The 70,163-nt window shown below is 43.4% G+C and overlaps 1 protein-coding gene across 1 annotated transcript; it reads left to right on the top strand.

The window, feature by feature from the left end:
* The first annotated feature begins 13,577 nt into the window (after positions 1 to 13,577).
* On the top strand, positions 13,578 to 66,537 carry LOC144683724 (uncharacterized). The gene is made up of 5 exons (XM_078547050.1): positions 13,578 to 13,739; positions 37,468 to 37,563; positions 48,290 to 48,421; positions 54,875 to 58,216; positions 66,302 to 66,537. Exons 2-5 carry the CDS (start codon positions 37,468 to 37,470, stop codon positions 66,479 to 66,481), a joined length of 3,750 nt encoding a protein of 1,249 aa, XP_078403176.1. The 5' UTR covers positions 13,578 to 13,739; the 3' UTR covers positions 66,482 to 66,537.
* Positions 66,538 to 70,163: the final 3,626 nt, after the last annotated feature.

The following is a 70,163-nucleotide window of genomic DNA, read 5'->3' as shown; positions in this document are numbered from 1 at the left end:
GCCGATGTTACGCCGACAGTCTCAATGAAAAGATTAAGAGCAGGTAAGAGGCCAGAGGGAGGGGTCCAGGTGGAGGGAGAATACTGGAGGCAGGTGAAAGGATCTGTAGCACGAGGGGAGGACTCCTGCCCAAAGAAGTGAGCACAGAGACGAAGGCGGCAGAAGAAGAGTTCAGCATCGTGCCGAGCCAGAAATTCATTGAGGTGAGGGCGTAAGGTTATGAAACTGAGTCCTTTGCTGAGTACTGAACGTTCAGCATCGGAGAGGAGAAAGTCAGAGGGTATGGTGAATACAAGGCAAGGGCTGGGATTAGAAGAAGGGATGGGGTCAGAGGGACAGGAAGGGGTGGAGAATCCAGGATGGGTGTTATCACTCACCGCTACCATTAACACTCCCTTTGTCTTTTTGTTCATGACATCTTTGTCAAGCTCTCATTTGCCCTCATCCAGCTTCACCTGCTCCACCCCCCTTAAACAGTATAAATTTCATCACATTTCTACTTCTCTTTAGCTCTGAAGAAGGGTCATACGGACTCGAAACGTTAACTCTGTTTCTCTCTCCACAGATGCTGTCAGACCTGCTGAGTTTTTCCAGCATTTTCTGTTTTTGTTTCAGATTTCCAGCATCCGCAGTATTTTGCTTGTATCTATAGGATTTTCTGTTTCCTGATGGATTCCAGCCAAGTTGCAGCTTTTTGTGTATTTTTCCAGTAGGTCCCTGCTGTTTTAGTTGGGATGTTGTAGATTGTGCGTGGATTGCAATCTGTGGTTGGATAAAATCTCCACATTCATTTCCCATACCTTCGCAAAATGTTTCACTGTGAAGTTAAGAGCTTAAAATAAATATCTGGTGGCAGGCAAATTTAATTATTTTGAAGAGAAGGTGCATTAAGAATTTTTTTCATCTTGGAATGCTCTTACTGAGAAAATACAATAATTGAAATATTTAGTTTTGATGTTTTGTATCTTTAATTATTATATACTGACACTGGATAATTGCTGTAATTTAGTGGAGCCTGGGTATTCCGTTTACAGAATTGATAGCTGTTATTTTATTTTCTGAGCTGTATGACAAAATTAAGCAGTTTCATTGAAGCAAAGTATATTATGCTCTGAAAAAGTTTCGTGCTGACTCGAAACGTTAACTCTATTTCTCTCTCCACAGATGCTGTCAGACCTGTTGTGTTTTTCCAGCTATTTCTGATTTTAGTATGCTATGGTTTGCTTTATTATTAACGGAGTGCGTAAATGTTCTATTGATCCGTTCTTCATGCATGCTATCACACATTTCTGTTTTGATGGGTTGGAACAATGGATTGTGCATAGTGGAGGCAGAAAGCAGAGAGGCTCTGAATTCTTGTGGTGCGAAGGAGCTCTGTGTAAAGGTAAATGTCCTGATTTTTATGTAACTTATATGCACCTTCTCGCACTCCCTCCCTGATTTTCCCTAATCTAATTCAAATTGTTTATCTTTACAACCTCAATCAAATCTTCCCAAAGCCTAGTGTTTCTCGAAAATAATATGTTCCTGCTCTGTAAACCAATTGTAGAATTAAGGGGCATTAAGTTAGATATTAATCCACTGGCCCTCTAATGAAGCTTCTATATCACCCACCAGATCAAGGGACAAAACCTGGTCATAGCATTCTCCAACCTAACCAAGGTAAACAGTGTTTTTGTTTAGTATTGGATTAACCTAGCAATTCAACATTCTAATATCATATTTGCTTTTGCTACAGCTTTGTGTGGCTGGTCATGTACCTTTAGAAATTCATGTACCAGGACACATAGGTTTCGTTCCTGCACAACAGACTTTAGCTTGGTTGACATTAACTTTACCCAAGTACCTAACACTATAGTTATCAATATTAAAGGATTTTTGTTAATTGCAGGCCCATTCCCTCAACTAATCTAAATTTGATTGCTGTCATTTGGAGGGCTATGGGGAAAGAACAGAGGAACTAATTGGATAGGCTCTTTCAAAGAGCTGGCACAGACACAATGGGCAGAATGAGCTCCTTCCATGTTGTATGATTCCATGATTTTGTCTGATCCATGTTTCAGCACTCATTCAAAATCTTTGTATAATCAACAAAGTTGTGAAGAACAATGCTCAGTGGAATTCCCTTAGTAAACCACAGTACCATTACCTTTAATAACAACCTACAGTTGACTAAAATCCAACCAGTGCCTTATTCAACCTTCGATATATCTATTAATCTATAAAACACTAACCTATTGTAAGGCACTATGTCAAAAGCTTATCGCACCTCAAAGAATATTACAGTTTACTTTATATAAGGTCATAGATATTTATTACACAGAAAAAAAGCCATTCAGGCTATTGTGTCTCTTTGCTTTGTGCAGGCTCTTTGCTGGAACAATCTGAAACTAATCTCATCACCCTCCTGTCTCCCGATAGTCCTATGTCTTCCTCTGCTTCTAATATTTATCCATTGATGAAGATGGATACTGAACAGGAAATTTGTGAGTTTAGATTTCTACAGCAAATCTTCAGTTAATTTTTTTCTATTTAGGCGAATTAACATAGCCCAAGCACAAGACACCATCCAGATTGGCAAGAATAAAATAAAAGACCACGTAAAGTCAAGGTATAGATTCATAGAATGATACAGCTGAGGAGGAGGCCATTCAGCCAATTGTGACTGTGCCAGCTTTTTGGTAGCGTTATCCAATTTGTCGCATTCACCTACTCTTTCTCCATAGCCCAGTATTTATTTTTTGCCCCTTCAAGTATTTATCCAATTCTCTTTTGAATGTTGCAATTGAATCTGTTCCCAGCACTCATTTGGGCAGTACATTCCAGATCATAATAGCTTGTAGCCATGTGTCATTATAGCTTTCTGTGTAATGTTATGATATGGCAGGTGGTATTTGCTAAGGCTGACCAAATTCCAAAGGGAAACTTGGTCAGGCTATCACAATTTTGCAATTTGTACTTATTACAAGAAGGTATATGTACTGGAGTCAGAAATAAAGATTCCACTACCACCTTTGGAGATTTGAAATATTAAATTAAAACATTTATTAACAAAAGAAAAGAAAACTTAAACACACAAGATTACAGTTACACCATCAAATTTAGTCTTACAACGTTTCCCAAAAGGTTTCTACTTAGCTAGACTCACAAATAAACACCCTTTTCCAGGCAACAGTCTCAATAGATTCTTAATCTATAAAATATCCAGTAATATTACCGCAAGGCATTCACTGTTGCTATAACGGAGGTATTTCACAAGCTTCTCTCTCCCTCTCACTTGACAATGGAAATCCAAGACTTGTAACAAAGCCTTGCTTTCTGGAACAAGCAAGCATTTCTCTGGGGTGGCTAGAAGCTGCTTTTTCACAGGACTGTGTTCACACAGCATACTCTTTAAGATTACATGGCTACTCCTCATACAGCTTTCAATCTTTCCTTAAATATATTTTCTCCCCTTTTATTTTTAAACATTTCATGTTGTCATTATGGCCAGCACTTTCAGGAAAAATAAACTTAATAACTTTACTTCATTTACGATCTTTGCCAATTGTAAAACTTCCTGTTATGTCTCTTTGAAATTCAACAGCTAAGAATGTACTTCTCATTTATCTCCTAATGCAAATTCCTATTCAAGCTGTATCTACTGGGATCCCATCTTATCTTGCCCATCTACACTTCTAAATGCCTGCTTTTACACCTTATCACTTTGATGATTTAAACCTTGCAGTCTGACTGTTGTCTTCAGTTTAATTAAATTAGTAACACACACACACACACGCACACACATACACACACACACACACACACAGCCCTGTATCACAGTATCCCACAGTAACATTGGGGGGAAAAATGATATTTTCGTTACAGCAAAAATGAAATCCTCACACAGCCTTTAGTTCTTTTGCTAATCACCTCTAAACTCTGCCCTCTGGTTACTAACCCTTCTGCCACATGCAAAAATTTCTCCTTATTTACACTATCAAAACTATTTATGCCTTTGAACAGCTTTATCAAATCTACTGTTGTAACCTTCACTGCCCAAAGGAGAACAACCTAGCTTCTCCAATCTCTCCACATAACCATTGCTGGCAGAGTTCCAATAAATTTCTTCTGAACCCACTCTAAGCCTATGGCATCCTTTCTAAATTGTGATTCCTGGCATTGAAAACTCCAGCTAAGGCATAATCATTGTTTTATAAAGGTTTACCATATCTTCCTTGCTTTCTTACTCTATTCCTCTATTAACAAAGGCAAGGATCTCATGTGCCTTTTTAAGGGCCTTCTCAGCTTGCTCTGCCACCTTCAAAAATGTGTGCATATACACCCCCAGGTTTCTCTGTTCCTGCATCCCATTTAAAATTTCACCATATTGCCTCTCTTCATTCTTCCTACCAAGATGTATCGTTTCACAATTCTCTTGTTATATTTCATCTGCCATGTGTCTGCCCATTACACCAACCTGACTTTTTCCTCCTGAAGTTTGCTACTATCTTCATTGGATAGCACATTGCTGAACTTTATGTTACCTGCAAACTTTTAAATTATGTACTGAATACCCAAGTCCAGACCATTAATATATATCAAAAAGAGTAGTTAATTTAATACTGACCCCTGGGGAACCTCATTCAAGTCTGAATAAGAAGCATTCATAATGTCTCTCTGCTTTTGGTCCATGAACTAATTTTGTATCCATGCTTGCACTGACCCTTTAATCCCTGGGCTTTAATTTTTCTTAAAAAGTCAATTATGTTGTACTTTGTCAAACACTTTATGAAAATCCACACACATAGGCCAGAATTTTACAGCACCATCGCTATGGGAGTGGGACTGTAAAATGCGGTGAGCAATTCTTAGCTCCATTGACTTTGGTGGGAATGTAAAATCTCGCTGACATTAATTCTGCTTGTAATATCAACCAATGTTAGTTGTATAAATTAAAATTGAGTATATACAGGTGGAAGGCATTGATTGGATGATTACTTGTGCACATGTTCAGAGATACTTCTCTGTCCTGCCGTCTAGAGATGGCAGGGCCCCCAATGGAGGGCTCTCTACATAGGAGTCCTACCCTTTGCTAACTGGTTTGACGTGGAGGGTGTTGCATGCAGCAGTCCTGTGCAGACATAGATTAAGATGGTTCATGGACTCCCAGGCTGCCTGTATTTTCTGCGGCCTTGAGGAGCCCATGTCCCACGTCTACATTAATTGTGTGAGGCTGCGGCCCTTTTTGATTATTTGAAGGGGCTGCTACTCAAATTTTGGCTGCACTTTAGCCCCATGCTCCTGATCTTTGGCCGCCCAGAGCGGAAGGGTGCGGGCAGGGAAAAGGACCTCCTTCTTAGCCTGCTCCTGTGCCTGTCCAAAGTGACCATTAATAGGTCCAGGAAGTGGGTGGTTAAGGGGGTCATTAGGCCCGACTGTCTGCCCCTCTTCTATGGCTATGTTCATGCCCAGGTGTCCCTGGAAAGAGAGCACGTGGTGTCCACTGGTACGCTTGAGGAACTTCCATAACTGGTGGGCACCACAGGGCTGGAGAGCATCATCTGTCCAGAAACAGTATAATTTAATTATATGTTTCCTTTGAAGTTTTGTCTTTTGTTATGGTACCCCTTTAAGAGGCTGTCAATTTTTTCAATGAGTTAACTTGTTAATTAGTTTATTTTATTGGTTTACTCAAAAGAGTATAAAGAGATACTATTCTGTCCTCCTGTCTGAAGATGGTGTGATTCCACCCCTTTACCATTGGGATTTGGTGTGGAGGGTGCTGCAGGCAGCAGCCCTTTTTTGATTATTTGAAGGGGCTGCTCTTCAAATTTTGGCTGCTCTTCAGCCCCCACATGCCTGATCTTTGGCTGCTTAGTGTGGAGGGGGGCTGGCAGGGCAGAGCACCTCCTTGTTAGCCTGCTTCTGGGCCTGGCCAAAGTGGCCATTAACAGGCCAAGGTAGTGGATAGTTGAGGGGTTTGTCTGGCCGGACTGACTGCCCCTCTTCTGCAGTTATGTTTGTGCTTGGGTGTCCCTGGAAAGGGAGCGTCCGGTGTCTACTCGAATGCTTCAGGCCTTCCGCAACCATTGGTCAATGCAGGGGTGGAATGCATCATCAGCCCCTAAAATGACATTTTAATTTGATTAATTAGGTTTCCTTTAAAGTCTAAAAAGAGTATAAAAGGTATAAAAAGAGACTGTTTTGTCCTTCTGTCTGAGATGGCAGGGCTCCGCAGTGTAGGGCTCTATACACAAGAGCCCTCCCCTTAATCATTGGGATTTGGCGTGGAGGGTGTTGCATGCAGCAGTCCCTTACAATTTTAAGTGAAGATGGTTCACGGACTCCCAGTCCCTCTATTTTCTGTGGCCATGAGGAGTCCGTGTACCATGTTTATATAAGTTGTCAGAGATTGCAGCCCCTTTTTGAGTATTTGAAGGAACTGCTCAAGTTCTGGTTGCACCAGCCCCACACTCCTAACCTTTGGTCACCTGGTGCAGAGGAGGGTGCGGGCAGATCGGAAGACTTTGTTGTGGGTCTGCTCCTGGGCCTGACCGAGCTGGCCATTAACAGGCCCAGGCAGCGGGCAGTTGAGGGGGTTGTCCAGCCTGACTGTCTGCCCCTCTTCTGTGGCTGTGTTCACACTTGGCTGTCCCTGGAGAGGGAGCACGCAGTGTCCGTGGGTACACTTGAGAACTTTTGTGACTGGTGGTCACTGCAAGGGCTGAAGTGCAACATCAGCCTGGGAGCAACATTTTAATTTAATAAGTTTCCTTTAAATTTTTGGCCTTTGTTATGGTGCCCTTTAAGGGGTTGTCACCTTTGTTAACTTGTTAATGAGTTTATTTTATTGGTTTATTGAATTCAAAGGAGTATAAAGCAATGCTTCCCACTGATGGTGGTGTAGTGGTAATGTTGCTGGACTAATGATCCAGAGGCCAGATTAATGATTTGGGGACACAGGTACAAATCCAGCACCTGGTAGAATTTTAATTAATTAATAAAAATCTTAGGGATGGTGCCAAGAAACTATCATTGCCTCTTTACGGGGCTGTCAATTTAATTAGTTCATTTGTTAATTAGTTTAATTTTTGTTCCATTGGTTTACTCAAAAGAGTAAAGAGAGTCAGGCCCCTTTAAGGGGCTGTCACTTTATTAGCTTGTTAATTTGGGGTTTAAAACAATATAAAGAGATAGTTATTGACACTTGTGTGGATGTAGAGTTAGGACCTATACACTTGTAATATTTCACTCTGTAAATAAATTGAAACCTAAGTAAAGATTGGCTTCTGGCCTCCTTCACCAACAGGTTGTCGGGAGTTTAACAATCTCCCATACCTATCTAAAATCGTGATCACATTAGTCAAACACACTGGCTGGGATTTTCCGGTCCTACCACGACAGGTACCCCTGCAACGGATGCAGCGAGCCATTTAAATTCCTGTTGACTTCGGTGGGACTGGAAGATCTTGCCGGTGGTAGGGGCTGTAAAATCCCATCCAATGTGTTATATCTATGTTGACTTTCATTTATTATCCCACGCTTCTATAAATGCCAATGAATTTTGTCCCTGATTTCTTCCTAAAAGTTTCCTTACCACCAACATTATACTGATGTGCTGTAGTTGCCTAGTTTATCCCTTTTTTTTAAAAACAGGGATGAAACATTTGCAAATTTTCTGTTCTGACACCACCCAAATATCCAAGGAACATTGTAAGATTTTGGTCAGGGCCTCTGCAATTTCCACCCTTACGTCCCTCAGTAGCCTTTGTTTTATTTATTATTCATGGAATGTAGCTGTCATTATCAAAGCCAGCATTTATTGCCTACCCCTAATTCCCTTGTGAAGGTGATGGTGAATTGCCTTTTTGAACTGCTGCAGTTCATGTGGTGAAGGTATTTGTACAGTGCTGTTTGATATGGGGGTTCCAGAATTTTGGCCCAGCAATGAAGAAGGAACAATGATATATTTCCAAATCTGGATGATGCACAACTTGGAGGGAAACTTTCAAGTACTGGTGTTCCTATGCACCTACTGCCATTGTTCTTCTGGATGGTAGAGATCATGGGTTTGACAGCTGCAGTCATAGAAACCTTGGTGAGTTGCTGCAGTGCACATTGTAGATGGTATACATTGCAGCCACAGTGCATTGGTAGTGGAGGGAGTGAATTGTTAATGTGATTGATGGGGTGCAGCTTAGTTGGGCTTCATTGTCCCAGATGGTATCAAGCTTCTTTAGTATTCTTGAGCTGCGTTTATCCAGACAAGTGACGAGTATTGAACTGCACCCCTGACATGTGCCTTGTAGATGATGGAAAGCCATAATTCCCAGCATCTGACCTGTTTTATGGCCATAGTATTTATTTTGCTGGTTCAGTCAAGATTCTGACCAATAGTGATTCCCAGGATGCTGATGGTAATGAATTCATCAGTGGTAATGCCATTGAATGTCATGGGGAGGGGGTTATATTCCCTTTTTGGAGATGAATATTAACTGGCATTTGTGCCATGCAAATGTGACTTGCCGCTTACCCGCCAAAACCTGTTCAGATCTTGCTGCTTGCAGCCATGGACAGCTTCATTATCTTGCAAATAACTTGACAATTATCTTGACAATGACCTGTGAAAGGAACTGAACACTGTGCAATCATTTATGAACTTCCCCAACTCTGATCTTTTGCTGGAGAGAAGGTCATTGATGAAGCAGCTAAAGATGATAGGGCCCATGACACTACCTTAAGGAACTCCTACAGTAATGTCCTAGTGCTGATTTGACTGGCCTTCAACACCTCATAGCCATCTTCCTTTAGCTAAGTATGACTCCAGCTAGTGGAGAGTTCTCCCACTACAGTCCTAGGCACCGTCGTAAGTCTTCCCAGTCCTGGAGAGTTGGCATGGCTCTGACATCCTCTATTTTGTCTGGGCCTGGGCATATCCCTGTGGCAGAATATATCGACCCAAAGAAGTTGCTGTGCCCAATGTTGGTCTGATACTTCTTGCTATTAAATACGAGGCCCACATGATAAGCAGCCAGCATTAGCAAATGTAAGTTTCAGTCGTGCTCTGTTTTGGTCTGCTCCATCACCACACTGTCATCAGCTATACAGATACAACCTGGGTATTTTTCGTTATCCTGTCCGTGTATTGTTGGAACAGATCTTGGCTGACACACAGGCCAAATGGTAGCCATCTGAAACAATATGGCATTCTAACTGTTGTGAGCAGCTGAGACTCTTTGGCAACGTATACAGACCAATGGCCCTGTTTCGCAGCAAGCTTAGAAAAATACTTAAAACCATAGAACTATAGAAAAGGTAAAGTGCAGAAAAAGACCATTCAGCCCATCGTGTCTTAGCACCAGTGAACTTAGGGTTCAGCTCCTCAAGGGCAAGGATCTTATGTGTTTGAAGGCTAAGTTCAGTCATTACAGTCTAAGCAAATCCTGAGATTGTCATCTATTCTTAACATGCAGGTGATGGAGCTGAATCAATCGGTATGCTGGTGCACTCGGCGAATAACTCTATTGTGTTCAATCCCATCGAGCTCCAAGTTAAGCTTCTCTTGAATGTGCATGCTGCCCTTCCTTGGCACATTGATAGTAGGAACCTCATCCTCCCTTACGTGTGATATGGCAACTCAATTGAAGTCAAGCCTATCCAGAAAGAGTAATTTCAGGTTTTTAACTGACTCAATGCACTCCATACTGCAACCTATCAGTGTGGTGCTGACCTCATGTATTGTGATGATCTTAAAGCTCAGAGTCTTGAAGGCAATCAGGCTAGCTTTGGTAGGTCATACCATAGATTCTCATTTCTCTACATACCATGGCCTTCAATGTATGGAGAGGCAGGGTGTTGGCACTTGTTCCCATATCAATTTTAACCTTAATCAAATGCTTATCACGCTTCTGCGGACATACAATCCCAATAGAGGTGAATGCCTCAGATTGCATTATAATATCAGCATGTCGATCTGCATAGCCAATATGGAATGCTTGTTCAACCAATATCTTAACATGGTTCTCATTCAAATCCTCTTCACACTTTAGATAAAAACAAAAAACTGCGGATGCTGGAAATTCAAAACAAAAACAGAATTACCTGGAAAAACTCAGCAGGTCTGGCAGCATTGGCGGAGAAGAACAAGGTTGACGTTTCGAGTCCTCATGACCCTTCAACAGAACTAAGTAAAAATAGGAGAGGGGTGAAATATAAGCTGGTTTAGGGTGGGGGGAGAGAAGTGGGTGGGGGGGGGGGGTGGTGGTTGTAGGGACAAGCAAGCAGTAATAGGAGCAGATAATCAAAAGATGTCACAGACAAAAGAACAAAGAGGTATTATCTAAAAGAATGTGCTAATTAAGAATGGATGGCAGGACATGCAAGGTACAGCTCTAGTGGGGCTGGGGTGAAATAAGACTAAAAAGGCATAAAAGGTATAGATTTAAAAATAATGGAAATAGGTGGGAAAAGAAAAATCTATATAAATTATTGGGAAAAAAAAGGGGAGGGGGAAGAAATGGAAAGGGGGTGGGGATGGAGGAGGGAGTTCAAGATCTAAAGTTGTTGAACTCAATATTCAGTCCGGAAGGCTGTAAAGTGCCTAGTCGGAAGATGAGGTGCTGTTCCTCCAGTTTGCGTTGAGCTTCACTGGAACAATGCAACAAGCCAAGGACAGACATGTGGGTGGAGTGTTAAAATGGCAAGCGACAGGAAGGTCTGGGTCATTCTCGCAGACAGACCGAAGGTGTTCTGCAAAACGGTCGCCCAGTCTGCGTTTGGTCTCTTCACACTTTGCCTCCCCACTAACCTGGTGTATCTTCTTAGATTTCATCTGTGTGTTGGCACACCTTTGTCTGCAGTTGACATTGTGCCTTGAACACTTTGAGCTTGGCCTCCTGCATTGCCTTGCTCAATGTCCATGCACGTTATACACTTTGCATGGGCCCTGGCATGCCAAACAATTGGGAATTGCATGAGACAGGCTACATTTGCCACATTACTTCTGAGCCTTGGTTACCATACCAATTGTTATAGCCACTCCAAACATTTGTACCTGTTGGCGCCCAGGCACAATGGCTTCAAATTTCCTTCCACCATTAAGTAATGTGCTGATGCTATTCCCTTTCTTCTTCTCCTACAGGTCTTTTAAAAGGCCTGTATTGGGGTAGATGTAATAACCAGTTCCAAATTCCATTCTGATAATTCAATATCTGAAAAGTAGTAGTCTTGGGCTTTATCTTGGCACTTTGCAACAAATTGGTCAATTGACTCATCTTGTCTTTGCTGGTATATCATCAGCTTCAACCTATGGATCCGGAAATTGACCTCTACTTTGAGCTGATCTTCCAAGAGTGCCCATAGCTTGCTAAAATCCTTTTGAACCTCAGTCACCAATCCTGACATGCTGATCTGACGTTCCAATTCATAATTGGGTATTTAAATGCCACTTTCCTGATGTTCCGGCCTCCTTTAAAATACTGGCTTCATCACAGGTTTTCCTTTATTGCAGGCACAGTATTTCCATAGGCTTGCCTTTTTTTAGGCTTACTTCTACACAGGCTAGCTTCTTTTTTATGGATCCATTTTTTATAGAGTGCTGCAGGAACAGCCAGCCTTTACACTGGCTGGAAACTGCTGGTGTCACTATGGGACCATTCCTGTTCTTTTGGATTAGGCCCCGCCCATGAAATGAGTCAGTGTGGGAATCCATGGGTAGCAATGGTGGCATGCTGTTTCTTCTGATTTTTGTCCCACTGTCAGAACAGTCGACAACACTGATCCTGTGGCTATTCACTTGCCTCCTGACCACTGATCCAGCTGCTGTGTGCCTACTGAACTCAGAGTTTCTTAACCTCCCCAGCTTCTGTCTGTGGTGGGGTTTCCTGCACTGTTGAACTTTTGAGGTATCTTCAGCCAGTTCAGGTAAGCAACCAGCTGTCACTTTATTGTACTTGGTGATCAGAATTCCTCCAGTGCTGTCACTATGTTGTACATGGTGCTTGTCAAAATTTCTAAGTTGCCACCATGTTTTATTATTTGCTCCTTTTAATATATGAATGATATAGGAGTTACAGGAATGCAAACATTATACAACAGATATGTGGTTTCTTTATTGTAACTTGAACTGTAACATAGCACACCACAAGTCAGGAGCATGTTTACACATATCTTACTCTCTGCTTGCAACACTTGGGTCATGTGACATCACTTCCTTCAGTGACTTTCCACTTACAATCTCTTAAAGTGGTCCCACAGCATTGAGACCTGGAATTCATTGCCTGAGAGAGTGGCTGAGGCAGAAACTCTCAAAACATTTAAAAAGTAACTTGGATATCTACTTGAAGAGCTGTGACTTCAAGACTAAGGATGAAGTGCAGGAATGTGGGATAAGGCTGGGTACCTCGTCATCAACCAGCAGGGGCACGATGGCCCAAATGGCCTCCTTCGTAGTAAATGTTCTGTGATTCAATGATTTTTGGATTTGGAGCCAACATTTCAATTCACTTTCACACACTGGTTCCTTCTATGAAACAGATCTCAAGACTGTTTCGCTGAACTTTGGTTTGAACTTGCCTTGAAATGTTCAACATTGCCCATAACTTCCCACCACCAAACCGGCAGCACACCCTAATTATTTAATCAGAACAAATTTTACCACAAAAATCCTGAATACAAGAAACAAAATTTGAAACTGCAAAATCAGTAGGAATCTTGGGGTTAAAATTTTTTAAAAAGACTTGCATTTGCTTTTCATAACCAGTTGATATCTCAAAGTGCCCTACAGCAAATGAAGTACTTTTAAAGTGTAATCAGCATTGCAATGTAGGTAATACAGCAGCCAGGATGTGCGCAGCACAGCAAACTCCCACTAACAGAAATGTGATAATGATCAGATAATCTGTTTTTGTGATGTTGATTAGTATTGGCCACTACACCAGAGATAACTCCCCTCCTCTTCTTCGAAATAGTGCCATGGGATCTTTGACACCCACCCGAGCCTTGGTTTAAATTCTCAATCAAAAGACGGCACCTTTAATAGTACAGCACTCCTGCAGTAATGCACTTGTATGTCAGCTTTGATTATTTTTGTGTGGCTCAAACCCTGAAGTGGGACTTTTACAGTGAACCTTTTGACTCAGGGGTGAGAGGGCTACCAACTGAGCCAGAGCTGATACAAATTCCCAAATTCTACACGTTTCCAAGGATTCCCATGTTCCAAAATGAGTCGCACTTGTCATATCAGGCCATTTACTAATGAATAGACTGAAAAGCCTATGTTCTTTTATTATTTATCATCTATTATGAGCAATGTTATTGTTCCCATACTTTCCTTGAAACAAGATAAGGCGCTGCACTAATGGGATAGGCAAAGGAAAGTTATTAAGTACATACAGGAAAAGCATTATCACTTTGATAGCAGATGAGTACAGCACTCATCTCTGGAGTATTCTGAAGCTAAACACGTCTAATATTACCACTCAACTGAAACCGACCAGTTCCGTTTCAGTACACGCAGATGTTAATTTGCAGGGGGAGCGGTCCCGCCCCAGCGATGCTCCCATTGGTGATTATTGCTCCTTTGCCATCAATCGCGAACTGACCAACTGTCAGTCTCAGGATAAACCCAGGAACCGGGTGTCAATCAGCACTGATGAAATGCTGAAGAGTCAGCGTGGTAGCAAAGCAGCGCTAAGCAATTTAGATTCCTAAAAGAGTTTGGTCAGTGACTAGAACCTACCTTAAAAAAAGACACAGAGGTAAGCAGCACTTGTCTATTTTATTTTTCTTATCGGTGGTTCGATCCCACAGTTATGCTGTTCATCCAAATAATCTAAAATTATAACAATGATCAATTACCTTTATTATATTTTAATTTTCAAATTAGTTTCGTTCCGTTTTTTAAGCATGTTAGGTATACATTAGCCACCATGCTCAATTTAGGAAATACATTTAGCTGAGATTATGACACAAAAACATTCTACACAACATTGAGGGTTTTTCTCTCAGAATAACAGGTGTTAAAAGTTACTCCTGTTTTAAAGGCGGAGGGTGCGTTAATTAATTTTCCTAGGACGTGAGTCACGCTTTTACATCTTCCGCCACTTTTAATAACAAACACTTGCTTAAAAAGTCTTTTTTCTTTGTTTTCTTGGAAATATTTCAATTATGTTTTTTTCCGTCAGCTCCCCTTCAAAGAGCATCCATTGCTGGGAATAATTAATTCTATAAAAGTATTTTAAAATTAATTTTTAAGCGCCTGGTCGATATAAAGATAATTCCAATTGGATTGCAATCTTCAGTAGAGCACATAGATGGTTGTATTACTGAAAAGACGTTACAGCCATGTGCTAACTGTTAAAAGCTCGAGTTGATAAGCCATTAAGGAGGCAGCAATGAATGAAGGATTAATATATTGTGGTTGGGGGCGGGGGGTGGGGGGGAGAGGAGATTATTTTGGGAATATAAATGAGGAGTTCCGAAGAAATACTCTGTCACTATTTGTGATACAATGGTAAAACATCGTTTCTGAATATACTTAGCGTCACATCAGGCAACCAGTGTCGCCGTTGCTCCAATATTTTTCCACTTGCTCATTCTTATCATTTTATTGTCTATTTGCCAATGTTGATAAAAAGTTAGTTTTAAGTACATGTATGTCTTTAAATGTCCAAATCTCTAACTTCAAAGCTTTCAAAGTTTAAATATGGAATGATGGTTAGTCATGTTGTTATGAAGAGGAATGCGAAGGATATGATTTTAAAAATGAAAGTTTGTAAATTACAGTTATGCATTGATTATTTTATCTAAGGCACACGCCCATTTACAGTGCGATAATGTGCTGATGTCACAGATAATTTCTAGGTTTAAAATGAACACACTGGCTATATAGAAAAGAGTTAACAGCATGGTGAAAGCTGACCGCAGGATCCATGCTATTTGCACAATGCATCGTTCCAACAAGAAACATGAATGTTGAAATATTGCAATGCCGATTAGGTCATGGAGGGTGATGCAGACACAAACCCAAATACAGAGCCTCAAAGGTGTGTTTGGGCTACTGAGAGTGGGGCTCTTCAGGCTCACTACTGCCCTGATTAATGAGCAACTGTAGTCACACTTGTGTGAAACTCTCCATTCCCCAATGACGTGTTAAGGTATGGAAATATTCATGGTCATACATTATCTCAAAGCCTATAGTATCTGAGGAAATGCTAACACTACGGATGATTGGTTAATGGAAAAAATGCTATTTAGTTTGTCATCTGTAACATAACTCATGAGAAATTTTCTGAAACAAGTTTTAAACTTTGAAAAAAACAAATTAGACTGTTCTTAGTGACATTGTCTTTGGTTAGCAGTTGCTCAATATTAGGCTGCAGTGGAATGATATGCACAATTGTTATTAAAACGAAATGTGGTAAGAATTCTTCTGGTGATATTGCAACATATAACACCCAATGTGTTTATGAAGATTTTTCCTGTTTGATATCTCTATTTAAAAAGTAAAGTTTTTTTTTATTCATTCATGGCGTCACTGGCTAATCATCCCTAATTGCTCCTGAGATGTTGGTGGCGAGCTGCCTTTTTGAACTTCTGCTATCCATGTGGTGTAGGTACACCCACAGTGCTGTTAGGGAGGGAGTTCCAGGATTTTTGACCCAGCGATGGTGAAGGAACGGTGATATACTTCCAAGTCAGGAATGTGTGTGGGTTGGAAGGGAACTTGCAAGTGGTGGTGTTTCCATGTGTCTGCTGCCCTTATCCTTCTAGATGGTAGAAAGGTGCTGTTGAAGGAGCCTTGGTGAGTTGCTGCAGTGCATCTTGTAGATGGTACACACTACTGCTAATGTGCATTGCTGTTGGAGGGAGTGAATGTTGGAGGTGGTGGATGGGGTACCAATCAAGTGAGCTGCTTTGTCCTGGATGGTTTCGAGCTTCTTGAGCTTTGTTGAAGCTAGGCAAATGCAGAACATTCTATCACGCTCCTGACCTGTGCCTTGTAGATGATGGACAGGCTTTGGGGAGTTGGGAGGCGAGTAACTCTCCACCGAATTCCCAGCCTCGACCTGCTGCTGTAGAAACAGCACTTTTATAGCTTGTCCAGTTCAGTTTCTGGTCAATGGTAACCCCAGGATGTTGATAATGGGGGATTCAGTGATTGTAATGCTACTGAATGTCAAGGGGAGATGGTTAGATTCTCTTGCTGGCGATGGTCATTGCCTGGCACTTGTGTGGTGTGAATGGTATTTGCCACTTGTCAGCACAAGCCTGAATATTGTGCAGGTCTTACAAGAAAGGACCTGATTCATGGAAATGACCGGGCCAAGTAGATCAAGTATCAATGGGGGAACATTTAGGAGACAGTGATTATTGTATCATAAGGCTTAGGATGATGCTAGTAACGGACAATGTGCAATCCAGAGTAAGAATAATTAACTGGGGGAGAGCCAACTTCAATGGGGCAAGAACAGAGCTGGCCAGGTAAATTGGAACCAAAGTTGTTGGGAAAAACTGTAGCTGAACAATGGGCCACCTTCAAAAAAAGAGAAATGGTTCGGGCACAGTCAAGGTATATTTCCTCAAAACAGAAAGGTAGGGCAAACAAATCCAGAGCTCTCTGGATGAAAAGGTGGAGTAGGGTCGATAAGGGACCAAAAAGGGGATTTACACATGGAGACAGAGGGCATGGCTGAGGAGTTGAATGAATACCTTGCATCCATCTTTACCAAGGAAGCAAGTGCTACCTTGGCCACGGTGACAGAGGAGAAAACTCTGTCACACTAGAAGGGTTCAAAATTGATAAGGAGGAAGTATGTGATAAACTGTGGGTACTTAAAGTTGACAGGGCACTGCGATGCATCCAAGGATTTTGAAGGAAGTGAGAGTAGAAATTACAGGGGCACTAGCCATAATCTTTCAGCCTTCTGGGCTCGGGAGGTGCCAGAGGACTGGAGAATTGCAAACAATATGCCCTTGTTCATAAAAGGTTATAAGGATAAGCCTAGCAATTACAGACCAGTCAGTTTAACTTCAGTGGTGGGGAAGCTTCTAGAAACAATTATTCAGGATAGAATTAGGAATTGCATGGAAAAATGTGGGTTAATTAGGAAGAGCCAGCATGGATTTCTAAAGAGGAAATTGTGTTTAACTAACTTGTTGAAGTTTTTTGAAGAGGTAACAGAGAAGGCTGATGAGGGTAATGCTGTTGATGTGGTGTACATGGACTTTGAAAAAGCAATTTGATACAGTGCCACACAACAGACCTGTGAGAAAAGTTTTATTCCATGAGCTATAAGGGATAGTACCAACGTGGATACAAAATTGGCTGAGTAATAAGAAACAGAGGGTAATGGTCAATGGATATTTTTTGGGCTGGAGGAAGGTTTGTAATGGAGTTCCCCAGGGGTCAGTATTGGGACCCTTGCTTTTCCTGATCTATATTAATGATCTAAATTTTGACGTGCAGGGGACAATTTCAAAGTTTGTGGATGATACGCATCTTGGAAGCATTGTGAACTGTGAGGAGGACAGAATGAACTTCAAAAGGACATAGTGGAGTGGGCAGATAAGTGGTAGATGAAGTTCAATGCAGAGAAGTGTGAAGTGATGCATTTTGGTAGGAAGAACATGGACAGACAGTATAAAATAAGAGGTACAATTCTTAAGGGGTGCAGGAGCAGAGGGACTTGACTGCATATGCGCATTGATCATTGAAGGTGGCAGGACCGGTGGAGAGAGCAGTTAATAAAGCATACAGTATCTTGGGCTTTATTAATAGGGGCATAGAGTACAAGAGCAGGGAGGTTATGCTGAGCTTATATAAGACATTAGTTAGACCTTGGCTGGAGTGTTGTGTTCAGTTCTGGGCACCACAATATAGGAAGGATGTGAACACATTGGAGAGAGGGCAGAAAAGGCATACAACAATTGTTCCAGGGATGAGAAACTTCGATTGTGAAGATAGATTAGAGAGGTTGGGTCTGTTCCCCTTGGAGAGGGGAAGGCTAAGAGGAGATTTGATTGAGGTGTTCAAAATCATGAGGGGGCTGGATAGACTGGATAGGGAGAAACTGTACCTGTTCGTAAAGGGATTGAGAACGAGAGGGCACAGATTTGAAGTGATTTTCAAAAGAAGTAACGTGATATGAGAAAAATCTTTTTCACACAGCGAGTGGTTCGACTCTGGAATGCACTGCCTGGAAGTGTGGTGGAGGCAGGTTCAATCAAGGCATTCAAGAGGGCATTAGATGATTATTTGAATAGAAACAATGCGCAAGGATACAGGGAAAAGGCATGAGAATGGCACTAAGTCATAATGCTCATTCGGAAAGCTGGTGCAGACACGATGGGCTGAATAGCCGCCTCCTGCACCGTAACAGTTCCGTGATGCTGCATATGGACATGGACTGCTTCAGCATCTGAGGAGTCACGAATGGTGCTGAACATTGTGCAATCATCAGCGAACATCCCCACTTCTGACCTTATGATGGAAGGAAGGTCATTGATGAATCATTGATGGTTGGGCCTAGGACACCCTGAGGAAAGTCTGGGTTCAGAGTGTCATTCAAAATGTCACTGAGGTAATACGCAGGACTATATTTAGAATGTCGCTACACAACACCAGAAGGCATTCTACCCTCCTTCATAGATAGAGATTATGTCCTGTGATATTAGTAACTATCATATTAGACACTGCTTTAATGAAGACCATTAATGAGTTAGTATGATTATTAAGATTGTAGGCAAAGGATTAAAACATGAATCTTCTTGCTACTAATATCTCATCATATAGGTGTTGTATAGTATAGTTTCAACTCCTACAGGTAAGATATATTCTGTGAGCAGACTGATATTCCAGGACCACTAATATGATGGCTAACCCAGAAGGATAAAACAGTAAAAACTGGGAAATAGAGTACTGGTCCCAACTGTTTTTTTCCCTTCTGGGAAGGTTTAAGTATGTAATTACCTCCAGGTTCTCTAGAGTAGCAGAAAACACATGAGAACATTCATTGTGACCATCAATGGACAATTGAAGCTGATTTGTTATGTAAGTACTGAGCTACACCAATTAATCTCACTCTGGAAATGTAGTTTTTAACTAAGCATTCATACCCTCATACTCAATCATTCAGACCAAGCCATAAGAATAGTCAGTAGAAAATAAGACACCCATTCAGTTCTTGATCAGGCAGCCTGGTAAATGAGGAACCAAAAGTCATGACGTGTAATTTGCAGCATGGCAAATTGCGTTTCAATTCATGATTCCACTCTGTCTTATCCCTAACTGCCCAGTCTTTGATGGCAAGCCTAATAAATGAAAATTGTTGCAAAGCCTGGTAGTCTTTGCTGCCTGGTTACCCCTGCCCCCAAAAATCTTACACATGCCAAACTACGAATGCAGCTAATAACACTAACTAAAAATGAACTAACATTTGAATAAAATAAATTGTTACTCATGTATAGATATATCAAAATTACACTGAACTAAAAATATTAACAGAACATAGTGATGCACAGCAGTACAAAACAAAATAACTAATTAATATGGACAGCATTTACTCCCATGTTTTTTTTTGCTGTTTGGGCAAGACCCATTCCCAGCACATTAAAGGTTTGAGAATTTACAACGTAAGAGGCCTCTTATTCTGAGACTCTGTCCTCTAGTTCTAGACTCCCCAGCTGGGGGAACCATCCTTCCTGCATCTACCTTGACGAGCCTTGTAAGGATTTTGTATGTTTCAATGAGATCGCCTCTCATTCTTCTAAGAGAATACAGGCCCAGTCTCCTCAATCTCTCCGCATAGGACAATCCCACCACCTCAGGAATCAGTCTGGTGAATTTTTGTTGCATTCCTCTATGGCAAGTATATCCTTCCTTATAGGTAAGGAGTCTAAAACTGTACGCAATACTCCAGGTGCAGTCTCACCAAGGATCTATACAATTACAGCAAGACATCTTTACTCCTGTATTGCAATCTTCTTGCAAAAAAGGTCAGCTCACCATTTGCCTTCCTAATTGCTTGCTGTACCTGCACGTTAGTTTTCAGTGACACATGAACAAGGACACCCAGGTCCCTTTTGGTCATCTCTCATCACTTAAGAAATAACTGTGTTCTTGCCCACTCACTTAGCCTGTCTAAATCCCATTGCAGCCTCTTTGCATCCTCCCCATAATTGACATTCCCACGTGGTTTTGTGTCATCAGCAAACTTGGAATTATTGATTGGTCACCACATCCAAATTGTTGATATAGATTGTGAATAGCTGGGTCCAAGCATTGATCCTTGTGCTACCCCACTTTTGACCCATTTATTCCTACTCTCTGTTTTCTGTCCATTAACCAATTTTTAATCCATGCCAGTATTTTACCCCCAGTCCTATGAGCTCTAATTTTGCATACTAAACTCTTGTGTGGGACCTTTATCAAAAACTTTCTGAAAATCCAAGTACACCACATCACAGGTTCCTCCTTATCTATTCTGCTAGTTACACCCTCAAACATGATTTCTCTTTCATAAATCCTTGTTGACACTGCTCAATCCTACCATTATTTTCTAAGTGTTCAGTTATCACATCCTTTATCATAGATTTGAGCATTTTCCCTACTTCTGATGTCAGGCTAGCAGGTCTGAAGTTCCACGTTATCTCTCTCCATCCTTTCTTAAATAGTGGGGTTTCATTTGCTATTTTCCAATCTGTAGGAACCATTCGCAGATGTATAGAATTTTGGAAGATGACCACCAATGTATATATTATCTCTCCAGCCACATTCTGGGGTGAAGATCAAGTCCAGGAGATATATCAACTTTCAGTCCCATTAATTTCTCTCCTTTTTTACTAATACTAATTTATTTCATTTCGTCACCCTTGCTAGTCTCTTGGTTGTCTAATATTCCTGGGAAGTTTTTTGTATCTTCCTCTGTGAAGACAGATGCAAAGTATTCATTTAGTTTCTCTGTCATTTCCTTATTCCCCATTATAAATCCTCCTGTTTCTGCCTGTAATGTGCCCACATTTGTCTTTGCTAATCTTTTCCTTTTTATATACCTATAGAGGCTTTCAGAGTCCGTTTTTATTTTTCTCGCTAGTTTTCTCTCATATTCTATTTTCTTCAGTTTCTTGGTCCTAATTTGCTGAATTATAGAAAGCTCCCAATCCTCAGGCTTGCAACTTTATAAGTCTCTTCCTTTAAAATACCTTCTCTGCTAGCCATGGTTGGATCACGTTTCCTACCCCCACCTCCTTTTCTTTTTTGCTTATCCTTCTTAAATGTTGAAAACCTGTGTACATTCAGTTCCCCACATTGGTCACTCTGCACTGATGTCTCTGTAATAGATCTTAGATCATACCCATATACTACTATTTGTGCTGTCAATTCATCTACCCTGTTGTGAATAGCTCATGCATTCAGCTAGAGTGCTGTTAATTTTGCCTTTTTAACATTTTTCTGTATTTTGAGCCTATTTGATGCTGGCCTTTGGTTCCACTGCCTTTCAATTTCACTTACTACTTTTCTTCATACCATTACCAGCTTAGTTTCTCCAATCTCTCAGGTTCTCATTCCCCTGCCAAGCTAATTTAAACCCTCCCCAACAGCACTGGCAAATCTTCAGGCGAGGATATTGATCCCATTCCTGCTAAAATGTAACTTGCCTGCCTTGTACAGGTCCCACCTGGCCCATAACCAGTTGCAGTGCCTCAGATATCTAAAGCACCCCCCTTCCTGCATCATCTCTCCAGCCACATGTTTGTTTGCTTTATCTTCCTATTCTTTATTCACTGGCATGTGGTACTGGGCGTAATCATGACCTTACTGCGTTTGATGTCCTGCTTTTTAATCTATTTCCTAGCTCTCTCAAACCTGCTTTCAAGACCTCATGCCTCTTTCTAACTATGTTGTTGGTACCAGCGTGGACCACAACATCTGGCTGCTCACCCTCCCTCAGAGATGTCCTGCAGCCACTTGATGACATCCTTGACCCTGGCACCAAGGAGGCAACATACTATCCTGAAGTCATGCCTAAGGCCACAGTAAAGCTTGTCTGTTCCCTTAACTATTGAATCACCATACCACAATGCACTTCCACTCCTCTTCCTCCCCTCTTGTGCAACTGAACCAACTGTGGTGCCATGGATTTTGCTCTGGCTGCAGTCCTCTGAGGAACAATTGCCCTCACCAGTATCCAGATTGGAAAACCAGTTAGTGAGAGTGATGCACTACCTGCCTGATCTTCCTAGAGTGTCTGGTGGTCACCCATTCCTCTCTGCCTGTTCTTTCTTAACCTGTGGTGTGACCACCTCCCTAAATATGCTATCTATGTAGTTCTCAGGCTCACGGATGCGCCAGAGTGACTTCAGCCATTGCTCAAGTTCCAAAACCCAGTGCTCAAGTTTCTGCATCTAGTGACACTTTCTGCACTGTAGTCGTCTAGGTCACAGGAAGCATCCATGACTTTCCACATGTTACAGGATGGGCATTCCATGCAGCTGAGATGCCCTAGCATGCCTTAACTTAACTTTACAGACTATTTATTATAAACCTGGAGATTGGAAACGTAGACCCTATTGTTCCTAATAAGCTTTACCAATGCTAGTAAACCTTTTTAAAACTGATAAAACCTTACAATTACTACTAAATTACCTGAGTTTTAGAACATAACTGAGAAAAATACTCGCCAACTGTTTCCCTGTGATATCACACTCTGAAGTTTTATCAGAACGCAGCCAGTCCACGGACAGAGCTCCCTGGCTCTTTTAAACTGGTCAGCCACTATCCGCATCCTTTAAAACTCAAAGTCAAGATAGCTACTTGAATGAACGTCACCTCCTTGCTCACTGGACTGACTTCCCTCACTCACCAAATTCCCAAGCTCACACTCTGACTAGTTGCACTCAGTAACCAGCTGTTATCTTCGTGCTTACTTCGTGCACTTAGGAAGTTCACCTCTATTTATACTAGCTGAAATTCTACAAAGATTAGTCAGCACTGCTGGCTAGAGAAACTAGTTCAAGCTAGCTACCTGATTAACTACCTGCAGCTGCCACCCCTGTAGGGAGCTTGTTTATTGCTGGCTAAAAGTGGACATCTCAAATCACTTTACAGCCAATGAAGTACTTTTTGAAGTTTAGTCACTATTGTAATGTAGGAAACGCAGCAGCCAATTTGAGCTCAGCAAACTTTCACAATCAGCAATGTGATAATGCCCAAAGATCATCTTTTTCTCATGAAGTTGATAAATTGTGTCTAGGATACCAGGGATAAGTCCCCTGCTGCTCTTCAAAATAGTACCAGCTGACCTTTAACATCCACCCAAGCAGGAAGCTGGAGCCTTGGTTCAATGCCCCATCAGAAAGACCACACTTGCAACAGTTGAAGCACTCCCTCAGTGCTACACTGGAGTGTCAGCTATGATTTTTATGCTCAAGCCCCAGGGTGGGACTAGAACCTGGAATCTTGCGATTCAGAGGCGGGATTGCTGCCAACTGAGCGGTGGCTGACAGAAATCCAAGTCTTCTCCTGAAGATCATTCTATCTCTGTATGTATCTCACTTTAAAATTCCTCCACAATTTCAGCTTGTGTTATTCAAATGCATTTCTCCAGTTCAACATCCCAATGTGTACTGGTTTCTGAAGGCAGTTGTGTTCTGGCCTCAATCATCTTTACTACCAACCCATTCTATCTGTTCATACGGATTGGGATGAAAGCCACAGATAAGCAGTATTAGTTTAATTTAACGTATTAATTTTAATCATTTAATTTATTTTTAGAGGGAGTCAAGCTTATAATTTTAAATGGTAAACTTCAGAATACACCTTGTTCTGGGTATTACATGGTATTACATGGTGCTAAGTAGTACCCAGAATAAGGTGTATTCTTGCAATTTACTATTAAACATGATTTTTAAATTATCAGGTACATTCCAGAAAGCACCTTTTTCTGGGTATTTTGTTAATCTCCTTCTCCTGCCTTCAGTGGGGCGGAAATAATCCAACTCCACACGGGACGATGATGAGGTTGGTATTCTGAAAGGATGAGATCAAGTGAGCTGAAGAAACAGTCCAGTGGTTTTCTCTAAAACAGAGGGACTGGAGCACTAACTGCATATCTGACTGTAGCCCAGCTCTTAAACTCCATCCTTTGCCACACTTCTATAGTGCATCTCAGTCAAAGATGTTTTAGCCAGGATAGGGTCAGAAGTTACCTGTCTGAAACTTAATTTAAAATTTTAATTTGAGGCTAGTGGGATGATTTTGTTTATGGCGTTACAATACCTCTAAACTAATCCATTGTCTTATTTTCTCTAATCTAATTGAATCTGGAATCGTAAAATGGATAAAATCCCTTTGGATCTTTTCACAATGTCCCAACCAACCCAGGTTATATAAATGTTTCTTCAGCAAGATCCAGTTCAATGTACGTGTGAACCTGAAGCACCGCAAATTGCACCCACTCTCTGGGCTCACATGGAAGCCTGAGCCAGGCCTTGACCTTCCAACTACAGTGCAATACACTGGGCAAAACTGCATTTCTTTTCCTGCCTCTGTTCCCTTCCCTAGTTCCTTGCTCAGAGCGTTATGGCCAATCAGTTCAACAGGATGGGGCAAAACACTGTTTCTAGTGAATTATCTCAAATGTGCTCAATACTGTGAGCAAGACTGTGGGCTGCATGTAGAAAGTTACTGCATATCTGTGGTTAATTCTATCGTACCAGATGTGGAGCTTCCGTGCTACTATCTTACTCCAGTCACAGTACAGGATGTGGAAGATTCCACTCTGTTATCATCAGACGGCACCAGACCTCACACTGCTCTCTGATCAGCTACAACAGTTGTGTGTCATTTTTTTCTAATTACAGTGTGTTATTCTAACATGGCATGGAGGTTGAACAATAACTTACCTGCTTTATTATAATGAGATAAAGTAACAACCATTTTATTTCTATTGCTGCAGAAATATGGTCCTCAAGTGGTGCTCATCACTAGTGCAACATCTTTCAACAGAATAGTCTCCAGCCTCTACTTTGTGGCTTATCAACAATGAGCTTGGCAGGTAGAATAGGCAAGTTAAGTAAAACCAATTTGCTCACAGCAAAATATGTTCACGTGGTGCACTAAGGTTCTAGTGCTTTTTCTTTGCCAAGAGATAAACCCAATAAACTCCCCACATGAAACATACCCAAAGACTACAGCTTTTCAAAAAAACTGGGCTTTAAATTTAGTATAAATGAATTTGGAGTTTAAATCTACTGCCTTGCATGGAATGCCAGTGTCTTTCCCTTGGCAGTCAGTCCCTCTGATCTCAGAGACAGATCTGGTCAACAACCATTTGATTTCCCTAATACAAAGGCAAAATATTGTAGGTGCTGTAAACCTGAAATAAAAACACAAAGTACTGTACATACTCAGGTCAGGAATCTGTGGCGAGAGAAACAGAGTTAACGGATTAAATTTACTTGCAGGCGTTAGGATCCGAGGGGTCCCAAGCCGTACTTGCCGGGAGGGAGATCAGCCGAGCAGTCTTTCCAGAGTCAGCCTCTTAATTGGCCATTTCTGTATTTGCCATCCTTGGGTGGGTTCTTGAGGCTGCCAGCTCAAGAGGGCTGGCGGCTCTTGATTCTCAGCAGCCCACTGGGAGAGGTGGGTGCTGCTGAGGCAGGTCGGTCTAATGTGGGGGAGCCTCAAAATGGAGGTGCACTCAAGATGTGTAAATCTAATTGCAGATTCCAGAGGTGCCAAGCTGGAAAGTCCCTCAGCATGGAGGGGAAACCCCTTTGCTGGTAGACTTGGGCCATGATTGAGCTCTTTCCCACTGGCAGTCCCATCTTTAGGGCTTTAAATCTCTGACTGTGGCCCCCAGCCTGCTACAGGGAGGTCACCTCCATGGAGCTGGTGGCTTCCACACACTGTGGGGGCCAGCTGCTGGCGGTGTTGCAAAATCACCTCTAAATCCTCAAATTGCTTGCCTGCTTCCATGCAGCGAGTAGGTGATCCAACTGCGAGGCCACTTCTGGGAAACTTCCCCAATGATAAGAGTGTGTCAGGGAGCCAGCCTGATGGGTTCCCTCCTATTTTCCCAGCCCTTCTGCCTCCAAGCCTGCCACTACGAGACTAGGAAAATTCAGCGCAACATTTTAGGTCAATGACCTAGTGGCTTCTGATGGAAGGTCATCAATCAGATATGTTTCTCTCTCCACAGATGCTGCCTGACCTGCTGAGTATTTCCAACGTTTTCTGTTTTGATCTCAATCCCTGCCATGAGCTGAGCGAACTGATGTTTGCCAAGACAACAATAGAGGCACTTCAGTTACCCTCAGTTCCTTGGATTAATGAAGATAAATAAAATCACACATGGTTCCAACTCATTTTATTTCCAAAAATACCCTTTTATTCTCAAGAGTTATAAAATATATTACATAATAATTCAATGTTAACATTACATAAAATTCAAAACAGGTCAGTTTCTTTCAATATGTTATGCGCTGCTATGAGGGTATCTCACTACACATAACAATTACCAAGTTATATTTACAATATTCATTTCATGTCAAATATACAACCTGAGGGGTTTCACACCATTTCTAGCTCCTTGGTGTACTGTGTTGGAGGGCCTGAGACAGTGGCCTTTCCCCATTCAGTCTTGGTTCCCACTCTTGATTGTTATCCAGTAACCTTCAAAAAGTGTATGTTTTGGACAATGGGTGAGGACAAGGAGCATACTTGATTGTGATACCCTTTCACTGTACATTAGCAAACTGATTCATGCTGTCTTGGCTCACAATCAGATAATGGTCAGTTGGGTAAGGTATCAGGAATTGTCTGGCATCCTAAAAACTATAACCCAGCAGAAGTCAAAATTTTCAAGTGAGAACATGAGAAAACTGGGAGCGTGCAAAGCAAGTCAAAGTGAAATTTCTAATTTTTTATCATGCATCGGGTGGGAGAGCCATACTTGCCCTCATGCTTTTAAAGTGATGAAATTGAGAACTGACTATCTGTCCTGATGGATCCACGGTTCTATCTATGCTCTGAGCATGAGTGAAATCACTTAAAGTAATGTACAGTGGTTTTACCCACAGATAAGAGCCTATCAAACCTAGCACATAGAAAGATAGTTGTGGGTTTTGGAGGCCAATCCCAGGACATTACTGCACGAGTTCCTCAGGGCAGTGTCCTAGGCCCAATCACCTTCAGCTACTTCATTAACTCGTAAGACCAGAAGCAGGGATGTTCCCTAATGATTGCGCAATGTTCCATTGAATTTACAACTCCTCAAATAATGGAGCACTTTGTGGTTGCATGCATCAAGAATCAAGCTTGGCAAGTAACATTCATGCCAGACAAGTGCCAGCTAATGACCATCTCCAACAAGAGAGAATCTAACCACCACCCCTTGATATTCAATAGGATTACCATCATCAAAAGCTCCCCAACCAGTCATTGGGCTAACCATATAAATACTGTGGCTACAAGAGCAGGTCAGAGGCTGGGAATTCTGCAGTGATAAACTCACCTCCTGACTCCCCAAAGCCTGTGCACCATCTGCAAGACACAAGTAAAGAATATGATATAATATTGTCCCCCACTTGCCTGGATGAGCGCAGTTCCAAAAATGCACAAGCGCAGGTAACTTGATGCCATCCGGGACAAAAGCAGCTTGCTTGATCGGTACCCCATCCACTACCTTTAAACATTCACTTCATCCATCACCAGCACAGTGGCAGCAGTGTCTAATGTCTACAAGGTGCACTGCAGCAGCTTGGCAAGGCTCCTTCAGCAGCACCTTTCAAGTCGACAACCTCTACCACCTAGAAGGGTGAGCAGCAAACATGGGAGTACCACCACCTGCAGGTTCCCCTTCAAGTCACATACCATCCTGACAGAAACATAGTTATAAGGTGATTAAGGTTGGGAAATATTCTAGGGTACACAATATTTCGTAAAGACAGACAGAATGGCAAAGGAGGAGGGATGATCCTGAAAGTAATTGATGACATAAGGACATTAGTGAGAACGGATCTGGCCCCAGAAGATCATGAAGTAGAATCAGTATGGATGGAAATTAGGAATAGCAAGAGTCAGAAAACACTGGTGGGAGTGGTTTACAGGCACCCTAACAGTAGTTATATTGTTGAACAGAGTATTAAACAAGAAATTATGGAGCTTGTAACAAAGGCAAAGTAATAGTTGTGGACGACTTCCATCTTCACGTAGACTGGGACAATCAAATTGGGAAGAGTTGTCTAGAAGATGAGTTTGTAGAATGTTTTTGTGGCAGTTTCTTGGAGCAATATGCAGTGGAACTGATGTTGACTTTTTCTAATCATACAATGCTTTTCTAAATGCATTATTAAAACTTCCTTAATAATAAATTCCAGCATTTTCCCAATGACAGATGTTAAGTTAATTGGCATGTAGCTTACTGTTTCTTTCTTGCTCCTTTCTTGAAAAGCGGTGTAACATTTGCCAATGCCCAATCTGATGAGACTGTTGCAGAATCTAAGGAATTTTGGAAAATCACAGCTAGTGCATCCACTATCGCTGCAGCTATTGTTTAAGAACCCTAGCGTAGAGGCCATCAGGTCCTGAGGATTAGTTGGATTTTAGTCCCTTAAGTTTCTCCTGTCTCTGCTTCTAAGGGATCAGGGTTTACTTTAGCTACTCTTTTGCTTTTTATATGCTTATAAAAGATCTTACAATCTGTTTTTATATTACTGGCTAGTTTACTCCCATATTCTATTTTTCCCTTTATATCAACTTTTTGGAGACCTTATGCTGGTTTCTAAAACGCTCCCAAACCTCAGACTTGCTACTGTTTTTCCTTTTTGCAAGATTGTAAGCCTCTTCTTTCAATCTAATACTATTCTTAACTTCCTGAGTGAAAATCATATCCTTCTCGCTGAGTTTTTGTTTTTCAATGGAATGTATTTTTGTTGAACATTGAATTGTTTCTTTAAATGTCTTCCACTGTTCATTTACTGCCATATCTTTAGTCTAATTACTCAAACAATCTTAGTCTGTTCTCCCCTCATATCTATCTAATTAGCTTTGTTTAAGATTCTTGTTTGTGATTGGAGTATGTCACTTTCAAACTTAACATGGAATGCAATGGTATTATGATCACTATTTCCCAGTGGATCCTTCACTATGACATTACTAATTAACCAGTAGGATGAATAAAGGAGAACCAGTAAATGTAATATTCTGGATTTCCAAAGAGGCATTCAATAAGGTACCACACAAAAGTTTAATAGGCAAGATAAGGGCCATGGAGTTGAGGGCAATATATTAGCATGGATAGAGGATTGGTTAATGGGCAGGAAGCAGAAAATGGGCAAAAAAATGGAGCATTTTCAAGTTGGCAGGCAGTGAATAGTGGAGTGCCACAAGGATCGGTGCTGGGGACTTTCTATTTACAATATATTAATGACTTAGATGAAGAGAGAGAGAGTAATGTATCTACATTTGCTGATGATACAAAGCTAGGTGGAAAGGTGAGCTGTGGAGAGGATGCAGGCTGCAAAGAGATATTGACAAGTTAAGTGAGCAACAAGATGACAGATGGGGTATAATGTAGGGAAGTGTGAAATTATTCACTTTGGTCGTAAGGGTAGAAAAACAGAATATTGTTTGAAAGGTGAGAAACTTGTAAGTGTTCAAAGAGACTTGGGTGCTCGTACAAGGAATGCAGAAAGTTAGCATGCAGGCAAGCAATTAGGAAGGCAAGTGGCATGTTGGCCTTTATTGCAAGGGGATTGAAGTACAGGAAAGAAGTCCTGTGGACAAGTACAGAGTTTTGGTGAGACCGCATCTGGAATACTGTGTGCAGTTTTGATCTCCACATTTAAGAAAGAATATATTTGCATTGGAGATGTTGCCATTCCTTCAGCATTGCTGGGTCCAATTCCTGGAACTCCCTCCCAAACAGCACTGTGTGTGTACCTACACCACATGGAGTACAGCGGGTCAAGAAGATAGCTCACTATCACCTTCTCAAGGGCAATTAGAGATGCGCGATAAATGCTGGCCTTGCCAGTGACACTCATATCCTGTGAATGAAATGAAATAAAATGAGTAATCGAGGCCATGAAAGAATGTGGAAAAACTGAAGCGTAATGGAAACAAAATAAAGACACTTTTTTCCCCCTTTACTTCCTTTTCCTCTACTTTTACTCATGCTTCAGATACCCCAAGTCCTTCTGGACTTGGCCATGCCTGGACTTCTGTGAGCTGTTCTGGGCACCACACAATAAGGAGGATGCATTGGCGTTGTAGGGAGTGCAGTGTAGATTTACCAGGATGATACCTAGACACCAATGATTAAATTACAAGGAGAGGTTATACAAACTAAGGTTTATTGCCTCGAATTTAAAAGGTTAAAGAGTGATTTGATCCAAGCTTTCAAGATATTAAGGGGAACAGGGAGTGTAAATTGGGAGAAACTATTTCTACCAGTTAGTGAGTCTAGCATAGTCAAAACAATTAAAGACTTTTCAGGAGTGAAATTAGGAAGCAAATCTTAATGCAAAGGGTAGAAGTTGGAACTCTTGTTCTGCAAACAACAGTTGGTGCCAGATCAATTGTTAGCTTTATAACTGAGATTGAGAGCTTTATGTTAGCCAAAGTTATGGAGCACAGTCCAGTATATGTAATTCGGTGGCAGATCAGCCCACTCCTGTTCCAATGGAGGTAAATAAATCAGGCCATTCAACAATTCACCAAAACATGTACTAAACAATGATTTAATAGACCTGGGTTGTTAGGAAGAATAAATAACCAACAGACTAATCAGGAGTATAAGTTTCAGAGATCCACAGATGTATTTATTCTGGTCAATATCTTGTGCTCGGTTTTACATTTTCCAAGCAATCATTTTAATGCCTTATTCACATGACTGATATTAAAGTTGATGCCGTATTTAAATTTTGTTGAACAGTTTTACTTGCATTCATGTATGTTTTATAAAAATATAAATCATGAACAATCTGTTTTGATGATGAGGGGTACATTTTGCTATACGAAATGGTCATGGGCATGTGTGATCTAATCATAATAGGGCATTGACCTTGACAAGCAGTGGCAAACCGGATACTGCAGTCAGGTTTGGGGAAAGGGTGAAGAATTCAGGGTCACATTGGTGAGATTTGGCCCTGTTAGAATCAGATGTTTTCACTTTTGATTTGCAGAGAAACATCTTTACATGTAAATTCAAATCATTTCTGAAGAATTTCTGTTCCAACGGTTTAAACAGAAGGCAAATCAGGTGGGTTCTGTTAATGACAAGTACTCCTCCTTGCCACTCTGCACCAAGACAGAAGCCATACTTTACACCCAAACAGTAAATACTAAAATTTCTCCCTTTCAAAAAATGAAGGGAAGAAAATTGGATGGGGGAGCTTTAAATGTGCACCACATAGATGAGCAGTGCAAACAGAAACCCTTTGTTAAGAAAGTTTATCAGAAGTTCCCCTGATCACTGTACTATTTCCTGTCTGCAGTCTCTTTGTGTAGTGCAGTAGCAGTATCAAAGTGCATCATTTCCTGTTATGGGACACTGTGTATGACAGTGTATCTAACACAGGCCATTATCTCACTTGCACACAGCAGGATCTACCAGCAGTTGTTACTCTGCCACCTGCTGCCTTTGTCATGGCCTCTGGATTGAGTACAGAACATTTGAGGAATCCAAAAATGTCACTTTTCATTTAAGCTTGAGGGAGGGGGGGATGTGGGTGAACATGCAGTTAGTTGCCAGACCCCCTTTTTAAAATGAAGTTAATATTTATGTTACAATAATATTTATTGTACCAACATCTGATTCTAACAGGGCCAAATTTCACCAATGTGACCCCAACTTCTTTGTACGCCTGATGACAACTTGGTTCTGCCCCATTTTATCCTACACCCCTTCCCAAACCTCTCAACAGTATCCTGTTTGCCACTGCCTGTCAGGGTCAATGCCCCATTATGATTTGGTGTCTTATACCCATGACCATTTCATATAGCAAAATGTACCCCTCGTCATCCAAACAAATTTGTTGATTTACAGATAAGTACTGGGTTTCCCATTCTTGTGCTCACTACTTTGTGGCTTGCTACTCACTAAAGTGATTGGAAATCATGGGCTGACTAGGGCAGAAGTGGAAAACCCTAACCATAATTCTTCTCTGTTACCTTCCTTTATCTCTCCTGAAGGTGTTGCCTCATGCTGCAATATGGATTCTAGGGTACTAGCCATGATTAGCTACGTCCAAGTAGCTAATCACCATGCATCGTGTCTACCAATAAGCTCACTCCAGGGTATTTGGGAAGGTGAATGGTTCACAACATTATCATCCATTATTATCAGCAGTGCAGCAGGATTCCCTATGATGTGATAATGAATCAAAAGCCAGGCTAAGTTGTTTCTCTTCCCCCTAGCCCAGGGGCACCAAAGCCAATTAAAAAAGCTTTACCCTGACTTATAGCACAGACAGGAAATTGTACCTGGGACCTTCCTGCCCTGTGCAGCTCAACAAGATGCTGCATTTACCCACTGAGCTATTAGGTGTTTCCAGATGGGCTTAATTAAAAAGCTACCGGGCAGAATTGTCCATGCCCACTGGTGTTGGGTGTATTCGGTGGCGTGAGCGGACAATTTGGTGAGAAGACCCAAAATCGATTTCACGACATCGTGAAACCAGTTTGCAATCATTCGCTCTGTCCACCATTGGCAGGCCACGTTTCCCACCATTGGATGTGGGGAACCTCGTTGTAATACAGCAGCATATTATAAGGCCAACCTGCTGGAATTGTTGCCCCCTGCTGGATGGTTCGCTCACGTCAGCATGATTGCACGCCAACATGCTTTACAGCATCATATAAAAGGCATGCACTTGGCGGGCTGCACTTTGAGAGGAACTCGGAGGTGAGTACACAGTAACGCTGAGGAGCGCTCGCCTGAGTCGCCTTTGGGACTTCAAGGTTGAGGTGCATTGGGGGGGCAAGGGCTGCCCTGCAGTTGAGGCACATTGGTGGTGGGTGGCAAGGGCTGCGCTGCAGTTGAGGCGTGTTAGGAGGGGGCAAGGGCTGCCCTGTGGTCGAAGGCAACGCTCGCACGTGCAGGGTGGGGGGGTGGTTATGAGCGAGGGAAGCGGCCACACACGAGGGAACCCTTGTATAAAGTGACCATTCCTCTGCAGCTGAGACAGTTCAGGTGCAGCCACGTTGACATGCCTGGAGTCAGGCCTCTAGCTTATCTGCCCACTCAAGCAACACAGAGGCATCAAAGTGCCACAAAGTGCTCCAGAGCTTTTCATCCCCAGGCACAGGCTGCGAACTAATGAGCGTTTTAGTGGATTGCAGAACAGTTGGACAACTGGGCAAGTTGTACAATCTCCTTGCTAAAGCTGGCCATGGGGCAGTCACTGGTAGAGGCGCTCACAGCCCCTTGCAATATCATCATCCCTGTTTGGACCAGTCTCCCCCATGGTTCAAGCTAACAGTGCAGCTTTGCAGTGCAGGTTAGGTCAATGCCTGCGCCTGAGCTGAGAGCATAGCATGCAGCCCAATAGGCAAAGCTGATGCCAATCGGTCAGGTGGAGTGAGGCGGAGGTGGGTGGGGTTTCGGGCAGCCATGCAGCGCACTAAACTCTGGCCATCCAAGTGGTGGACAGCACTTTCTAGGATGCATTAAGGGGCCTTCAGAGTTAACCACGACAGGTTCTTAGTACACCCATGCTAACCCACACATCTCTCTTTCATCCTGCAGGGTCATGGAGCCTGCTGATTTAGCTGTATGTCTCGTGGTTTACAGAGAGTGAAGACGACTGAGAAGAGACCGACTGAGGCGCCAGGCTGAGCAGAGGGAGGAGCAGCACCCTCTGGAAGAAGGGGTGACTTGGGGCTCCTGCACACGCTGCCAAAGAGCCACAGCGAGCTGTCGCTGGTCGGCGCCTAGCGACACAGGGTCTATAGATGCCCTCTTTCATTCCTGCAGGTGACTGAGAACCAGGAACTGGTCGGTCACATCTGCCAGTTACTGCAGGATTTGGCGCCACAGGGACATGGAGGGCATCCATTACCAGTGGCCGTGAAAGTGATAGTGGCGCTCAATTTCTATGCCAGTGGCTCCTTTCAGGGCCCCACAGGTGACCTCTGTGGGATCTCACAAGCCCCACCCACAAATGCAACCATGAGGGCACACAACTTTGTGCATTTCACCCGGGACCAGGACAGCCAGGATGCAAGAGCAATTGGATTTGTCCAGATCTCGGGTTTCCCACAGGTGTAGGGTGCCATCAACTGCACTCACATGGTGCTCAGATCTCCATCGCAACACACGGTCAAATATGTCAACTGCAAGGGCTTCCATTCGCTGAATGTGCAGCTGTGTGCGACCATCAGAAACGCATACTGCAGGCCAGTGCACGGTTTCCAGGGAATATCCATGACTCCTACATTCTCAGTCAGTCACAGATCCCTGACATCTTCCAAGGTCCACAGAAGCTGCAGGGATGGCTCCTCGGGGACGAGGGCTACCTGCAGAGGATGTGGCTGATGACACCCAAGCAGCAGCCTCAGACTGCAGCAGAGCAAAGGTATAACGAGTCTCACGCTGCAACTCGCACCTTGGTGGGAGCAGACCATCGGGATGCTGAAAATGAGGTTCCAGTGCCTGAACCAGTCTGGTGGAGCCCTGCAATACAGTCCACAGAGGGTGGCACACATCATCATTGCCTGCTACGCCCTTTCCAGCCTGGTGCTGCAATGGGAGAGGAGCTGATTGAGGAGGAGATGGAGGATCTAGAGGTCTCCTCTGATGAGTACACCTGCTGATCCTCTTCCCTATGGGTGCCCAAGGGCCCCTGGTTAAACCCTTGAGGAGAAGGGGTAGCTGGAGTGAGATCGAGCTGCTCTGCACCCCTCTCGCGCACACACTGTTGGAGGTCAACTATGGCGTCAGTGATGGAGTTGAGCCCGTGCAGCAGTGCAGGAGCGACGTCCTGGACCAAGGTCTCCATAGTGGCTGCTATCCTACCAGTGTTGACCTCGGTGCTTTGGCATGCCGGTGCTATCACCTCAACCTGAAAGTGGACGGACTCCTCCATCGTGCCTTGCAATCTGAGGAGTGCAGCCGACCTCTCTTCCTGTTGTTCCTGAGCTTGCCTTTGCAGCTCCAGCAACTGAGGTATGACCGAGTCCAGAGGCTCTTCGTCTGATTCAGATGCAGCAAATATCTGGCCTCTAGCAGTCCTCCGAGTGCCGGGGACCTGCGAATTCCCTGCCTCCACCTGCTATGGATCAGAAAGTGCGATGTGCTCACCGGATTGTGGTCCCAAGGCTACTCTAAAGCTAGGTCCCACCGAGGTGTGTGTCTCTGCACTGGTGGAGGGTGTGGGTGAGTGCTGTGATGGGACTTCAAGGAGGGTGCCCCCAGATTCCTCTTCAGAGCTTTCTTCAGGGCTTGATTGGAGGCCCTGGGTCATGGGCTCCATCGGCTGTTTCCCAGATGTGCCTGTGGAAGCAAGGGGAGATAATTAGTGTTTGACGGGCCTGTGAAAGAGGACACATCACTCACAGCATGTTGTCTGATGGATGGTGCATTGCTGGATCCTCACTTGGTTGAGCACCGCCGACTTCACTGTCAGCAGAGGATCAGTCCAGATCCTTGCCGGCCAGCTGGATGGCTCTCTTTTCAAGGTCCATGATAAACTTGATTTCAGGCATTCCTCCAACGGTCTGTGACCTCCCTGTAGTCGTGTGCCAGTTTGTCCTGTATGAATACAGATGGAGAGAGTGTAAGCAGGATGCCTTCCAGGCCAGATGATAAGCATGCTTGGCGTGTGTGGGTGGTGAGTGGTCCCATGGATGGGATGAAGACAATGAAGGTGTGTGTGAGAGAGTGACTGGTGATGTCTCTTGAACCAACAGTGAGTGAGGGCCCTTGGATGTGTGATAGGTTTGTGAGTGTGTGATTTGAGAGTGATGAGAAAAATGACTTACGCTGGCAGAACAGAAGAAATTATTCATCCTCTTGTGGCACTGGATGGCTGCCCACTTTTGAAGGGCACTGCTGCTGACCACTGCCGCCACCTCCCAGGCCGGGTTAGTGATGCTGCTGCCCGCCCTGCGGCCAGAGCGGGGGTAGAGGACATCACAGCGAGCCTCCACTGCACCCAAAAGGTGCTCGAGGGACGTGTCATTGAATCTGGGGGCTGCAGCCTTTTTGCCTTTCACAGCCATGTCATCTTTGCAGCAGTCGTGGGCTGAAAGCTCTGAGAAGTGTGCGTGCGGCTGGACTTTAAATATGGCGCCCAGCATGATGAAGCAGCGAGGTGATGGCGTGGCGGGTGAGTGAGACTCGCCCGCCTTGGAAATTGCGTGTTTCCTGGGAATGCATAATTAATGTGGCAAGTTTGGGACGATACGGCGTGAAAAGCTGCCATTGTGGCCTGCTACTGCACTTGATGCAAACCTGGGTCGATTCTGCCCACCGTCTTCGTAAAAAAATGTAATTGGCAATTTCTTTTGGTCAGAAATTGAACTCAGCCAAAAGTGCCATTTACAATGATGTGGCATGCAACATGAGGGTACGTATCTCACAGGTTTCCACTATTATGCTGTAGGTTTTCAACAAAAACATAAAAGGGTTGTTTAACAAATTTTAATGTATATGTTGTCTTCAGTGTTTGGTAACATGGTATTGTAACTGGTGGATTGTTGCCACTGACTTTAATAGTTTGGAGATCCTGAATTAATGAATACAGAATCCAATTGGAACGATCACTGGAGCAGTGTTGCCTCGTACCTATCACTCGAATTTCTCTGCTGGTGGATTATATGTGTTTTCTACCAACAATTAAGTTAGTTTAATTGGATGTTTACAATACCCAGCAGCCAAGTCAGTGGATCATTGAGACCCTTACCAGTCAATTGGATGCACTGCAGGAATTCACCAAGCCTCCTTAGACAGCACCTTCCAAACCCACGATCACTACCACCTAGAAGGACAAGGGCAACAGATGCATAGAAACACCACCACCTGGAGGTTTCGCTCCAAGTCACTCACCATCCTGACTTGGAAATATATCACCATTCCTTCACTGTTGCGGGGTCAAAATCCTGGAATTCCCTTCCTAACAGCACTGTAGGTGTACCTACACACAGGAACTGCAGAGGTTCAAGAAGGCAGCTCACCACCACCACCACCTCAATGACAATTAGAGATGGGCAATGACATTGCTGGCCTAGCCAGCGATGTCCACACAAATGAATGAATTTAAAACAAAAACATAGGTTAATTGAGTTACCCTTTGGTGACCCACACTCATAAATCTGGAACTTGGGGTGAAATCTAAGCTGCCTAGAAAGTTATTTAACACCCCCTACCCTCCCCCACCCCCAAGTACATTGGTATATTTTTATGATGCCACAAGAGTATATGAACGTAGTTTGTTTTTCTACCTGTCTGACATATTTCTGTTCGCTTTCCCCCCCACCAGATGTCAGATCCAATCAACTGGCTGCACAGCACCAAGAAACTTTGTCAGGTTATGATTGAAAAAAATGAGCAACGAATTGCGATGCCCCTCAAAGAAGTAAGTGACTAGGACATCTGGTGGAGTCATATTGTCAAATCTTCCCAACTGGGTCAAGTTGGCTAGGATGAGGCTGTGGAAATTGTATTATTATCATAACTGGGCTCCGGGAGCCTTTGATAAATAAATTTGGAAATTGCTGTTGCAAACTAGTGAACATTTATTGACTATTTACACTATTTACTGAGACAGACTTTAGCAGGACTCCATTGGAACTTTCTTCCCTTGCGTTCCAGTTACATGTGACCTGACATCACTGATACTCTTTCGAGTTATCAACAGTCACAGATTGCAACTCTTTTGAGTACAATCACAGTTCTTGGTTTCCGGGAGTGGGACATGAACCCACAACCCTCTGATTCAAAGGCGAGGGTGCTATGAACTGAGCCACAGCTGACACCTTGCACTCTAACCATTAGCATAATAATTATTAGCCCTTCATACTACACCTTCCCTCCAATCTTTCGTTTTACTCACTAATTATTTACACATCCTACTTACCTGCCCCCTTCCCCCCCACAAGTCATTCTTCCCTTCCCTAAGTCATAACGAAAGATGCTGTGGTGTTTTGACTAGTCTACCGGATCACGTTCTTGTTTCCTGTGGGGAAAAGGGTTAGGAACACAATGTTCTTGTGAAGGGGCCTGTGAACCATCCAGTAAGTTGGCCCAGGTTGTCTTCTTGGTCATCAGGGTGGTCAGCCCGTTCCTGTAGAGGCTGACTACTGGTGGATACCAGAGTGGACCTGTTCTGCCGGGGGACGCATGGTCAGTGTGCACTAGGCAGGAATGTGGATGAATGGACTGACTCAAAACCTGACCAGGCTGGCTCCGGTCTCAAACCCAGACAGACTGTCTTCGTGAGAGCTTTGGTAAATCTTGTGCTTTGTGGCAACGGTTGTGTGTCAGGGCCTGGCGTGCCTGGTAGTGGTCCTCTTTTTCTCGCACCTGTTCTATCTCTGTCACTTTGAGACATGGTCAAAGGGTATGGGAGACTCAGGAGCTGTGTACGTAATCTCCTACCCATTGAGGGTTCTGATAGACCCAGATTGTTCGGCAGTGTAGGCTGTTAACTCAGCAGGGCCAGGTCGACATTGTCCTTTTTTTTCAACAGGAATTTGACAGTACAGACCCCTCTTTCAGCCTCACCATTTGCTTGTGGGTACCTAGGCGAGCTGGTGATCTGAATAAAGCCATATATCTCTGAAGCATTTGAAGTAGTCATTGGCGAACAGGGGACCATTATCAGATTAAATCAGGGATGCCATGTGTGGCAAAAATTTCCTTGAGCACATTAATAGCTGCTATCGAGGTGGGCCCGTGTAGCTGTTTGACCTCAATCCAGCAAGAGTAATAATCCATGACGATAGGAAAGGTTTTCTACTTGAAGACAAAAAGGTCTATCCCGAGGCATTCCCACAGTAGGGATGAGAAGGAGGATGCTATCAGTGGCTCCTTGTGGTCTTGCCTATGAATGGCACAAGTAGTACACTTAGAAATCCTGTCTCAATAGCTTTGGAGATAACTGGCTACCAGACTGAATTGCGGGCTGTAACCCTGCACTTCCTATTACCCAGGTATCCTTGGTGCAGCCATTGGAGAGTGTCTAACCTGGGAAGGACAATCCGGTTATTGCAGACTAACAAATCATCCATGAGGCTCAGGTGGCGATGTTGTTCAAAGTCCTGCTTCAGAATACAATTGCTAGGAACATCGGCTGACCATATACTCTTCTTCAGAAGAATCATATTGGACTTGAAACGTTAACTCTGTTTCCCTCTCTACAGATGCTGCCAGACCTGCTGAATTTTTCCAGCACTTTCTGTTTTTATTCCAGATCTCCAGCATCTAGAATATTTTGCTTTTATTTTAGTATACATTGTGTGCTGGTATCCCCAGGGGGAATGTGGGACAAGCTGTGATCAGCTTCTTACCCTGGACGTATTCTGTACTGGCACCAAATCTCATGAGCCGTAATCGAAACCTTTGAATGCAGGGTGGCATCGTTGCCAATTCCTTGGTGTTAAGCAGGGTGACTACTGGCTTTTGATTGGTTTGGAATGTAAATTTGAGTCCCTGGGCCTCGTCATAATCCAAAAACCTTTTGCAAGCCCATGTGATGGCCAGGGCGTCTTTTTCAATGACAGCATACCAATACTCTGTTTCTGTCAGTGTTCTGGAGGCATAATATACCGCTCTGTGAGAGCCGTCACACTGAATTTGGAACAATACAGTCCCTAGGACAATGGACGATGTGTCAACTGCGACTATGGTGGGTAGGCCTGGGTCTCAAATTGCCAGTGTTTCCGTGGACATGAGCATTCCCTTGATTGTGTCGAATGCCTTCTGCTGGTGTTCATCCAAGTACAAGGTCCTGGTTCAGAAGTTGTCATAATGGTTAGTTGATATGTGCAAGATTGGGGAGAAACTTATCTAGCTGATAAAACATGCCCATAAAATGTTGAAGTTCTGTAATGTTAAGGGGCAATGGGAAATTCTTGATGGCTGTGGTTTTCTGGGGGTCTGCTTGGATGTCAAATGTGTGGACGGTGTGGCCTAAAAAATATATAGTGGGTTTAGAGAACTCGTATTTATGATGAAGTTTAAGGCCTGTAAACGTTGCAACACCATTCACACTCTGGCATTGTGCTCCTCAGTGGTGGATCCATGAATGAGAATATTGTCCATATGGCAGAGAACTCCTTCCAGCCCTCCCAAAATGCCAGTCCTGGCATGTTGAATGATGATGGGCACTAAGGCTATTCCAGATGGTAGGTAGTTAAAACCATATCGGCCGAAGGGCGTAATGTGGTTAACAACTGACTCTTCATCTAGTGGGAGCTGTCAGAAGCTGCTATTGGCATCAAGTTTAGTGAAAACTCAGCTCCTCGCAAGCTTTGCCAGGCTTTCATCAACACATGCAATGGGATAGACTTGTGTCTCTACGGCCTTGTTCAGATAGGCGAGGTCCACACAAATGCGAAGTGAGCCATTAGGCTTGGGCACAGGTACCATGCCGGAGCACCAAGAAGTGGGTTCCATTACCGGTGATATCACTTCCTGGTGTAGCGTGGAGTCAACCCCTTGCCTCACCTTTTACAAGAGAGGGTGGGGGGGCCTTTTGTGGGGTAAATAAACATACCATTTGGCTTTAAAGTAATGCAGTTAGCCGTGTGGAGCTGCCCCGGACTCGTAAACAATTTTTGAAATTCCCTTTGAATTTATCCAGTTTAGCCCGACTGTTCAGCTCTTCTGTCCTGTAAAGAAGTTGCAAATCTGGGTAGGCGCCCTGGCTCAGTAATAACCACTCCTGGTTTGGAAAAGCATAGAGAATTGCTGCAATTTCTCGCCCCCTATTGCAAAATATAGCAGTCATCTGCCCTTGTACCTTGAGTGGAGTGCCCCCTGGAGCATGCAGTAGAGTCGTAGATGGTTGGAGAAATTCAGGCTTCAGCCACATTACAGAATGGACACTTCTGCACCTGTGTCCGACATAGAATTGGTTTTGTGGCCATTAACCGTGATGTCCGCAATCCAAAAGATGTCCTTAGATTTTGCAGTTTCACCCAAGAAAGGCACTTTGTGATTCTCTGGATCTTCTGTTTCCTGGACACTCTTGATCTGATCAGTCTCTCTTTTTAAATTTTTGACCTGAAAATGACTGCAACGGCATGCTAGTTTTAAAATGCCCTCCCATTGTGGCACTCGGCATTAATTGCTGGTCAAGCTTTGCTCCGATGAGGTTTTCTTTTCCCGCCACAACATGGACATGGAACAGTAGCACTGACCACCGCTCTGTTTTCTGGCTGGCGCGCTGATAGCCGTATGGTTCACGAACTGGACCAAGTCGGCAGTGTACCCTCAGGAAGGCTCCCCATCACGCCGGATGACTAGCCTGTTTTGTTCATGATGTTCAGCCTGCCTGGCTAACTGTACTGCTTTGGACAAAGTGAGATCTTCTCTGGACTGTAGGAAGTCTGAGAATGCTTCATCGATCGCCCACACTACAATGCAGTCTCTGATGAGCTCCTCTCTTAATGTCCCATATTCACAGTTATCTGCTAAGTGATGCAGGTTGTTTATAAAAGAATCGATATTCTCACCAGGTTAAAAGCAAAATACTGCGGATGCTGCAAATCTGAAATAGACAGAAAATGCCGGAAAAACTCAGCTGGTATGGCAGCTTCTGTGGAGGGAGAAATTGAATTAACATTTCGAGTCCGTATGACATTCAAAGCTAAAGAGAAGTAGAAATGTGATGGATTTTACCCTGTTTAAGAGGGGGTGGAGCAAAATAGAAGATCAGCAGGTGAGAGCCAAGGAAAAATATATGACAAAGATGTCATGAACATAGGATAAAGGAAGTGTTAATGGTGGTGTTACAGACTAAAGAAGGTGCTGATAGCGGCATAAAGGTAAGATAGCAGAATGTGTTAATAGCAGAACAAGGGTTAGCGCTCTGTGAAAGTAAAACATAAAAACAAGTGACAGATGGCCCTGTTGGTGGGTGGGGGGTTTAGGGAAAAAATAATTTTTAAAAATTGGATGAAAAAAGGGGTAAAGATGAAGGAGAGAGTTCATGGTCTGACATTGTAGAACTCGATGTTAAGTCTGGAAGGCTGTAAAGTGCCTAATCAGAAGATGAGGTGCTGTTCCTGCAGTTTGCGGTTGGTCTTCACTGGAACATTGCAGCAGTCCAAAGACAGACATGTGGGCATGAGAGCAGGGTGGTGTGTTGAAATAGCAAGCGACAGGGAGGTCTTGGTCATGCGGATTGAGTGAAGGTGTTCCGCAAAGTGGTCACCAAGTCTGCGTTTAGTCTCCCCAATGTAGAGGAGACTGCATTGGGAGCAGCAGTCCAAATTGAAGGAGGTGCAAGTGAAGCGCTGCTTCACTGAAAGGAGTGTTTGGGGCCTTGGATGATGAGAAGGGAGGATGTAAAGGGGCAGGTGTTGCACCTTCTGCGATTGCATGGAAAGGTACCATAGGAAGGGGATGAGGAGTTGGCAGTGAGGCAGGAATGGACCAGGGTGTCATGGAAGGAACGGTCCCTACGGAATGCTGACGGGATTGAGGGGAGGATGTGTTTGGTGGTGGCATCATGCTGGAGTTGGTGGAAATGGCAGAGGATGATCCTCTGAATGTGGAAGTTGGTGGGGTGAAAAGTGAGGACAAGGGGTACCCTATAATGGTTCTGGGAGGGAGGAAAGGGATGAGGGCAGAGGTGTTGGAGATGGGTTGGGCACGGTTGAGGGCCCTGTCAACCACAGTGGAGGGGATCCTTCAGTTAAGGAAGAAGGAAGACATGTCAGAAGCGCTGTTTTGGAAAGTGGCATCATAGAACAGGTGTGACAGAGGCAGAGGAACTGAGAGAATAGGATGGAGTCCTTACAGAAAACAGGGTGTGAGGAGCTGTAGTCGAGGTAGCTGTGGGAGTCGGTGGGCTTGTAATGAATATTGGTGGACAATCTGTCACCAGAAATGGAGACAGAGGTCAAGGAAGGGAAGGGAATTGTCGGAGATGGACCATGTGAAGGTGAGACAGGGGTGGAAATTGGAAGCAAAACCGATAATTTTTTCCAGGTCTGGATGAGAGCAGGAAGCAGCACTGATAAGAATTGTGTGAGGGGGCCTGATGGAGGTGTAGAGGGGCTGGATGTCCATAGTGAAGAGGAGGAGGTTAGGACCAGGAAACTGGAAATTGTTGATTTGACCTAGGGCATCAGAGGAATCGCAAATGTAGGTGGGAAGAAACTGGACAAGGGGAGAGAGAATGGAGTCAAAATAGGAATAAATGAGTTCCATGGGGCAGGAACAGGCTGACAATCGGTCTACGAGAATGGTCCTGTTTGTGGATTTTGGGAAGGAGGTAGAAGCGGGCTATGCAGGGTTGGGAGACTGAGGTTGGAAGCTGTGGAGGGAAGATCTCCAGAGGAGATGAGGTCAGTGACTGGGTTCTCACCAGGTTCCTGGTTGCGCAGGTTGAGTTTGGCCTAGTCTATGACAATATTGCGCCATAGGCTAAAGTAGGTATCAAAGGCTTTGATGACTTCTTCAAATTTTGTCATTTTTTCCTCAATACGCTGGCTTCTTAAAATGTTATCACACATTTGTCAATTGCATGAAGGAGAACGTTTACCTAATTCTTATCTGGTTTCTGAGCAAGTCCAGAGGCAGTCTGGTATCGACTGAATTGGTGATGCCAGTTTCTTCAGTGCCTAGCTTGGTCAAGACACTCCATGAGGTCAGGACTTGGGCAGAGGCAAGATTTTCTCCATGCCTCTGTGTACTTTCTAGTTGGCTGTCGTGGGACCCTGGTCGCGATTAGTTGTTCGATTGCTGCTGCAGGTGTTTCTTGAGTGTGCTCTACCAGGCTGACAGTCTTCACTTTTCCCACCTTTATCAGCGTCAACTGGGAATCTTAGTAAATGGTTCGCAGACCACTGCTACCATGTATTATTATCTCGACCAGGTTACGAGAGTCTTTGATAGAAGAGAGCTGGAAACCATGCAGTTGCAAACTAGCGAACGTTTATCAACTATTTACTGGGACAGGCTTTAGCAGCTCTCCATTAGAACCTTCTTCCCTCAGGTTCCAGTTACATGTGATCTGACGTCATCTGACATCACTGATGATGCACTCTAGGTATTAGCATAATAGCCATTAACCCTTTATACTACAGAAATATGCTGCATGATCAGAGGAGGATCTGGGAAGCACTACCAAGCTAGAGAAGGGAGAGGAAAAATATGATAATGAGTCAGTGGCTAAGAACACTACTGAGCAAGGATAAATGGAGAACATTGCTTGTGAGCGATAGCAGCGTTGGACCTTCTGTTTGAGAAACAGATTCACTAATCTCTGCAGCGGATAGTGTGGAATATACCTGGGATGCTGATGCAGTAGGAAAACATGAGCAGGAGAAGGCCATTTGGCCCGTCGAGCTTGCTTCGCCATTCAAACAGACCATGGCTGTTCATCTATCTCTATGCCATTTTTCCCCACTATCCCCATATCCCTTGATGTCATTAGTACCCAGAAATCTATTGATTTCTGTTTTGAACATGCTCAATGATTGAGCTTCCACAACCCTCCAGGGTAGAGTGTTCCAAAGATTCACCACCCTCTGAGTGAAGAAATTCCTCCTCATCTCAGTCTTAAATGACCTTCCCCTTATTCTGAGACTCTATCCCCTGGTTCTGTACTCACCAGCCAGGGAAACATCCTACTTACATCCGCCCTGTCTTGCACTGTAAGAATTTTGTAAGTTTCATTGAGATCACCTCTCGTTCTTCGAAACTCTAGGGAATACAGACCTAGTCTTCTCTCCACATAAGACAATCCCCCACCATTCCAGGGATTAGTCTGGTGAAGCTCCATTGCTCTCTCTGTATGGCAAGTATAACCTTCCTTAGATAAGGAGACCAAAATTGTACAGAATACAATAGGTTGCTGTTCACATGCTCACCTAACTTTTTTTCAACTTTTACAAGTCAATGTAAGCGTTAGAGGGGCTGATTTTTTTTCCTAAAAATGTGAACATCTTTTAAAATATGCACCATCAGAAGCCTTAAAAATTGAACTGAATTAATGCAGAATGTAAAATTGAGCCTGCATTTTCTTGTAGAATGTAATCCATTTTAAAGAACGTTGGTGGAGTTTTTCACCCACTTCTGATTCAGCAAGCATTGTAGTCAAATGTAAATCATATTTAAATATTTTAGTATATCTCAGGTGGGTCTGGGGAGGGGTGCTTGCAGGGGCACCTAAACTGTCGATATTGGGATGGCAAAGATCTGTCAGAGATTCTGCTGAAGACCGTAATTTCCTGGCTACTTTTAGAACATGTGTGTGGATGTTGAGTAAACAGAATGTGACTTGTCGTGGCACGGTTTGACTTGGCAAAGCTTGGCTGTGATGTTCTCCATTGTCAACATCCCCAGTCCTTGTGCAATGTTCCAGAGATTTGCCGGTGGCCATGGATTAGATCATTTGGAAGGTGGGACTGCAGGTATGTGGCCAGAATCAATCAAATTGGTGGCAGGTGGTGGGAGGTGGGGGCTGGTGGAAGTGGGAGGGGAAAGTTGTCAGAGCTTTTCAGACCTTAATTACTTCCATTGTTGGTTACACTTGAACTTAAGGCAGAAGTGTTCATAATAGTTTGTTGCTTTCTAAGCGTCCCAGTTACAAATTTGTTTATTTAATGAATATCCTCATTTTTTTTTAAAAAAGCAAATAAACAGCTACAATGCAGGTTTTAAAATCCTTTCAATGTCCTTGATGGAAGTCTCCGAGGTCTGTTTTCTTTTATGGTCGATTTTTTTCTTTGAGTGATTGCATCCATTTCTGTGAGGATGTTCCCAGTCTGGTTTTTTTTTTGAAGCATTCCTGTCCCCGAGGAATTGCCACAATTTGTCAAACCAAAAGGAAAATAAGGTTGGAGTGGTGGTGAGTTCAACTTGATTCCAAAAATCACCAGAGATATACCCATTGACAAACAGTATAGGCTCCAAAGTGATGCGAGGTCCAGAAAATCAGGAAAGTAATTTTATGATCCCCTCCTGCCCTGTGGGCTTCTCCGGCCCTGCCAAAGTCAATGGATTTTTGAACGGCTCACCACGTTTTCTGGCCCTGCCCCCATTCCAACAGGGCTGTAAAATTCGGCCTCGTGTCAAAAATGAGAATTCATTGGTCAGAAGATGTGCTTTTTAAAAAAAAAAAAATCTCATGTCGTTAGCAGTCTACAGTAATTTTTTAATCTACCACCACCACAGTTGTAAACTGTACTTTTGTGCACTGTGTTAAAAGTGATCAAAATGATACATCATGACAAACCCCTCACAATCAACTAAACTCCTTTTCTTTGTATTCCATCAGTTCCACATTCAGGATTATTTGTGGGTTTTCGGCTTTTTTTAAACCAGTTGCCCAGGTTACCATGGAGAATGAAGGGCAGCAGTGCCACATCTGATCACTAGGGGATGCTCTGAGTGACATTGTTCAAGAAAAGAAAGTCAAATCTCATTACTGGCTAAAATGTTCTTTAAGCTAAGATTTTTAAAAGCATCAAAAGCTGCTTTTATACTGTCCTTTTAATTCTGATCCCAAGACATGGGTATCTATCCCCAGATTGCTAGTCGTTTATGTAGTTAAATGGGTTTTCTGTAGCCTGGTGGCAGAATCATGTGCTCAAGTAAAACTGGGTTCACTGATTTCCTGACAGGCTATAAAAATTGGATGTAACAACACAGATGTTGGGATACAGAAGCTGAGTGTGAAGAATAAGCTAAAAGAAGTTCATGCTGCTTTAAAAGAAGGTCCAGCATTTAACCCGGGGGTGTGGGGGGAGGAGAGTTTGAAGTTTTCTGTAAGAACTGGGTGGCAAAGATGACTCTTGTCATTTTCATGCCCTACTTGTACTGCAAATCAGCTTACGATGGACAAAGACCAAGTTAAAATTGTCCCAAATCTATCCCGTTTATCAATTTGCACACTTCTAGTTCCTGCAAAATCACTTCAAGCTTTTTCCATTCTGGCCTTCCCCTGATATTAAGGGAAGGTTCCTTTCAAACCAAGGATGTAAAAGTTGCACTATACCAGTGAGTTGAGAATTTGGTCTGTCCATAGCCAGAATAAAATGTTAGGTTCGACAATAAACAAGTTGTGCTGCTGGCAGCAATTTTTGATGAGTCAAAAGGAAATGGAAGGCATAATGATAATAGCAGCCATTACCTTTGCCACTGAATGATTGATTGTGCTTTGCTCATGAGAGAGATTTGTCTTTCTCCCCTACACTACCCTTCCCCAACAACTCTCATCTATTTGCACACACCTATCCTAATCAATCAGCAATCTCCTTGCACCATTCTACCTGGTTTGTCAATTGCCTGATCCAGTGTGTCAAATTTTCACTTTAAAGACATATCTGATATTTCAGTAGACACATGAAACCTTGGTCCTTGAATTTCATGCAGTAGGTATTTTAATGGGGTGTGAAATCCAAGGGCACCTCCTTCAAAACTGGGAAGGTTACTACAACTAAAGGCTATAGAAAAATAAAACTTCACAGCACAGAAGGAAGCTGTTCTGTGGTCTTTGTCCGCCTTGGCTCAGTGCTAGCACTCCTTTGAGTCAGAGGTTGTGGGTTCAAGCTCCACCACAGAATTTAGTACATAATCAAGGCTGATACTTCAGTGCCTTGTTGGGGGGAGTGCTCTACTATTAACAGTGCTGTCTTTCAGGTGAGATGTTAAACTGAAGCTCCATCTGGCTTGTTATGGCAGCATTTCCAGAAGAATGGGTGAATTCCCCTAGTGTCCTAGCCAGTATTTATTGCACAGCTGACATAATTAAAAACAGAATATTTGATCTTTTAAATCATAGCTCTTTGTGGGACCTTGCTGTGCATAAATTGTCTGTCATGTTTCCTACGGTACATCAGTAACTAAACTTCAAAAGTACCTGATTGGCTGAAAAGCACTTTAGGATGTTGTGAGACCATAAAATTATTGTTGGATCCTTCAGTTATAAAATGGGAAAGTTACAGTAAAATGAAATATTTTTAAGGGAGAATGCTTTTCAGCTTTGTCAACCAAATTTCTGGTCCAGTCTTTCATTCCAAAACCTAGGGCCTAACTATTACTTTGATTTCATAATTATTGTTTTCTGCAATTTCTTTGATACATAGACAATATTATATTTATTTGCTTCATGCGTTCTCACCTAGGAAGTGACTTCCACCTACCCTGAACTCCATGAGCTGATGGAATCCATCCAACTGCATCACCTAAAAGAAGATGATGTAATTTTAATCAAAGGGTTACAGCAGCATTCTGAGGCAACAACAGATGGTTTACAGGTAAACTGTAAAGCTAGCAAAATTAGCCAATCAGAAGGCCTCTCTCCTTGCATACATTCTTGGGTACAGGATTTTTATGCTTCTTGAGATGTTGCTTTCCTTAACTGGGAACCGGAACACTTTTCCAATGTGTAAGTCCTCTTAGATTCAAGCATTGTCAGATCAATAATATCACAGATTACCTGCAAAGAAAAGCTCTTTGGATTTGACCTGAATAGTGCATCTTAGTCAAAATCTTGAAAGATCTTTTATGATTCTTATTCCCCACTTCAACTCTCCCTCTGGCCCTTCTGAGTAAAATTAATGACTCTGTGCTAAATTATGGTGCAGTTTTATGCTATTGATTCAAATTAGCAACTGAGGTAAGGTTCTCCAAATCTCATTTTCTGTGTGACTGACACAGAGAGACATTAATGCTGTCATGGTTCTATGCTGGAATTAAAGGTAGCTCAAGAGGTGAATGAAGGACTCAAATCTGCCCTATCCTGCAATTTTCAGCATCTCTTTGTGTATTTTAAACACTCTAAAATTAATCGAACTGCTGTTGGAATTTGGTCCGGGGGGGGAGGAGGGGCCTGTGGTCATAGACAATTAACCTTTTAATCCCTTCATTCTCAAGAATTCAAAGTGATAACTCTTAGTGGTGACACTGGTTATATTTTACTCAGTAAGACTTGGCACATATGGCTGAACAGTGGTATCAAAGCAAAACAGCATTACCATTACACTCTGGATAGAAGTGTGATGTCCAAGTAACAATGCTAAATGGCCGTGCGCCTGTCACCAATGCACAAGTCAATGTGACACATACACATGTGATCGCTCCGCCTGCACAGCCTTTTGCAAAGGTTTGTCTGTGGGATGGTTCCAAACATCCTCTGGTCAAATATCTGTACCCTTTTCTGCTTAGGGAATCCCTTCTTATCTTTTCATAGGCTTTGCTGTGTAAAGAGACTAGCTTAACCCAACCATTACCTCACTAATGTTTGAACACCCCAATTACAAAAGATGTCATGTACCCATCTGCCCACCCAGATCAGGTCAGAGTGTCACACTCAGACTCCTATCAGTTTCTAAACATTCCAAAGCCACGTTTTACTAAAGCAGGAAAAGCACAGTGGCCTTGGTACTTAGTTATTTTGTTTTGCCTCTAACTGTATCTGGGTTTGGCTTTCTGCTAGGAAGTTTATTTTTTAGTTCTCATGCAGCAGCTTGTCTGTTTTCATGCTAGACTAGATTTCTACTGAAGTTTACCTTTTTGTTCCCTTCAAGCCCTTTGAGATCAAAAACACTTGGCCAATGAAGGCCCAAAGCACATTTCTCCATCAAGTCACCTATTAGCCATTTTTACCCAGGACATTTCACAAGCAGGATTAAAAATATAGTTCAATAGAAGCTTTATTATACCACAGCTAGTCAGTTATAGTACTTAAGTTGGGTTTTGTTGATTAGCAAAACATAGGGATTTTGCAGTATGCTTACACTGTGGCAAAAGACTGGGATGTGGGGCATACATTTGTGCTTGCAATTCCACACATGCTATTATCTGAGCCCTATCTATTGGTGTGGGAGGGAGAGTCAACTCCAGCAGCTATTCTCAGGATAGCATTAGTTGAAATGCAGCAAGTGGTTGATTGAGTGCTGCCTTGCCCACAACTACAGCTGCAATATGGTTTTGGGAGCTCACAGAGATAGTAGAAACAATGTCTTAAATTTCAACTTAAATAGAAACAATATAATTGCCAGAAACTACTGTTTTTAAAGAGAATAACAGTAGAAAAGGAGCCTGTATTGCCTGCAGAGCCAGATGATAACGAACAAAAAGAAAGGCTTCTGTTCTTATAGTGGCTTTCGCAACCTCAGGATGCCCCAAATTCGTTTATAACCAATGAAGAACTTTTAAAGTTTAGTCACTGTTGCAATGTAGGAGGTTAAATGCAGAGCAAAGCTCTCTAAATTCTCCCTCAACAGTGTGCCTTAATCAAAACCTTGGAAGATCTTGCATGATACTTGTTCCCCGCTTCATCTATCCCCATGGCCTTTCTGAGGGAACATAAATAATTTAAGATAAGGACATACAAAAAGGGAGATTAGGATAGTAAGAAAGAGTGTGAAAGAAAATTGACAAACTATCAAGGACATTAGAAAGGCACCTGTTGGCACATTAGGTCACTATAGAAGTATGGCCATGAAAGGGTGAAGGAGGTAAGCTTATAGTGGGAGAATGGTAAAAATACTAAATAAATACATTGTTTCAGAGTTCACTGAGAAGGTAGAATTTGGAATTATATATTCAAATTACCAGGGTTATTATTCGAAGAGTTGCTAATGAAGTTACTCAAACATAAGGTTTCAAGGTTTCTGAGGGAAGTTATGGAAGAAATAGTGGAAGTTCTATTGATAATTTTCCAAAATTCTGAGGAAAATTAAAGGCCTGCCAGAGGACTGGAGTGTGGGAAATATGAGTGCCGTCTTCAGAAAAGGAGAGATAAGCCAGGAAATGATAGGCCAGTTAGTCTTATTTTAAACAACTAGAGCCTATGGGATGAAATTATGAGGCATTTGGAAGAATCTGAGTGAATGCATACTTGCTGGAAAGATTTCTAAAAAGTATTTCATCTTTGACCAATGTTTAGAAAATTCTTTTAAGAAGTAAGAGAATGGATAAAGGTGACACAATATGGTGGTTAATGTGGATTACCACATTGTATCTGCTTTAGCCATAAAAATACCACGTTAAAAAGGTTGGACGGGCAGGTCCTTTAATTACTTTAATGACTCTGTCAATGGCCTCAATTGGCCATTTAACAGGTCGGCGGGCTGCAGCTGATTTTGCTGAGCCCCCGCCTACCTGAAAATTTAAATGGGGCGGGATGACGTCGGGAGTTCTGCCCGATGTTATCGCGCGTCATTTTACGTGTCGGCGAGCCCCCCCCCACCCCCCCCCTGCTCGCTGACTGGAAAATCCTGCCCATAGTAATCCAGTTGTTTCTTGCATCTAATTTAATGGAATGTGCAAGCTGTATTTCCAAATTGGATCTTGTGTTCAATTCTTTCATGCAAATGTTGAATAAACAGGTTAAACTGGTTTAGCTAAATAAACTTCTGTCCTTTAAATAGATTAAGAAAAGCAGATAGCTGGGAGTGAGTGCCAGAAAATAGTATTGAGTGGTTTAGATGCTATTTATTGTTACCTGTACCCAAAAATTAGATTGCTTCATGCAATGATAGAGTTAAATCTGGAAACTTCCTCGATGCTTCAAAGATTCAAATAGTTGGGCCGGGAAAGCGTCATATTTAACCCTTGGCCCATGGCATGGCAGAACTAAATTTACAGCTTGGAACTAGATCAGCCATGATCTCATTGAATGGCAGAACAGGGTCTAGAGGCTAAATAGCCTCTTCCTGTTTAGTTTCTATAAGGAGTTTAGATGGATATATTGTATGGCTAGATTCTAATGAAGAGGATGATTCATAGAATAGCAAATACCTATAAATAATTTATTGGTTGGAACCTAAGGAATTCCAGCAGTGCAACAAATTGGGAAGGAAGAACACAAAACTCTTATTACTATTTTATGAAAATCACAGTTGTTTTAAATAATAAAAATGGTGTTAATTTTGTGAAGAAGTACTGTTTTTCGATAGGTCATAATCTTCCAATTCTCCTTAGATACATTGGTGTTTAGAGGACAAGAATTGCAAACATTACGGATATTGTGTAAGGATAAGCCCAGCAACAACAGACCAGTCAGATTAACCAGTGATGGAAAAGCTTTTGGAAACAATAATTGGGGGCAACATTAATGGTCATTTGGGAGAATGTGGATTAATGAAGGAAATCCAGCATAGATTTGTTAAGGGCAAATCACATTTAACTAACTTGGTTGAGATTTTGATGAGGTAACAGAGAAGGTTGATGAGGGTAATGCAGTTGATGTGTACGTGGATTTTCAAAAAGCATTTGATAAAGTGCCACATACCAGGCTTGTCAGAAAATCTGAAGCCCATGGAATAAAAGGGACAGTGGTGGCATGGATATAAAGTTGGCTGAGTGACAGGAAACAGGTAGTACTAGTACTAGACACTTTTTGGACCCGTCTTTGTCTTCCGACTTTTCTCATGCTACATGGGGCCACCACAATGCAGGTTTGTCACTCCCCCTTCTGATCAACCACCATGTTTTGGATTTGGTGGATGGGTTTTACAGCCAGATGCGATTCCTACCACTAATCCTCCCCATTTATTTGGGCTAGGGACCGGCACTGATACCCACTGGCTTGCCTGCATCAGTGGCTGGGTTAGTTGTTTTTCGGACTGGAGAAAGGTATGCAGTGGGGTTCCTCATGGGTCAGTATTAGGACTACTGCTTTTCTTCGCACAATTTCAAAAATTGCACATGATATAAAACTTAGAAGTATCGTAAACTGTGAGGAGGATAGTGATAGACTTCAAGAGGATATAGAAAGCTGGTGGAATGGGTGGACACATGGTAGTTGGAATTTAATGCAGAGAAGTGTAAAGTGATACATTTTGTTAGTTAGAACAAGGAAAGGCAATATAAAGGATACAATTCTGAAAGGGGTGCAGGAGCAGAGGGACCTAGAGGCAATATGTGCACAAATCATTGAAGGTGGCTTGGCAGGTTGAGAAAATGATTAAAAAGGCATACGAGATCCTGGGCTTTATATGTAGAGGCATAGAATACAAAAGCAACAAAGCTATTGTGAACCTTTATAAAACACAAGTTCAGCCTCAACTAGAGTATTGTGCCCAATTCTGGGCACCACACTTTCAGAAGGATGAAGGCTTTAGAAAAAATGCATGGTTCCAGGGATGAGGGTCTTCAATTACATGGATAGATTGGAGAAGTTGTGGTTTCGTTCCTGAGAGGAGATTTGGTAGAGATGCCCAAAATCATAAGTCTATAGACAGAGTAGATAGAGAGAAATTGTTTCCATTGGTAGAAAGATTGAGAACCAGAGGACACTGATTTAAGGTGAATGGCAGAAGAACCAATGAGGACAAACCTTTTACACAGCAAATGTTTAGGATCTGGAATGCACTACCTAAGAATGTGGTGGAGGCAGATTTGTAGCTTTCAGAAGGGAATTAGCCATCAATATAAGACAAATTGCCAATAAATCCAATGGGGAATGCAGAAGAAACTTCTGCATCATCACAAAGAGTGATGATAATATGGAACTCGCTACCATAGGAAGTAGTTGAAATTAATATAGATACGTGTAAGAGGAAATTAAATAAGCATATGAGGGAGAAAGGAATAAAGGGTTACAATTGTAGGAAGATGACAGAAGTTGGGAGGAGGCTCGAGTGGAGCATAAATGCTGGCATGGACTAGTTAGGCCAAATGGTCTGTTTCTGTGCCGTTTATCATATGTAATAATTTATAATGGATAGGCACTGAAGAGAAAACATTTGTAGGGCTATGAGGAAAATGCTGGGGAGTGGGAGTAGTTGACTTCTTTCAGAAATCTAGCACAGATACAATGGGCCAAATGACCACCACCTCCACTGCAACCATTAAATAAGTCTATTTTATGGAAATAAGGTAGCTAGACACAATATTGGGCAAATTAATTTTGTGTTCTGTGTCTCTTCAACCAAGAATCCTTACTGATCTGCACAAAGTTTAAACCAGACAGTAGAAGTTAGAATATTTAATTCATTATGAAATCATATCCAGACTGTGAAATAACGAGAGGGAAACAACAATCAGATTAAGATACAGAAAAGGTTTAAAAATGATTGTTTTAATTTTTAAAAGATGTCCAACAATAATTACATTTTGAAGGAATTAGGCTCCTCACTTGTAAATGTTATTTTTCAGTGCCAGAGAGCTTGCTTTGCAATAATTAAGACTTAACCTATCATTAAAACTTCACCTGCATCTGGATACATCAGTCCTACCATTTTCTGGCATGTTGACTGGATAACTTGTCAATAAGTATAGCAATTTCATACCCTTTCATTGATTTCAATGGCAAGATACTGTGTAGGACAGATTGTGGAAAAGGGAAAGTCAGGCAGCAATTTCCCGATTTACATAACTAATGGCATATGTGTGGACTCTGGAAGTTGCTGTCCGATTTATTCCATAATAATTGAGAGTGCTGCTGGCTTCACTTATTATTAGTCTAAAATCCATGGTCATTTAAAAAACCTAGGCCAGAAATTTCCTTGCAGCTGCTCCTGCTCTGTAGCCATAACTTCCCTGGAAGAACAGCATACAGGTAAATCAGGTTTTCACTGCAGTTCCAGCAAAACTATGGCAGTGGATGAAGTGCAGCTTCAAGAAAGTTCTGGACCCAAGTTATAATGTTGTTGCTACAAATATAATAGAAGTTAATATATAATTTATATGAAACTGATTTTTTTTACTGTAGTACATGACTAAATTGATTGATGTTTTGTTTGTTTTTTGAATAACAGAATTCCACAGAAGGAGTAATGTGCCTGTCACCCTCTCCCAGCTACAACAGTAGTTCTGTATTTTGCAGCCTCAGAAAATATGCATTGGGATTCCAGCATGCAATCCATGCAATTACCGGAAATTTTCCTGATATCAATTGTGACAGTACAGAGAAATCACAGCACATTTCCACTACTGATATTTCTCTTCCTGATACTAATACTCCTCAAAGAATAAAAGTGCCTGCTCCTGATGTCAATACTTATCTTCATGATACTTCCATGACTGGTGTTAATACTCCATCTCTTCCCAGTATTGATCTTCCAATATCAGAGCAGTTATGTCAGCAGAAGTCAGTTTCTCAAAGGCTTTCTAGTCGTGTACATTCTTCAGCATGTAGTCTTGCAGAGGGTATTCAGTTGCCAAATGTAACAACAGACATAGCTGTGGGAACTCCTTCCAATCTTCCATGGGCCAGTGGATCACAATTCTTTAAAGTACTTTCTAATTATGCAGAGTCTATGTCGAATGAAATACTTAGCACAGTGATTGAGGACAGTGCTCCTCGGGGGATCGAAACTACAATGAAACAGCCAGAGGTCTGGAAACCCATGGAAGGTCACTTTTCATCAGAGATGTTATCTCATAATATCCCGCACTCCCATTTAAATCAAAATTTTGCAGGTATTGATGAATTGCCTAAATCAGCACAAGACAATTTAAGTATAAGTAGTGCAATAGGAGATGAGAAGAACCTTGATGTATCTAAGGATGAAAGGAAAGATGTTCTGCACTATGGCATAGCCCATCTGGCAAGCACAGAGGCCTCTAGTATTATTCAGCAGTCTTTTCAGGAGGTTGAGAGTCAAATGGAAGAGACCTTTGCTGACGGCGTTTCACAGTCAATAATTGCCAACTCCTCAGGAGAAATAGTCGTGCTTCCTGTTGTGGAGAATTACGCAATGAGACTGACCCATGAAGTAATTTCTGACAGCACCAGGGAAGCAAGCTTAGGAAGGATGGTGACGAGAAACAAACTACAACAGTTCGAAGAAGAAAATAAGAATTCACACCTTGCTTATAATGGATCACATAAAAATAAAGACCTTTCAGAGGTGTCACAATCTGACATCCTTACACATGAACTTAATCATCTTACAAGAAATACAAAAAGTTCATCATGTGCTGAAGGAAGACCATTGGTTGAAGGTGAACAAGTTGAAAGCTTAACCAAAGCATCACAACAATGTTTGGATGGTTCTTCCCCAGACAGGGAAAGGCATTTATCAGCATCAGACAAAGAAAATTCTGATGATCATGACTATGAGAAACTTGTGTTTGATAAACTTGGGCTCACCAAGAAGGGTTCACTGGACTATCCTGATGCCCCTCCACCTACACCACTGAGGCCACAGCTGGGTGGCAGTCAGAGGAGTTTTACTAGAAAGCTTAAGGGAGGCTTGGCAAAAGAATTCCTTCCTTCACCACCTCCACCAACCCCAAAGGAAACCGTCAATTTTTGCTTGTCTGAGGAGAATCAAGACACTGAGGAAAAGGCTGAATTTATGAGAAAGCTAATACGATCATTGTCTCAAGAGTTTAATAGAAAAGACACCACAGGAATTTCAGAGGTGCTTGAAGAGGAGAGGTTACAAAACTCGGAGCCACCGTTTCTGGCTTCAAAAAATGAACCATCGGCAAATTCATGCACCGATGAAAAAACTGTACAAGACTATTTCAGTCATTTGATGTCAGGTATTGTCTTTTCTTCTGCACAAGTAGTTTGCAGCATCATGGGAGAAAATATTGTTCCTAAAGCAGTTAAAGGCCAGCATTGTGATGGCATTACACTTAACAATGAATACCAACTGAATACCCAGGCTTCAGAAGAACTGAACCCATTTTCTTCCGATACAGTTATTCAGGAAGCAGAAAGAATTTCAAATGAACGCAATGAGAATAAACACGGAGCCAGTTTTCCGGTGAGTGTCGAAAGCCTATTACGAGATTATGCTGACAGATTAGCACAGAAGATTATCAATTCAGTCATTAAGTTTCTGAACAAAATTGATTTACTTGACCATAGAGAACGTAACACAAATGGGAAAGGTGAAATATCTTCTGAGAATGCAAACAAAGATTGTAGGCATTCACATCATATTAAGCAGATAAGTTCAATGTCAGAAGAATGGGTAAAAGGGATGGTACAGTCTGCCCTCCAAGTATTTAAAACTCAATATCAATTGAAGCAGGCCAGCTCTACCAATACTGAGTCTATGTTTGCATCAGAACAGTTGCAGAACACGGACCCAGCAGCCAGAAGCACTGACGCAAACCCTTTTTTCATTGGGGCCAGCACAGAACAACACCAAATCAAAAAATCACTAGAAACAATGAAATCTCAGGCAAGCAGTGAAACAGACGTTCTATGCAGTGATCCTCTTTTTACTGAAGAGCAAAATCCAGTAACTCCAGCCTCAGAAGGTGGTATTGGTATTAGAACCATTGCAAGCCCCCACGAAGGAACAAATGACGGCAATAACAATTACTTAAGTTTTTTCAACCCATATGAGGAGTCACAAATCGATGTAAAGACTGAAAAGCTCACTGGAAAGAACCAAAGTTGCTTTGTTCAAGCAGGAACAAAAATGAGCTTATTTGAAGAAAAGAGGGAAAGACTATGTCAGCATAAATATGAGGATACACTTCTAGCCCTTAATTCAGAGTTCATTATTAATGATGAAGAAAAGTCTTCCAATTTGGAATTACCTAAAGTGATATTGAAGGATCCAGACCACAGACCAACAAATAAAACATATGCTGAAAGCCTAGCAGAAACTATACTCAAGTCCTCCTTGGTTGATGCATGTAGACACTGCAGTGCTGAACCAGTTACAGAGGAGGTACCAATGCATTCTCCAAACCCCGATGAATTATGTAGAAAACTTCTTTCAGTTGCCAACAGCTCAGGAGATCAGAGTCCAAAGCTCCAACAGAAGATAAAGACAGAAGAATCATTCAAGGATGGGGGAGTGGGTGGCGTTCCCGTAATTCAGAACACTAAATCTCAAAGACTAAATGTAGTTGAATATACAGATATAACATCACCAAAGCAAGCACAAGAGGAACTGAATCACTCTGTTGTCACATTACAGTGCCAGGCTGAAGAACAGGAAGGCTATGAGGAAATGCAGCACTCGACTTCCCTGGCTTCAAGGGCAATCAATCTTTCGTTGTTGAACTTTAACTCTAAGTCTCCTGCTGTTGATGCACAGGTGCAAGCAATGCTGCAGTGGGCAGCAGCGTCTCAGCTTAACATCTCCAAGATCCATATAATGACTTCAAGTGAGGACTTTGTACAGGTAAGTGTCACAAACTGGGGACTATTAAGATTCCCACTATGAGATCAGAATTTATGTAAAATGGTTACAGGTCAAGTATCCTTTATCCGTAAATCCAAAAACAGCACTTTTTTTGAACTCATTGACCTTTAGTGCGGGAAATCTAGTTGTTTTTCTGCATTGTTCACCTTATGATTTTTGAGGTGTACATATCAAAAAAAAACTTATTCCAGGTACCCTGTCTTAAATTATTCAGCGATATATCTTTATTTTCTAGCCTTTTTATTTAGTTTGGACTATAGCTAATCTAGGCTTAGATTATTGTGATGCAAGTTTATATGTGGTATCCGAAAACTGAAATTATCTGACATCCAAAATGCAGTCAACCCTCAGGGCTTCGGATAAAGGATATTTGATCTGTGTAACATTGTGTGAATTAATTAATTACCCCATTCTAATACTCTGAGCAAAGCTGCAAATGAATGCATCACAGTTATACAGCATCAAGTTGTTAATTAGAAATATTTAATGTGTTGTTGAGAGGACATATTTGGTTGAAAACTTTTTGAGGGAGAAATTTATTAGTGTAAAGGTGCTCCGCAGAATAATGCCAATCCTCCTGGGGCAGGCAGCACTGCATGCCACTATTTGGGCAGTTGGCATGGCATTTTTCATTGATACCAATGAAGAACATTGTGTAGGTGGTGGCCCACAGTGCTTGCTGCTCCAGGGAATTAACGTACGTCTATGTACAATGAGAATAGATTTCCCCCTCTTAAGTTTGCCTGCCCACTAGTTGAAATTTCTGAATGCAATGGATATATCTGTTAAAAATAAATTTTATTTATTTTGAGCTATGTCCATCTAATATTTTATAAGAGAATAACCTTTGTGCAAACATATGGAAACATTGCAAAAGATAATGGGAGATTTTTATTTTAAAATGCACTTTCAGGAAACCCAGCAAGTTTTTAAAGAATAAAAGCAAAATACTGCAGATGCTGGAAATCTGAAACAAAAACAGAAAATGCTGGAAAAACTCAGCAGGTCTGACAGCATCTGTGGAGAGAGAAACAGAGTTAATGTTTCAAGTCCGTGTGACTCTTAGTTGTTTAAGTTGTTAAGTAAAATTGTTAAAGAAAGTGTGTAGAGGGCGGCTTCCCCTGATTAGTCTTGATAAATGCATCACATGCTTTGGCACAGAACCAGAAAATCTTGGGTTTGATCTTTGGACTCTGCTGAGTCAGCTGATTTCAACCAAGGTCGACAACCAAAACTAATTTGCTTCAGTGCACCTGGGTTGGGGTGGATTCTGTTTCTGATCAATATCCAGGGACCTCCATTACAAATGTGTGCTTAGGTTCAGGCGTGGTTGCTCCTACAATGAAATAGCTTTCTCACGATCACCATTTAAGGTCACATTTGAGGAGTGGACTCTTAGATGAGGTATCATCTGCATTTCCTGTGGAGCTATACCTTGGTATGATTAATTGCTTTCAAAGAAAAGGCTCTGCATACACATACAAACGCGCACACACACAAAATTGCACGGACATAGGATGATTTTCTATTTTATTGCATGTTACCTACTCATGTGGATTATGACTTCATTCACTGTAAAAGGCCAGAGCCAGTACCAGACTGGAAATTCTGACTACAGTGAGTGAGGATTTTTTTCTGTCAATTCAGTATGCAGATAGGAAATCTAGCAGTCTGGCTCCTCTGGCGCCATTCTGTTATTTATAACTTCATATCTACTGAAAGCATACTTCAAGCAACTATATCTTATCAGCTGACTCATACAGCATCTATAATCCGTCTGTATCTATGAACATAGCTGAATGGTGTTAATGGGTTAATCTGCTTAACAAGCATCACATCTACTGGGAAAAATCAAACTATGGTAGAGACATTTAAAAGTGTTGGAGGCTTTCTTTGGGTATGGTAGTCATCCAATTAGCGTGGCTGGCACAACACAGTCATCACTAATTAAATGTGGTTATTTTCAACAAAACCCAAACAAATGTTCTAAAAATGTGCTGCATCATGCCACAGAGTGATGAGTTAAATATCACAAAGCTAGTGTATAATTGTGATTTATAAGTATAAATATTTGCTTCATTCTTATCATTGTAATGCTTCTATTTGAGGTTATGCTAATATTTTTCTCCCGTTCCTTCTAATCTGCCAAACCAATTATATCCTGTTTTCACAATAGCAGAGAGGTCACCTTTTGCCTTTCACCATCAGCCACTGAAAAGGGTTGCCCAATTGTGATGCCTCTTGCACTGGGCATCATGGTGGCCGGGGGCAGGGGGTGGGGGGGATGACGGGAGATGACAATATGGCGTGAGGCCAAAAATTGGTTTTATGCTGTCGTGAAACCAGTTTGCAATCATCTGCTTCACCTGTCAATGGTGGGCCATGTTTCCCACCGCCGCATGCCAGGAACATCATTTTAATACATTTGCATCTAATTATAAGCCCTCATCATCGGAATCATCCCCTCCCATGCTAGATCATCTGGGCACAATCGCACCGATGTGCTTCACAACTGACATAAGCGACATGCACCTGGTGAGCTGAACTCCAAGGGAATTCCGAGGTGAGTGCACACAACCTTGCGCAGTGCTCATGGACATTGCCCGTAGGACATCAAGGAAGCGGTGCCACACATTCTGGGGGGACACACAGGCAAGTCGCTTTTTCCCAGCTGGCTTTCAGTGCGGCGGTGGGGCAAAGGCCCCAGTGCAGGTCAGGCCGGAGGAGAGTTGGGGGGTGCGGTGGGGTGGGGCATGGCAGCACAGACTGAAGGAAGTACACAAGTGCATACCGTGGGGGGAGGGGGGTTGAGGGAAACAGCCATGTACTTGGAAAAGCTTGTCAAAAGTGAGTATTCTTTCACAGCTGAGACTATTCAGCTGCAGCACCATTGACACGCTTGGTGTCGGGCCTCTGGAGATTTTCTGCCCACTCAAGCAATGCAAAAGCGTGAAAGTGTCACCAAATGCTCCAGAATGTTTTCACCCCTTGGGTGCAGACTGTAAATTAGTGTGCATTTTAGGGGGCGGCAGAACAATTGGCTGACTGGGCAAGTTGTACAATCCCCTTGTGAAAGGTGGCCATGGAGCAGTCACTGGTGGAGGTGCTCAACCCCTTGATATGTTTTTATTAAGGTTTGGACCAGTATCCATAATGCAGAGTGGGTTAGGAGAATGCCTGTGCCTGAGCTGGGAACACAGCATGCAGCCCAGTGGGCAAAGCTGCCGCCAGTCGGTCAAGTGGAGTGGGGTGGAGGTGGGTGGGGTTTCGGACAGCCAATGAGCACACTACACACTGACCATCCAAGTGGTGGCCAGCACTCTCCTGCATGCGTAAAGGGGCCTTCAGACTTAACCAAGAGAGGTTCTTAGGCTAACCCACGGGTCTCTCTGACTCTGCAGGAGGAGAACATTATGATCATGGAGCCTGGTGATTTAGCGGTTTGCCTCGTGGCTTGCAGAGAGCAGAGGAGGAGTGGTGCCACAGAGGTACCTGGCTTGGCAAAGGAGGAGCACCTCCCTCAAGATGTAGGGGCAGCAGGGCCTGCTGCGCATGCAGCTGAAGATCCACAGAGAGCCGTCGCTCGTAGGTTCCTCGCTAGACCCAGGGTCTATGGACAGTGTCTGTCATTCCTGCAGGTGACTGAGAACCAGTGTTGCTGAAGACTGTACATGTCTAGGGAACTAGTGGGTCATGTATGCCACCATCTGCAGGATTTGGCGCCACGGGGGCATGGAGGGCATCCACTGCCGGTGGCCATGAAAGTGACGCCGGCGCTCAATTTTTATGCCAGTGGCTCCTTGCAGGGCTCCACAGACCTGTGCGAGGTCTTGCAAGCCTCCACACACAAGCGTATCCAGGAGGTCATGGACACCATCTTCGCGAAATGCAGAACTTTGTGCATTTTGCCCAGGAGAGCCAGGAAGCAAGAGCGCTGGGATTTGCGCAGATCTCAGGTGCAAGGTGTCATCAACTGCACTCATGTGGTGCTTAGATTTCCATGGCAACGGTAAGTCAACAATGTCAACTGCAAGGACTTCCACTCACTGAATGTTCAGCTGGTGTCATACAGGTCTGTACATGATTCCCAGGGAACGTCCAAGACTCCTACATCCTTAGCAGGTCTCAGATCCCTGACATCTTCCAGAGTGCAGAGGCTGCAGGGTTGGCTCCTCACGGACAAGGGCCACCCTCAGAGGATGTCGCTGATGATACCCGTGCGGCGGCCTCAGACTGCAGCAGAGTGATGCTATAATGAGTCTCGTGCCGCAACCCGGACTTTGGTGGAACAAACGATAGGCATTTTGAAAATATGGTTCTGGTGCCTTTACAGGTCTGGTGGAGCACCAAGGGTGTTGCATATCATCGTCACTTGCTGCACACTATGCAACCTGGCCCTGCAACCGGGGGATGACCTGGCTGAGGAGGAGATGGAGGAGCTGCATGTATTCTCCGATGAGGAGGATGCCAAAGGGGATGACGATGATGAGGTCCTCGAAGGTGAGGATGCTGGCGATATGGCCTTGGCACTGGCTAGATGAAGCAGGTGCGCTCGAGAGGCTCTTGTAGCTGCAAGATTCATGGAGGATGATGACGCGATGCAGTGAGGACAGTCCTGACATCCTCACCTTGCATCTATGAATGTTTGACTCCTGTGTGGCTGACGGCAGCGCACATACCCTCGGTGCTTAGGCTCACATCATTAGGCACTAATAGTTGCACGATTCCAGGAGGATGATGACGACATGTAGTGAGGACACTCCATAGATCTTCACATTGCCAATGTGAATGCCTGATTCATGTCTGGCTGAGGGCAGCTGGCTTGTGCTCTGTGATCTGGGTCATATCATAGAGATGCAGCCATGAAACTTCAAATGCATCTGATTCTTTGCCCGCCATCAGCACCTGACCCCTTCAGGAGCACAGCATCACTGGTCACAGATGCTGAAGAGATGGGGGCCAGCCCCACCTCAGAAGTGCTGAGAGCACACAGAATGATGGAACTCTGACGCCTGCCCACAACGTTCTGGCTGCAATGAGAAGCACCATCGAGGTGCAGGCATCAGTGATGTGTCCAGTGTGCGTGAAGCCGGACCATCACTTTGGTCTGAAGGTTACACACTGCACAGGGAAGAGGCCCTGGACTGAGACACCTGCCTTTTTCTTGTGCAGAAACCAAGGTTTCACATCTGAGTTACTGCTCATCAGAACAGGGGACCATAGGCAAGGAGACATTCTTGGGACTTTATTTACAATAGTGAACATTAAGTATGAGTGATTAATACCCTTGCCCGGGTTATGCAACTACATCATCTTAACTTTCCTAACCCTGCCGCTATGTCTTGGTGCTCCCCTGACATCCACAGCAGAGGTGGAGGCAGCCTGCTGACTGCTACAGCCTGTCTGTGATGACCTTGGCAGGTGCCCTTTGGAGGGCCGAGACCAGGAGGGCCCCAGCCTTCATTCGGGGTCCTGCTGCGTGGCAGTGGCACCCTCCTCAGCCTGTGGAGCTGGAGCTGCTGGGTCACGGGAATAGAGGATTCAGATGGGCCTGACACTGTGAGTCACTTGGGTGGATGGCCCCACAGCGTGCAGCTGCTGATCTTCCTCCCTTTGGGTGCCCAAGGGCCCCTGGCTGACTCCTTGAGGAGAAGGGGAAGCTGGAAAGAGATCGAGCTGCTCCGCACCCCTCTCGCGTTGACACTGTTGGAGGTCAATTATGATGTCAGTGATGGAGTTCAGCCCATGCAGCAGTGCAGGACCAATATTCCAATCCAAGGTTTCCATGGCGGCCGCCATCCTACCAGTGTTGCCCTCAGTGCTGCATGCCAATGCACCATTACCTCATACTGATGGCGGACAGGATCCCTCATTGTGCCTTACAATCTGAGGAGTGCAGTGGACATCCCTTCCTGATGTTCCCGAACTTGCCTTTGCATCTCCAGCAACTGAGGTATGACTGACTCCAGAGGCTCATCATCTGACTCGAACTCAGCAGATTTCTGGCCTCCAGCAGTCCTCTGAATGCCAGAAGTCTGGGAAGTCCCTGCCTTCGCCTGCTGTGGATCAGACAGTGCGATGTGCTCACCAGATTGTGACCCCGAGGCTACTCTAGAGCTAGGTCCCACCGAGGTGTGTGTCTCCCCTGGGGGAGGGTGTGGGTGAGCGCTGTGACAGGTCTTCAACAAGGGTGTCATCAGATTCTTATTCCAAGGTGCCTTTGGGGCTTGAGTCGAGGACCTGGCTGATGGACCCCCTCAGCTGCTTTCCAGATGTGCCTGCGAAAGCAAGGAGAGATAATTAGTGCAGGGACTGCGGAACAGGTGAAGTCAGTCACAGCATGATTGTCTGATGGATGTTGCACTGCTGGATCCTCACTTGGTTGAGTGCCGCTGACCTCACCGTCAACACAGGAAGGGTCCAGGTCATCGCCAGTCAGCTGGATGGCTCTATTTTCAAAGTCTGTGAGGACCTTGATGTTGGCATTCCTCTACCATCCTGCACCCTCTCCCTCTTGTCATATGTCAGCTTGTCCTGCATGAAGACAGATGGAGAAATTGTAAGCAGGTCGCCTGCCAGGCCAGCTGAGAAGGATGCCTGGCATGTGTGTGTGGTGAGTGGTGCCATGGAGGGGATGAGGACAGGATCTGCAGTGTGGATGATGGCGTGTGTGAGAGAGTGAATGGTGATGTCCCTTGAACTGGCAGTGAGTGAGATCCCTGTGAATGTGTGATGGGTTTGTGAGTGTGAGAGTGGAGAGTGATGAGAAGAGTGACTTATCCTGGCAGAGTGGAGGAGATCATCCTTCCTCTTTTGGCACTGGGTGGCTGTTCTCTTTTGCAGGGCATTGGCGTTGACCACCGCTGCCACAGCCTCCCATGCTGGATTGGTGACCTTGCTTGCTGGTATTCGCCCAGAACGGAGGTAGAGGACACTGCACAGCATCCAGTAGGCACCTGAGGGAGGTGTCACTAGATTTGGGGGCAGTATGTTTGTTCCCATGGGCAGCCATGACTTTGTAGCAGCTTCCGATCCCTTAGAGAGAGCTAGCTCCGTGCAGGGGCGCCCTTTAAATATGGCACCCGGGTTACTGAAGGCCTAAGGTGATGGCAGAATGGCCAAATCAGAGTCCACCCCACCAGCAACCTGGCACGCTTCCAGGGAATGCATTACTAATGAGGTGGGACATGCTGGGAATGGGATGATACGTTGCGAAAAGCCGCCATTGCGGCCATCAGGTAAAGCGCCCTTTTTCCCACCCGATACCGCAATTTGTGCAAACCTGGGACAATTCCGCCCTCTGTTTCTCTCACCAACTTTCTCCCCCTTCATGACAAAAGTTGTTGTGAAATAAACTGATACTTCCTCATTTGAGATGGAGTCAGGTGACTGATATTGGAATGTCTATTGTTTGAGCAGTTGCTAGATTCTTTGCGAGACTGCTGTAGGAGTGAAGTCAAATGCTGTTTCATTTATCACTAATAGATGAGCTTAAAAAATATAAAAGCTTCAACCATGTTGTGCAACACTTGTGGATCGTAAGTGGCGCTTCTCCTGCAGCGGCATAGCTAAGATTGCAAACTTGTCGGTCACAGAAATAGAAACTCTCTTGCTGATGCATGATATCATGTACTATCACCACAATGAACTGCCACTGCATAACCCAATTTATCCACTAAATCCTTTAATCATATCATAAACCATCTTCCATGTAAGCTGCATGACTGTGCACCACCATGAAAGGTAGTCCCACAGGCTATACACACATCCGCAACTTTAATTGATTGCATGGTGTGCAAAAATATTTAAAGGGGCCACGTACTTCAAAAAAAAAATTAGAGGGACTGATGGTCATAAAACAGCTAAAAAGATAATTTTAATAATTAAATGTACATATGAAGCTGCTTTATAATGTCTTGCAAATGCTGATATGATTTAGAGTGGTCACTTGCAGTATTCCAGTTGATTTGTTTTTTGGACCTGATTGTAAAAGGATTTTTTTGTAAAATAATGAAAGTAATCTCTTTCTCTCTCTCTCTCTCTCTCTCTTTCTCTCTCCCCCAGTTTCCGATTTTGTTGACATTAGCTGAAGATGAGGAATGGACAGTGGGAGGCCTTCTTCATGCGGTTCTAAACTTCTATGAAAAAAACCAGACAGCAACCACGCCAACACTCTTTGACTATTTCCTTGAGCACCTAGATAGCCTTCAGACTCCCAGCGTACAGCACATGACATCCATCTAATTTTTTGGCTTTTACCTGGAATATTGTTTAAGCAATGACTCGCAAGGCTGGATGTTATGGCCCCCTGGTAGGGTGTGTTTTCAGTGGGGAGGGGGGTGCCCAGCCCACCCCACCCAACCCCACCCCACCCTACCACACCACCTTCCCGCCCTCCCCTGAGCTGTTCCCCCTTTATACATGGGGTAGGTTGCACTGAAATCGGCAGCTGCCTGCCATATTTAAATAAATAATTAAAGGTCAATTGAGCTTGTTACCAAATGAAATGACTGGGATATTACACTGTCCATGCCATAATATGGTTGGTATGGGCAGGCGGGCAGGTGTAGGCCTTTTTGTTTTTTGAGGCCAAGTTGTAAAAGAGCATGAAGGAAGAGGGGGGAACATCATTCGGGGTGTCCTGTGCTCGTCAGGTGCAACCCACCAAAAAATGCCAACTTTCCTCCCTTTGTTCCTTACCACCTGCCTTCCAAAATCCAGCCCCAAACGCCTCTCTCTGGGCTCTCTGATCCCTCCCTGTCCCAAAAGCCCAGGACTTGCCTGTCTCCGGCAGCCATCCCTTCTTCCTCTTGCTCCCCCTCGCTGTCCCAGCAGGGCCCAGTACTGAGTGTCGGTGCTGCTGGGCTTGCTCCCACTCTCTCCTTGTTTAGCCCATTGGCAGCACCCTGTGGCTGCGGGGCAGGCTTGTTCCATTGTGTTGGCTGCCAGTCAACTTTCCTTCCAGGGAGGCGAGCAGTCTGCCCCTCGTAAAATCAAGCCCACAATCAATCTGTCATAGTTTTAAAGCAGTACGTTTTTAGCATCCCAAGACAAAGATGTCTGGAAGAATTTGAGTTTGGAAGGAGTAAGGAAAGAATTGTGTGTTGATACTGTCTCTCACCTGCTCGCAATTCTCAGAATTATTTCATGTTATATTAAAAGTTCAATTGCTGTGTTTTTAAAGAGGCTAAAATTTATGGATACATAGTTTTTCCTGGGGTAGGGTTCTTTTACTTTGTGTGCGATCTGTTACCAGGCCTCTTTCACCCCAAAATGGTAGTTTCGCTGAGGAGTGCTGCAACAACATTAGTTGTCACTCCTCATTTGTCAAGGCGCTTGGTGCATCTTGTGACACACTGTGCAAGCCCCCAATGGTATCCATAGCTATAATGCCAACAGTCTGAGTTTGCATGGCAGCAAGCTTACCTGGTACGACTTCAGTCTGAGCTTTCACTGCACAGGACTCTGACACAGTGAAAGCTGCTTGTGCTGCTTTGGAAGCAGAGACATCAGCCACTTCGTCATGGTTGGATCCAGAAGTGTACTCACGGAGTTGGCCACCACTTCCCTGGTGGAAAAGATCAGCTTCAAGATCTGCACAAAACCTTGTGCCAAGCTGATGCTGGACGACTCCATATTTCTTAATGTTGAACACGGGCTTTCTAGTAGGCTTCCCAATGCACCAAGCAAGTCATTGTACATACCCATCAGCCTCCTTCTGAATCCTGCCTCTCATCAGAGTCCTCTGCAGCAGAACTCATGTACGCCCTCACCCTCTGGTGAGCTGGCACCAGCACTAGCCCTGCCCCTTACCCTGGCTGCAGGTCACTTGTGCTCAGTGTCAGTGAGATCCTGCCTCTAAGCTATCCCATTTGCAGCGTCAGTAACTGAGCTTGTGGTTTTGAGTGTGAAATTGAGTGATGGTTTGTCCAGGTGCTTCTGGCTGACCCTGTCCTGGAAGAGAGAGGGAAGTGTGTCGGTGAATATGGTGCAATGTGTTTGGTTGAGGTTGCTGTCATGGTTGAATAGTTAAGTGTGTTCAAACTGAGAGATTGGATGTGAGGTTTACAGTGATGCTAAGTATGTAGGAGTGTGGTGAAGTATTCTGAATATTAGGTATAAATCTTGATTGATAAGAGATTGTTGGTAGGTGAGTGGGGGTGTGGTGAATTGAGGTTGGTGGTGCAGTTGGTGGGATGTGGCATTTGAAGATTCATTCACTAATCTTGACCACTTGTTTGAGATGATTAAATTTCTTTCTACACTGCACCCATGTTTTTGGAGCTGTACTCCTGGCATTGACCTCCATGGCCATTTCTTGTGAGGTCATTGGACTTCTTGCAGCATTGCCTCCAGGCATTGACCGCCACAGTCATCTGCTCCCACTCTCTTTTGAATGTGTCTCTGGAAGGCTGCCTGGCTCCATGTGGATACAGGACAACCCTCCTACGTCCCACTTCCTCCAAGGCCTCCAGTAGAGGGTCGAAAAACCTTTGATCCTCCTCCTTATGTCTTACGGAATCACAAAATTGTTGCAGCACAGGGGGCCATTCGGCCCTTAGTGTTTGTCCCGGTTCTTGAATGAGCAATTTACCTGGTGCCATTTCCCCACCTTCTCTCCATAACCTTGTGCATTTTCCCTTTTCAGATAACTGTCTTAATTCTTTTTTGAATGCCTTGATTGAACCTGCCTCCACCACACTCTCAGGCAGTGCATTCCAGACCCCAATGCCACGCTGCATGAAAAAGTTTCTCCTCGTACTTCTTTTGCCAATTACATTAAATCTTGTTCTTAATCCTTTTACAAGTGGGAACAGTTTCTCGCTATCCAGCCCCCTCATGATTTTGAACACCTCTATCAAATCTCCTCTTCTCCAAGGAAAACAGTCTCAACTTCTCCAATCTATCTTTACAACTGAGGTTCCTCATTCCTGGAACAATTCTCGTGAGTCTTTTCTGCACACTCTCCAATGCCTTCACATCTTGCCTAAAGTGCAGTGCCTAAAACTGGATGCAATACTCGAGCTGAAACTGAACAAGTGTCTTGTACAAGTTCAACATAACCTCCTTGCTCTTACACTCTATGCCCCAATTAGTAAAGCCTAACATATTGTATACTTTATTAACTGTTCTCTCAAACGGTCCTGCCACCTTTAATGACTTATGCACATATGCACCCAGGTTCCTCTGCTCCTACACCTCATTTAGAATTTTACCTTTTATTTTATATTGTCTTTCCATGTTCAACCAAAATGAATCGCTTCACATTTCTCTGCATTGAACTTCATCTGCCACCTGTCTGCCCCTTGCACGAACTGGTCCATATCCTTTTGAAGTTCTACACTATACTCCTTATGGTTCACAAAGCTTGTGTTGTACCATTCTTCAATGTTTCCCAGGTCAGATTCACTTCCTGAATGACTGCCAGTACCTGCTCTAGCCACAATGCACCTCCTTTAAGAGGTGTAGGCTAGCTTTAGGGCTGTCTGTCCCTTGCTCGTCCTGCTTTCTACCCTTAATGTCACCATTAGCACATTTCTTAGCTAATATCACCACCGTCAACACCTCTTTGTCCTTTTGTCTATGACATCTTATGGCATTCTCCACCTATCACTGGCCCTCTATCCAGCTCTACCTGTCCCACCCCCCACCTTAAACCAGTTTATATTTCACCTCTTTTCTATTTTTCCTCAGTTCTGATGAAGAGTCATTCGGACTCGAAACGTTAACTGTGTTCCTCTCCGCAGATGCTGCCAGACTTGCTGAGTTTTTCCAGGTATTTTTGTTTTTGTTTTGGATTTCCAGAATCCACAGTTTTTTGCTTTTAGCTTTTAAGTAGTGCAGTTAGCTTTATGTGGGACTAGGGAGTTCAAATTTTGGTCCCCTGCTAACACATACAGGAAATGAACAACTCTATTAAAGCTGG

Source organism: Cetorhinus maximus, chromosome 8, assembly GCF_964194155.1.
Source record: "Cetorhinus maximus chromosome 8, sCetMax3.hap1.1, whole genome shotgun sequence".
Taxonomy (NCBI): domain Eukaryota; kingdom Metazoa; phylum Chordata; class Chondrichthyes; order Lamniformes; family Cetorhinidae; genus Cetorhinus; species Cetorhinus maximus.
Note: the sequence above shows the minus strand (reverse complement) of the source record. Positions and strands in the feature narration are given on the sequence as shown.

Excerpts from the sequence above, each read along its gene's own strand:
- LOC144683724 (XM_078547050.1), top strand. The coding sequence starts at position 37,468 with ATGTCAGATCCAATCAACTGGCTGCACAGCACCAAGAAACTTTGTCAG. Across the intron at positions 37,564-48,289 it reads TTGCGATGCCCCTCAAAGAA|GAAGTGACTTCCACCTACCC; the intron begins GTAAGTGACTAG and ends GTTCTCACCTAG. Across the intron at positions 48,422-54,874 it reads CAACAACAGATGGTTTACAG|AATTCCACAGAAGGAGTAAT; the intron begins GTAAACTGTAAA and ends TTTGAATAACAG.